This window comes from Sinohyriopsis cumingii, chromosome 10, assembly GCF_028554795.1.
Source record: "Sinohyriopsis cumingii isolate HCF-2022 chromosome 10, ASM2855479v2, whole genome shotgun sequence".
Lineage (NCBI taxonomy): Eukaryota > Metazoa > Mollusca > Bivalvia > Unionida > Unionidae > Sinohyriopsis > Sinohyriopsis cumingii.
The window spans coordinates 113857499-113929587 of record NC_142970.1 but is presented as its reverse complement, the minus strand read 5'-3'; the positions used below and the strand labels follow the sequence as shown (position 1 = coordinate 113929587).

General features: G+C 37.7%; 2 protein-coding genes across 2 annotated transcripts in view; both read right to left on the bottom strand.

The window, feature by feature from the left end:
- Positions 1 to 221, bottom strand: part of LOC149791053 (protein transport protein Sec61 subunit beta-like) — an 11915-nt gene extending 11694 nt beyond the window's left edge. Inside the window, exon 1 of the mRNA XM_089972964.1 lies at positions 133 to 221. Within this exon, the coding sequence (XP_089829090.1) occupies positions 133 to 135 (3 nt within the window). The 5' untranslated portion in view covers positions 136 to 221. The remainder of the gene's footprint in view (positions 1 to 132) is intronic.
- A 50486-nt stretch (positions 222 to 50707) lies between these two features.
- On the bottom strand, positions 50708 to 69836 carry LOC149791052 (uncharacterized). Its single transcript, XM_089972963.1, has 6 exons — positions 69692 to 69836; positions 67964 to 68101; positions 65408 to 65511; positions 57117 to 57203; positions 54146 to 54280; positions 50708 to 53207 (listed from the first exon to the last, which is right to left on the bottom strand). Exons 2-6 carry the CDS (start codon positions 68044 to 68046, stop codon positions 53131 to 53133), a joined length of 486 nt encoding a protein of 161 aa, XP_089829089.1. The 5' UTR covers positions 68047 to 68101; positions 69692 to 69836; the 3' UTR covers positions 50708 to 53130.
- Between the last annotated feature and the right edge of the window lie 2253 nt (positions 69837 to 72089).

Below are 72089 nucleotides of genomic sequence, written 5' to 3'. Positions count from 1 at the left end.
AAATTACAAAATGGACCAATTTGACAACGATGAACTAGTGATCGCTTTAATGTAGCGACTAAAAAAAAAATGCTCTTTAACTAAGAAAGACTATATAAACAAAGATTCCTGGTAAAGGACACAGATACTCACCATAACGATTTATAAAATACACAGACACGGACTCAACCTCGTCTACGTGTCGATTATAAAGGAAGTGACGTTATTCATGTAGTCCAACAAAGATTGTTCCGGCTTTATATCCGATACCGGTGACGAGGCCAGGACTTCATATATTCGGTAATTGGTTATTATTATTATTATCATTATTATGGCTTCATTCATATTAATAACTAAGTAGAAATATTTTATCAAGAATATTATTCATCAAAAACTACAGCTTAGTGGAAATAATGTACAATTGATTGATTGATTGATTGATTGATTGATTGATTACTTGGATTTACGTCGCGTGCGCCCAAATGAGCATGTGCGACGGGTTTATTCCCGTATAGCGGGATGCTAAATGTTCCTGGAGGAAGTAATTAGTGCCACATCTCCCAGGCGTTTATGTGCTCAAGGAGCACTGCTAATTTTGCCGTCAGGTCGTAGGACTCTATGTCCCCAACTTTGGGGGGGGGGGGGCCAGAAAGATGCCCCCCATTACCCCCACCCACCCCCAAAAAGAAGTGTTTTTCATGTGTATTTGTATACACCGCAGGTGGTAAGTTTGTTATCTTTTATAAAAAGAATTTAGTTCAAAATTTGTTTATATAAAAAATTTGAGTGGGGTATTTTTTGTATATGTCCTTAACTACCTGAATGAAGGGCTGGGCTGTCATGAGTGGGAATGGGCCCAAAACACACTCATGTTAACAAAGACATGATTTCAGTCATGATTTCAGTATTGACTGTACTAGGTGTCGACCTTAGCAGTATGTAACGCCCGTTGCGATTGGTCGCAACGATTACGTCAGATCGGGACACCTAGCTTTAGGCGGGTGGAAATTGTTCCACATCTCCGCCGTTATAAGATGTCCGAGAGAGGCAAGAGGGCAAGGAACTCGGAAAGCCAGCCATGGATGTCATGCACTCCCAAGAACGCTAGCCCGTCCTTAGTCAAATTATTCTAAATGTACTAATGGACAATAAAAAATGCCAATAATGCGTTAGCCACCTGTGCAATTGGGTCAAATCAAAACAAGTTGTAAAATTTTCTTACGTCATAACAATCGGAAGAAAAAAATCTAGTACATAGTGTACGGTGTAGATGCCCTACTAATTCTTAATAACTAATATGTCTGAGCGACATATAAAAAGTTTGGTCACTGTTAGATCATAAAAGGTTTGAATTTTGAAGCGGTTGATTGAAGGATCAAGTTAGTGTACACAATAGTTTTATCAAAACGGGATACCAAGCCAAAATGGTTCCCTGGATAAGAAGCAATATTGGTAGCCCTTAGAAAGGCTTTTTAAGCAAAAGTTTTCCGTTTTTCTTCTGCTTCTTTATATTTCTCCGCAGTCCTTTTTCCTCCTAGGTAATTTCGGGGAAATGGTAGCTGTGTAGCGTAGAAATGTAGTTAGCTGCTTCTACTAGCTGCTGGACTGGGTAGTTCTTGTACGCCTCTTGATATAATTGTGTAAGGATTCTGACACCATAGTGCCACTCGCTATTCATTTATTTTTGCTTTTATTTATGTTAGGTGTTTCATGCGCGCGTTGCATGCTTGTGTCCGACTGAGGCAATGGAAGAAGTGAACATGAAGGCAGGCGACCATTTGCAGTTAGGAGTCCGCTCATTCCAGGATACTGATTCTGAATGGATGGACTTGCACGAATTTTGAGTTTTGATTCTTATGTCCGAAATTGTTCTAAAGATGAGCTAGGTTGGATTGGATAGACATAATATACAATGAAAGAAAGGACCCATATTCGACCAATTGACGAAAATAAAATACTGCAATGCTTACCATTTAAAAAGAAGCAGTTGTCACCAAAATATTCTGTTCAAAATAATATTAATTTTGGACACACGGGATTCCACCCCTGTAAATAGTAATAGAGGGCTGTTTACGGACAATTAAAAACTCAGTAAAAAAAGTCAGGGGCACGATTACAGACTAGGTTTTTTTAGAACCCCTTGGGCACGTTTACGGACAATGGGAATTTAACATGGGGAATATTGCGGCTGTTTACGGACAAGGGAAAGTGAAGTTCTTGTATAGGCACAATAGGAATGGAACATATAATGTGACGTAACGGTACTGAAGATTGGTAACAATGCTGCAAGGGGCTCACCTGATAAGGGCCAAAGAGCGGGGGGGGGGGCACCTAGAACGTTTGGCGGGACGTAGACATATATAACACATACAACATACAACATACAGAAATAGAATGTTGAATATCAATATATCACACAAACAACTATAATACCGACTAATAACATTTTTAGGCAAGAAAGCAAATCTTTCTAAGGTATATGAGTGGCTCTCAAAAGGGCCTTTGTTTTTTCTTAACAGCATTTCGTTAACATAGAGGGTATCACATAGATCTTCTCTTCCTCAAACTTGTTCTGACTTCTGGACCGTAGATGAGGACTCTATTCAACCAACATTGTCACTCCACATAGATTCTTCTTTTCCAAACGCTCGTATCGGTGATCGGGATAATTGTCCATGATAATTTCTCATACATGGCTAAGTCCAGGTTAAATAGCATCGACGACACGAGAGTAGATGATTCAACGTTTGTCCACATCTTGTGACGAGAACAGTAGAAGGCAATGCAGTGAACCGCCGTAATTTATAATGGAAGAGAAGATCGAAATGGATTGAGTTTTTTTCTCCAATCCAAACACGCGTTATAAAATTCACTCACATTCCCTATATAGATGCGCTAGCTTCTGTGCACATTCAATCCATGTGACACAGTTTTCAAACATGACGGAAACTAAGAAGACAGTGAATTGGGGTGCACCGGCCGTGGAGATGAGAAGCGATGGTATAGCAGCGGCTACCAAAATCAACACAGTCTTACTTCCAGAAGAAGGCACAATGTTGCAAGGAGCTGACCTCAATCGTACCATTCAGTAGGGGGAAAGAAAAACATAGAACGCTTGGCGGGAACTGGATTGGCGAAAAAGAGACAGAGATAACACAGACAATAGACATTATACAAACAACTATACAAAACACTATATAAAAAAATTAGGCAAGAAAGCAAATATTTTCGAGGCATATGAGTGGCCCTGAAAAGGGTCTTTGGTTTTTGTTAACATCATTCCCTTAACATGAAGAGCAACGCAGTAAGTCCTCAAACTTCTTCTGAGTTCTGGTCCGTAGATAAGGATCCTCTTCAAAATGCCTTGCCTCTCCACATAAATCCTTCTTTTCCAAACACGCGTATCTGTGATCGGGATAATTGTCCATGATGATTTCACATACATGGGTAAGTCTGTACTGAACAGCATTGACGACACGAGAGTAGATTATTCTGTTTGTCCACATCTTGTGAGGAGAACAGGTGAAGGGAATGCAGTGAAGTGCGGTTATTTATAGGAGTAGGGCTGATCGAAACGGATTGAATTTATTCACCAATCCAAACACGCATTACAATATTCAGTCATAACACGGAGTCAGTCTTCTAATCCGAAGAGAGCGGTCTGTAACGTCACATTCCACATATAGATGAGCTAGCGTCTGTGCGCAGTCAATCCATGTGACACAGTTTTCAAACATTACGGAACCTAAGAAGACGATGAATTGGATGAACCGGCCGTGGAGACGATAAGCGACGGTATAGTAGCGGCTACCAAAATCAACACAGGCCTACTTCCAGAAGAAGTCGATTTTAATTGGGATTTAGTCGAATTTCTCTCTTCATCGCAAGAATTTGTTCCGGTACCAGTACCTTCGCCACCTTCTCCTTCCTTACCACACGTATAGGATTTTAAACTGAGACAGAAAGTAGAATTGGAGAAATTTTTACAACAGCAGAACGAAGCAGAACAAGCTTAAATCCTTCAACAGCAACAGCGAGAAGAAGAAGAAGCAAGAAGGAAACGACAGGAAGAAGAAGAATAATCAGCAGGGAAGAAACAAGGTCTAAGAGAGAAGGAGGAGAATGAAAGTCAAACGGTAACGATACTCTTAGGTATTTAAGGAGTCTGAAACAAACATCAGACTTCTTTAATACGACCCAAGAGAAAATGACTTTCCCGAGCCAAACAGTCCAACCCAATTACTACGCCTGAGATACCACCCATAGTAATTTCTACCAAATCATTGACAGGAGCAAGTCCACAAGTAGGCCTTGGCCGTGGCAAAGGCTTATGGTAGTTAAAGCGGATTACGTTCCGCTCTTGAGTTTATTTTCTTAAAAAAAGCAAATAACCAACGGTCTTTTTCAGTGCCACCCACTTCTCGAAAAGAGATAGTATTCATTTTCCCAACATCAATTAAAACTAAATATCCCTTTGTTTTTGCTCCATGATGTACGCGTGTGAATGGGTGAGTGTAGGTCCTTATTCTTAAAAATCAAAGCCAAGAGACACTTACGTTTTCTATATGATCTATTCTGGTACAAATTTTACAATTCAATTCACAGCAGAAAACTTTAAAAAAATTTATATACTTTTTCTGTGCCGTTGTTCACTCTGTTTTTTAAAAAATTTCTTCTCTTTTACAGGTTTTTCATCCTCTCCTTTTTCCTCACTTTCACCTCGTCTTCTTTTCTTCTCTTTTTTTTTTCTTCTCTTTCTGGACTTCTCTTGGGGTTCTTCCTTTTGGGTGGGCACTTCTACTTCTTCCTGTTTCTGATCCCCTCTCTTCTTATTGCTCCTGTTGTGTTTAGAGCATTTTGAAGACAGATGTCCTTTCTCTTGACAATGGTAACAGGTATCTCGAGTTTTGTCTCTTCTGGCACGTGTCTTGCTTTTTTGACGGTCTGAATACTCTGTAGCCCAGTGCCCTTTTGACTTAAAGAAATAGCAAGTATCTTGACTTTTATCCTGAAAGGAGGGGGAGTAGTCGGTCGGCTTCTCTGAAGAAAACTTGCGCATGATACCTCGCAAAGCTCTGATCAGAAGTTCGATCTGTATGGGCTCTTCCATCCTTCTGGTTGGTTTGCGAGTGAAATGAATACTCGAAGGGAAAACACTGACACTTTATATTATCACTGGTCTGACGTTGATATAAACGGGACAATTGCTTTTAAAATGTAGTCAGTTGACGTTTTGCAGTCAAGATGAAACGATCGCATCATATCGTGGAGAAAGGAGAAGAAACCAAGAGGCAGAAACGTGACTTATCGCCTCGCATAGTAGCTGAATTCTTGGCTAAACTTCATGCCAGTGATTTTGTTGATGACATGAGTGAGCCAGAATCCAGATCCAGAGAGTCTATATATAACCAAAGTCCACCACCATTAGCCCCTCAAAACTACTACCACATTCGAGAGAAAATGGCTCCTCTAGAAAATTTAGAACTACGGCTTACACGTACACGGTGCAGTTTAAAGATTTCAATTCCGAACTGCCGTTGGAGAAAGCAGAGGGGGTCAACACCGATGTGTGAGATTTTGTTTTAACCACACTGAAACGGCAATGTCAAACCAAAGAAGACGATGGTTTGAGACTTTCCATTCATCATGATAGTTTGAAGTTCCCGGCATGGATCGATTTTAGCAGCCCAGCAGAACTGACACCTTTCAAAGTCATCGATACGATTCAATACTAGTCCGAGTTTCCTCTGACCCTTGCCATCCAAAACATGGTCGAAAATCAAAACTGGTTTAAGGTCGAAGTTTATGACGTTCAAGTGCAAGAATATTTGCATACTCTCGCAGCTGTTGTAACTGAAGCTGACGCTAAGCCAATACCACCGAACGAGCTAATTAAATCGTACACCTATGGGTTGCATATTCTTGCAGGCTATTCTTTTAGCGGGTAGCACTTGGTGGACGCGATTTCTACCAGATTCATTGCACTGCATGGTAAAAAAAAGTTTTGGACAAAAAGCAAAAATATGTCACCATTGAATACCATAAAGTAGCTCGTCGCCTACTGATAAAATGTTTTACTGAGGACAAAGTGGTAGGTATTAACTTTTTTCCTGAATTGTATGACATTTTGGGTCGAGACATGAACATACTGAAGGGTGGACCAATGCCAACCATTACCAGCTGCCTGAATGTTTTCAAAATATTTTTGTTCCCCGGTGGAACTGAACCAAGGACTCATTTTGATATTTGTGTACTCCGATGTGGTGGAGTACAAGGTGGTGGGACACACCTCCGTACCGTTACTGCGTGTCATTCCTTTCAAAGTGGATTCTGCCAAGAACGTTGACGAGGAAAGTGGAAAGACCTGTCACATTCACCGCGAATTTGTACATCCTCATTATTTGCCGTCAGTAAGTCATCTTTTGACATTGTCAATATTGCTATAAAAGGAGATCTGGGACAAAATATTCCATTCACCAAAGGGATAGTCACGGTAAAACTCCATATTCGAAAACGATTATCTAACGACTCGTAAGTCATGTATCCAGTGTACAGAGGCGTCTCTCGACAGCGAGGACATGGTTTAGGAGATAAGTTGAAATATGCCTTTCGTTCAGTGTCTCATGTGTTGAGACCGATGGTAATACGAGGATTGCACGCTTTGAAAGATGCCGCATTGATGCACGGTAAAGAATGTTTCCAAAATGTCATCGTCGACAAACAAAACGCAAAAGAAGCTCTCTAGAGAGCAGGCAAAACTGTCTTTCTTCAAACGGGCAAAATGACTTTTGGTTGGCGAGAAACTCCTATAAATGCCCTTGACGCTACCGAGTCAGGCATTCCTACTTCCCTGACGCCACAGCAAGGACAAGGCAGTAAGAGACGACGAAAACACCCCTTTAGAGGACGTCACACTCGTAAAGCTAAGAAAAGAAGAACCGTCCGAGACTTAGGCGTTTTTGATTATTAAAAAGATCACAGAGAGAAAAATAATGATTCAGCGAGAGTCTTGATCCTGTTCCAAGTCGGAACTGGATATGTTTGCCATGCCACCCACGATGATGCCGATGCAAGATTCCGGATGGGTCGAATTTCATGCTGTCTCATCTTTGACAGCCTCAGCTCCCATCGAATTTGAAATCAAAGGACAGCCCGAACATTCCATCGATTACTTGTACCTGAAATTCAGAAAGGAAGACACATCGACGGAAGGGTCCCACACTAAGGGACGGTGGGGTAGTAGCTCCCATCTACAATTTCATGCATTCTTTGTTTAGTGAAGTGGATTTATATTTAAAAAAACGAACTGGTTAGCAGCAGCATGGATACTTAAGCTTACCGAGCGTACCTGGAAAATTTATTGACGTACGGAAAAGAAGCCAAAAACACTCATCTGGATGCCTGCGTGGTATGGAAGCCTGACACGGCAGACAAATTCAACGAACTAGGTGACGACAATGCGGGCTTTATTGAACGTCAGAAGAAAATCACACTAAAACGTAGACTAGAACTGATGGATCGCTAGCATTTAGACATGTGGTTGCAAGAGAAACTTTTTGCTGAGCGAAGTGGACCGCCTGAGACTGAATCGCAGCAGCGCCGCTTTCCATTTGATGGCTAAAACTGCCGATTACAAAACCATTATCCAAGAAGCCAGACTCGATGTGCGACGCGTGGAAGTGTTACCTAAAGTGTGAAAAGACATCAGTCACACTTTGAGCAGAACCACCGCCAAGCATCCGATATGAGGCGTGGAAGTGAAAACATTCACCATTTCCGCTGAACAGCAATCTATGATCGAAGATCATCTGTTCCAAGGACAATTACCCAAGCGTTTGATCTTTGGCACCGTCAAGAATTCAGCCTTCAACGAACTTCACAATGAAAATCTTTTCGAGTTTGAGCATTACAGCGTGACCAAGGTCGAAATCAGTCGCGATGGCAAGACACCGTGTACCAGACCCTTCGAACTTAAGTTTGGCAACGAGAACAATTACCTGAGATCGTACTTGTCCCTGTACGGAGCCACCGGACAGTTAGGGACCAACACCAGTTACGGTATTACGTACGAGGATTATGCAGGATGCTATGCTTTGTGGGCTTATGATTTCAATCTAGACTAAAGCAGTGAAGAAGGACATTTCCACCCTATAAAATCAGGCCAGATTCGTGTAGAACTTCAGTTTGCTACACCTCTAACCGAGACGTTGAACGTCCTCTTGTATGCCTAGTTCGACAATACCAAAGAAATCAACAGTTTAAGAGAGGTCATTTTAGACTATTAGAAGCTATGGAAGACTGTTATCCCTCTTTGAATAATGGAGATTCAATGGAAATGGAATGGGAGGATAGCGTGGAAGTAGAACCCCAAGACAAAGACGAAGAAAACAGTGATGAAGTCCAAATGGCCAGAACAAGAATAACATTTAGTCTCCTGTTTTACCAAACACTTGGCAGAATAAAGTACGGAATTGATCAAGAAATATTGCTATGGATGTCAAGATGATCATCCCAATCAAATTGAACACGATACATTTCTGATGCTGAGTCAAGAAGAAAAAGTGGACGAGCATCTGGACGAAGCATGGAGTCTCATCTCGGAAGAAGCAGTGTTGCATCAGTAGTATAAAGACTTGCGTGATCATTCCTCTCCTCCACTGAGTGCTCTCGAGATCCATAACATCGAAGCTCTCTTTGCTCAGAGTGCGGAGACGAAGCGACGAAACGGTTGCTTGTCAGAGATTTTTAAGCAAACAGTCAGGATTAAACTGATGACAGTTCGTTCACTGCTTCTTGGAATCCTGTCGTGTGTGCTAAAGGTGAACTGCCTCATCGGAAACCTCAAGACCATCAAGCCTATGTCATCAACACGGACGACAGCCATCTCCCAGGAACCCACTGGGTAGCCGTCTACTTTCCTAAAGAAGGTTGTATGGAGTATTTTGATTCATATGGATTGCCTCCTTTGGAAGACAGCACGATTGACTTTATGAGAAGAAATGCCCAGACGACACGATTCAATAATGTGACATTACAAGGCACATATTCCATGGTGTGTGGACAATATTGTGTGCATTTTCTTCATCAACGCAGTCTTGGATATTCTTTAGAACATTTAGTGACTTATTTGATCGTCACTCTTCTAGAAACGATGAAAAAATAGATCGATGGTTTTGTGACCATTATGGCTATCTTTTGTCTTTAGCTATGAAACGTAGTGTACATCAATAGCCCAATGACTTCCGTCAGTGGAAGTCCTTCTTCACTTCTCAACGTTGTCAACCTTGTCAAACAGAATGTTATTTGAAAAATGTTTGTTTGTTTATTTAAAAAATGTTTTATGGTTAATTGTTGATTATTTGTTGTTTGAATAAAAAATGTTTTGAAAAAATGCGTCTGTCGTTTGTTTTCAATTTTTATCATGATACATGCTCTTTTTAGTTCTCTCTATCCCTCACCCTCAATTCACAATCATAGCGTTCCGACTCTAAGCATTGTAGGGATGTTTTCTATCGCGTCCGCGCTTGAACCGTATAAAGTGGGGTAGTCTCCAGTCTGACCCTCTGTGCAATGCAGCACCCTTAATCAAGTGGCAATTATTTTATAATTGGAACAAATAAATAATGTCAAAATTAAAGTGGAAAGACAGCACAGAATAGATCCGGAATCTCAACACCTTAAACCTAGCATAAGGGTCCAAACACCTGACACAAAGAGCAAAACCAAAACTGAAACTCCCACCCCCCAACAAAACACGAACAAATTTAAATCAGTTCTAAAGTTAAAAGGTCCAAACAAATAGATGGACAATCAAACTCTAACAAAACAACTCAAAGACAGCGGGAAACCCATTGATAATGCATACAAACTAAAATATTACAAATGGCAGGAGACCAATACAGCGGTCTTAGAATTAAAAAAAGCCACTGCCACGATTAGGCTCATACGGAATACGCTAACACTTGGAACCATACATTAACAAACCCAGCTTCTGCAGCAACTGTCAGCATTGGGGGCACTATGCATCCAATTGCAAATTCAGCAAAATATGTAAACAGTGGGGGGGGGGGAGACATAAGGGACAGTGCAGAAGGGCCACACCTAAATGTACAAACTGCAGGGATGAGCATATACCACAATCCCCCAAATGCCCCTATGCCATCAGGGAGGGGACAACTAATGAAATAATGAACGCCAAAACTTTACCGTTCTATGCAGCCAAAAGAAAATGACACCAACAGGTAGAAAAACTTAGAAACAAGCAGAAAACTAAATGAAACAAATACAAAACCCAGTCAATGAACATTGCAAAACACAGAAAAATCCAAGACTAAGGTAGTAACAACACCCAAACAGGAAAAAGGCACCCAAACGCTACCCACCGTAACCGATAAGTCAAACCTAAAATTAAACAATAAAACCAAAACAGAACCCCCAATTGAACAGGTAGTCCCAAATATACTAACATGTACCATAAACTGCTTTCAATCAAACAAAACAAATCTAGAGCAAAAACTGGAAAGGATCCAACAAATGCTAACCAAAATGATTTAGTCCCCGCCCCCCGTTTTCTACTTAAGAAACAAAATAAATAACTACGTTCCATAATGAATAGCACAACCCGATGTAACTTAATAATATGGCAATAGAATAACAGCTAACATTAACGAACTAAAATAAAACTACAAGATCAAGTTCCATTGTCCGATATCATTTGCATACACGAAAGCAAGATATCTAATAAAACTAGCCATTTACCAACACTACCAGAATACTCCCCAGGTTACTTTAAAAATCGCAATACTGGACAGGGGGGATGCCTCGCCATTTTTATCTTAGACAACCTACCAAATCTAATACCAGTCGATATAACACCAACACCCACCAGGTAGCAACGAGGCATTTGAAATTCAGTCCTTAATAGTCCAGATGGGAAGGGGTAATATTCAAATCTTTAATATATACCACCCGGGGGGGGGGACACTAATGTATCCAATCTGGCCACCTTTAGACAAATCACTAAATACAAATTAGAAGATCATACTGTCAACTGCGGAGACGTTAATGCTCACAACGGGGGGTGGGGGTTGGGGAGGGGGTATTGTAGGACAGACAAAAGAGGCGGGTTGTTTGAGGCATGGCCTGCCGAATCTAACTTGACCATCCTCAATGATGGGACAAAAACACGTCTCAACCCGGTGGATGGAACAAGCACAAATGATTGACTGGGGAGTGGATCAAACTGACTCGCTTGGCAGTGACCACTTTCCAATCGTTATAACTCTGCAGATGACAGTCCAACATAATCCCATCAAAAAAACATCTACAATGGAAATATGACAGTGCTGATTGGGGAAAATTCAGGGAAATATTAACCAAAATAGAACCAATAACTTAGAAAATGATGATAATACTTTCTACGAAAACATCATTAATACTATACAAACAGCAGCAACCACCAACATACCCAAAACTAGTAGCACTAAAAATAAACATACAGTACCCTGGTGGAACCAACTATGCAAACAGGCACATACAGAAAAAAGACAGGCACTTACAAAATTTAAACCATCAGGCAACTCCATAGATTTTACAAATTAAAAGGAAAAGGAAAGAAACTTTAAATAAAAACAACATTTAAGCAGGCTAAATAAAAAACTTGGCAAATTTAGTGCTCAAAAATCAATATTAGGAGCAGCAGGGAGGGCGAACAGACCAAAACAATTTTACCAGTAACCCCTTCCAGGAAACTATTCCTCGATAGAGGGCTTATTTCGACGAAATAAACCCTTCTATTCAGACCACAGAACAAAAAAAAATATCTAAAAAAATTCGAGAAACGCTAGCGTGCGAGAAATGCTTCGACGCCAAGGAAAAACATTTTTATGTTAGCGGAATTAAATCATTGACAAATAAATAATGGCAAATATCGGAGAAGCACTTACTACTAGATTAGCTCGAGAACGTCTCGAAGCAATTCAGAAATTTCTTCCTGTCCGTGATAGTGTCAGACAAAAATTACAACTAAGACAGCAAGCACGGGAAGGCTTTGCAGAATCCGCGGAGGAATTATTTAAACCCGTGACCAAAGCTACTGAAACAATAAAAACTGCTATCATAGGAAAACCTGATCCTGATAAACCGCAACAAAGTCTTCTTCAAGCGATAGAAGAACTTAGGAAGGCTCAACATAAAAAACCAACTCGGAAAACAGCTAAACCGGAAGTCGTCGCAACGCCAACAGAACAAGAACTGGAAGTCGTCGCAACGCCAACAGAAACAGAAGAATTATATCGGCTTCCTTCTCCGTTGCAGCAGACCGAGAAAGAAACACCTCGGGAGTGGTTTACGAAAGCCGGTTTTAAAAAAATAAGAGGGGATCTTCCCATTTTTACTTTAAAAAATTTTAATAACAGAGGAGATTTTTTACTAAAAAAACATGAAGAAAAAATTAATACCTTCTGGAAATGGGCAAAGGCGGTATATTTTGGCATGCAGGATTTACCCGTTGATGTAAGCGATCCCGGATACATAAAATTTAATGCGGAAGTGAAAGAGATAGTAAATAAACAACGCCAACGACAACAACAACAACAACCACAGCCATCCTCGGAGGGGGATACCAAAGAGGAATTTTTTAGTGACCCTGGAGAGAAATCCGGGAGCGGTTTAGGATCCGGTTTTATTCCCTGCCCTGATAATATCGTCAATGACGTATCACGGTTGGAAGTTCTCATCGGAGGAAGACGTGCCGGAAATAACTCTCCGGAAATTATAAATGAAGCCGCAGATATCTGTCAGAGACTATTTCAGCGTGGCATTATGGATATTGGCATCTACCGGGGGCTCATTGATGAACTCGCGGATGGTTACTACAGCGACTAGTAAATTTAGTTAGAGAAACAATAATTAAATAAAATGATACTACACGATTCTTTTCGCAGACCAAGAAGTGTCAGAGTAGTAAACTCACGATTACCAGTATACGAGGTTGTTTACGGAGATGGAGTCGGTGATGTTGTTAGGGATTTAGTCACAAGAATCGCTCCGAAAGCTGGACCGTTAGCAAAACAATTCGCGATGAAAGCCGCTGATGTTGTCAAGGATAAAGCCATTGGCACTGTTGGTAGTCTTGCCGGAAAAGCATTTCAATCAATCAAGGATCGACTAGCACAGCTGATACAAAAAAAAACCCCAGTCAAGAGGTTGGCGCCAGTAAAACTACCATCCACTGAAGCTATGCCGGCAAATGTTAGTAGCGTAGTAAATAAGGCCGTAAATCAGAAATTAGCTGAGATCGCAACAGCGGGAATTACCTCCAAAGCGTTGCAAGATAGTGTAACTGCTAATTTGATAGCTGGTAGTGGTTTCCGGTGACGATACCATTTTAATTAGACCATCACAAATAATAATAATGTTTGCACGAAAATCCAATGACGCGTTTGATATGTCCAAACCAGTACTTAAAGATGATTCTGTACGTGATTTTCAATATTATTCTTATGAAGCACGTAATCCTAACCAACGGGGAAGAATTGAACTACAGGTCCAGGATACAAGTAGATACTTCTTGCCCGCTGAGGCCTTCATCGAAGTTGAAGGTAGGCTTTTAAAGAATGATAACACTAACTACGGAATCGGCGACCGAGTTGGATTTGTTAACAACGGCATCATGGCGTTATTTAAATCCGCTATTTATATGATAGATGGAAAAGAAATTGAAACAATTCATGATAACGTCGACGTTGCCACAACAATTCTCGGGTTGGCAAGATACTCGGATGATTACACCAGATCAGCCGGACCATCAATGATGTTTGCAAAGGATATAACCGACAGCCCCGAGAACAGGAATGTAACAATGAATGCTGGTGGTACCGAAGTTGCATCGATGAACGAAAATTTTAATTTGGGTTTTGCAACACGTAGATCGATGTTAAGTGGAGATGAAGAGTTCTCAGGTGTGATTCCATTGTCTCACATCTTTGGATTCTGCAGAGATGTCCACAAGGTCATATTCGGTGCCAAACACACAGTTGTACTTGTGCGAAAACCTGATGATAATGACGCTATCTGGCGAGATGCTGCTGTTGCCGCTGGTCAAATAATACTAACTAAACTGTGGTTGTGGATGCCAGTGTTGTCTCCGTCAATCACCGAAGAACAACGACTGTTGTCTTTTATGGACACGGGCGGTAAATCACTGCTATCCTGGAAAACAACAACCACAGACGTTATTCAAGGTGATCACGGCGGGTTGTTTACATGGCATATATCATCGCAACAAGGAGTATCAGCACCACGACATATTTTCATTGCATTTCAATACCGTGCTAGAATAGATAATCAGGAAAGAAATCCAATGGTATTTGATACACTTGGAGTTTCTGAAGTTTCGTTGAGAATAAATGGGCATCAGGAGCCATCTGAGGATATATTAATAGATTTCGAACATCATCGTGTCGCACGCGCGTATCATCGTCTGATGTCATTTATGGGGCGCGACCTTAATGTAGACACTGGCCTGCAAATATCACAGCGAGACTTTATGAGTTTATATCCGATTTATTACTTTTCGCTGGAACATCTTGATCTGGTTAAACAATCTGTTGTCGACCTACATTTCCGAGCTCGTGTAGGTGTTCCTGCTGGTGGTTACAGAGCGATTGCTGTCATACTCTCCGATAAAGCAATGCTGCTTGAAGGTGTTGGCGGACGAATGAGAGTCATTGACGCTCCAGTCGAGAATATGTAACCTAATTAAATTCAGTCTTTGAAATATAATGTCATACAGTCATGTTAATGTCACCTTGACTTCCGGTCAAACGAAGAAATTGCAATCGAAGAACGCAAGCACATGCGGGACATCAATAACACTAAAACGAGATCAACTTGTTGGTGGTCCAAACAAATTGTCGTTGACTAATACTCAGATTAAACATTTTAATAAGGCACTAACAGCAAAAACCGGTGTCCGACTTAATTTCTCTGCTGCAGCTATCAAGGACATGACCAAAACCGGTGGAATATTTCCTCTTCTCGCAGCAATACCGGCGTTGATTGCCGCGGCAGCACCAGCCGTAGCAAAGGCAGCAGCACTTGGTGCAGTTGGAACCGCAGCTGGAATGGCACAAAAGAAAGCAACCGGACACGGGTATAAGAAAAAAAAGGGGAGATCCGCTCGCGGATCAGGGCTAAGACTACCAGGAACTCCGGCATCATGGTACCCAAAACGGGTTTAAAAACGCTTCGTCAGTCTCCAATGAGCAATTTTGATTTATTAGATGCTGTTAAAAAATTGCGTATAAAACATTTCAGAGGTGTATTCATGCGAGATCAATTACCGCAACGACCAAATAATCCAGAAACTGGCATTATCAATCTCGACAACAAAGACGGTCCGGGAACTCACTGGGTTGCTTACGCGATCGATCCACGTGGAATTATCTATTTTGATTCGTACGGTTTAGCACCGCCAGTTGAGTTTCTCAAGTATGTCCGCGGAGTGCCTCGCACTCTCAACAGCAGATTTTATAATGTTCCAGTGTGGCAGTCGACGCTACCAACACAAACATTAATTGATCCGCCCATTTGTGGGAACGAGGTTTTAAATGTTCTTGATGCAATCTCAAGAAATCCAGCAACGTCTCCGCATCGAGTAGTGCATGAATATACCGCATCGAGAAACGCTAGCGTTTCCAATGCTAGGCATTTTCATGCTCGCATTTGAAAAACAGCAATAAGAATAATGGTGGATATTTACGGAAGACCTTTCACAAGAAAAGTCAAACCTAGCACGGATGTTGATCTCTCAAAATATGCGACCCGAGATGAAGTCGATAATCTTTTGAATCTAGCCGGAGTTGACCCAGATGAGGTTGCTGTTTTTCAGGACAAACAAGGAAAACTAAAAACTAGCAACATCAAGTGGAATGATTTAATCCGTAATGTTCGTACAGCTGTCCCTGGTAACTTTCCCGTTTTTACTGACCGTGGTAGCATCAGGGATTCAAGTATATGGAACAAAATCATCAAAGACATCAACGATGAAATTAAAAATTGTGTGAAAAAAACCGGTGACACAATGACCGGCGAACTCAGCATGAGCGGCAACAAAATAACCGTTCTAAAAAATCCGGAAGGTCTCGAAGATGCCGCAAATAAACAATACGTCGACGCGCAGTACCAACTCGTTGCTGGCCTAGTCAGCGATAAAGTAACAAAATCCGGCGACGTAATGACCGGAGAACTCAGCATGAACGGCAACAAAATAACCGCGTTAGCGAATCCCGAATCCGACCAGGATGCGTCAAACAAACAATACGTGGACATCGTCAACGGTAAACTAAATACGCTGCGGTCAGAGTATGATGTTCACGTGAACGGGTTTAAAAGACTCCAAAGAAACTTCGTAAAAACTGATGAGGTCGTGGATAAGTTCTTTGGGACTCCTCCAGTCGTCGACACGAAACTTTCTGAAATCATACCAAATCTTACTAATAACGCCAACGATATCAACAAAATTAATACCCGGTTAGGTGTAGTCAGAACGGAAAAAAGTTTTTTCAGATCAAGTTCAGATAATAGAAAATAACATTAACACGATCAAACAAACACAGCAGAATATCGTAGCGGGAATTCCTGAGATCGTTAACAAAACCAGTCTGATTAAAGTTCCCACTGGAGTTACTCCCGGGCATATCACCAACATCGTATTCACGGTATCATCGGGATTCGCAACATGGTCACGACAAAATAACACTATCAAATATACAGCAACAGCCACCGGTGTTTACAGGTTGTCTGTGTTTTCAGCCGCTAAATTTGAAATCTTCACAACATATCCTTGGAGATATTCCACCGATAAGTATTCCGGGGTTTGCACTGTAATACTAAACAGCGGAACCGAGGAAACATTTATGCTTGAAGCCGAGGACGATAGTTTAACAGCAACATCTTACTGGTTTTGTTTGGAATTCGTCGCTGCAACGCCTCAATTGGTTACCGCGTAATTGAAAATCGGCAGCGATTTTTAAATAAATGTCAACGACGCCAGATGCTCAACAATATCGATACAATCAAGTCCGTGAGTGGCAATCTGAGTTAAAAACTGTCATCGAAGTAACCAGTCAAAAAGTAAAAAAATACCGCAGACGCATAACAGTGTTAGACGTTATGGTTTATTCAGTATCCGCCGTTGTTGCATCCGCGGGAGTAATACTATCAGCGGTCACTCCAGTGACTGCAGTAGTCGCTGCCACGATTTCTGTTTGTGCGACCACAACCACGGCAGGAGTTTTCGGCATCATAGCAAAAAAAATATCCTCGTGTGCTAACACAAAATTACACGATTACACGACAAAATTAAATACAGCCACGACCGCATATCAGAAATTATCATCGCTGATATCATCATCGTTAGACGTGCAATCCAGCGACGCTACGTCGATATCAGATTCTGAATTTAAACTAATGTCAGATGCGTACAATGACTATTTGAAAACTAAACAAATAAATAATGTCACAGGAACTGCTTCAGCAAATAGTCACAAACACAACACCGGTAAGGACCACAATGATCTCAGTGTCCTCGACGACACCAGAATTCAGCATTAATTTTCGAACTCCAATTCGGGTGAACGAAATCGCGTTGTCGAAGCTCAGTGTGTATCACAGCTGGCCCAATATCAGGTCGGCATCATTTGGTGGTTTGCAGCCGAATAATTCGTTTGTGTTCGGGAAACCCAGCGCGGACCCACAACAACGTGAACTTGAATGGGATACAATTACACTCCCCACTGGGAGTTATCAGATCGAAGAAATCAACAATGAGATACAACGCCAAATAAAACGAATCACCGGCAAGGAAGCCAAAATATCTGTGACCGCGCACGAACCAACGCTGTCTGCGGTCATTGAAATCTCAACACCGGGATACGCCGTGGATATTTATAGCAGCTCAATCAGGACCGTATTAGGATGGCCACAAATACAACCGGGGTTTGAACCGGGTCCACCAGAACCTAAAAAATCGGATTTCGAGACAACGAAAGAAGATCTACACGACATTTTCGCACGACCAAGGACCGACAGGCTTGGTATACCTCAAGATCCACCATTATATGATGAAGTTTATTTCACGGATACCTTCGAAGACGGGTTGGGGTTAAGTTTTCACAGAACCGGGTACCCCCCCGACCGTGGTTTCTCTTTTATACACGTGACCCTGGTAGAAAATATATTTGATCTGATCAAACAATATCATCAAGAAGAGCTAAGACTATTGCGGTGGTATTTTCAAGAGTATATTTCTTCCAGTGATAAAATCGCGACTCGTAATAAAATTATCACTACCATAGAAAAACTAAATAAACTCGCATCCTTGATGATATTTACAAATCATATAGTAATTCAAAGATTTCTGATTGATCCTACCCCGGACAGAAGAATAAAATTTGCGACGTTGAATAATATCCGCGTGGAAGATATTCCCGGGTTTAAACTCCCCGGATATAATGTGCCCGAGTTAAAAAAATCGGTTCAGGATCTCATTGATAAATCTTTTAAAGATATTTTTGACGCGTACACGCGAACAAAACCACAACCTGTTATTTTAAGACACGACAACAGTACAGCATCCGATGGCAGACACATCTCGCCGGGGATCGTAAATATCACAGATGTTATTGCGGTCAATCTTGTATGTGACGTCATCGACGGTAGCTACAGCGCATCAGATAATACTACACCCCAACAGGGGTTTATCCTGTATACGTTCACACCAAAAGATCCGCCCGGGTTTCTGATTGTGCAGGAACCAATCAATGTGGTCTATCTGCGGTGTAATAATCCGTGGTTGTCAACGATAAATTTCAAACTCGTCGACCAACGGGGAAATTTGTTGGACCTGCGTGGCGAGACTGTCTCCGTGAACTTACTGGTGAAGTCCTGAAATTGGAAATGCAAAGCATTTCTGGAAGAGTTTTTGGCGATGCTAGCATCGCTCACGCATAGCGTTTCTCTGGAAGTCCAAGGGACTTCTCACGCATTTAAAAAAAAACAGTTGTGTATAATGGAACACGAATACATCCACGCACGAGTTCATATTCATGATAAGCAAATTCTTCACACGGCAATAAAAACCGCATTTGGAAACGCTAGCGTTTCTGGAAACTCAAAGAGTCAGCCCCCTAGGGTTTCCCTAGGGGAACAGTATTTCCCCGTTAAAATAATCGTTGACGTGTACGGCGACGAAGACTTCTTGTTAACTCCGTCACAATTGACGCAGTTACAGCAAAATCATATGATCACAGCTTGGTGTCAACGAGAACAGATTATGAACTATTCTCATTGTTGTATTGATGTTGAAACGCTTAAGCAAATCCTGGAAGTCTAAGGACTTCTCATGTAAAACATTTCGAAAACTCTTTGAGTTTCACACTCTGAAAACGCCCTTGAGAAGTCCTTTGGACTTCCAGAGAAATGCTTTGAGTTTCTGGCGATGCTAGCATGAGAAACTCTTCGAGTTTCCTCGCTCGGGCAAAAAAAATAATACACTTTTTTTTTACCGTGGAAATGTGCTTTACACTTAAGCGGGGCGCTAGCGTTTCTCAGGTTCTACTTTCACTTTGTGCTGTGAGTCACACGCTATGCGGTTTATACTTCCTTGTCGGCCTCGTAGTCACAAATACTAGTATTTTCGTCAGAAATGCAAGGCATTTCCGTGTCTAGATTCTTTATATAACCTTTTAACCGTCTCACCCTGGTGCTAATTAATTTTCGAGTCTCATACTCGCTTGACAATCCAAGACGAATCTTCTCAACTGCACGGCACAGTGGAATAAATTCAGATACCTGATTTTCAGTTATCGTGGCAAGTGATCTGTAAATGCGATCTTGCAAACCCTTAATGAACCTATATCTGGCAGGGAGATTGTTCTTCCCCGATTGTGATAGCTCATTCAAGGATTCAAAATCTGACATAATTGTTTCAGTGTCTAGTAAAATATTAAAACCTCGCTGTTGTAATTCTTTAATTTCAACAAGTATGGTATTTATGTTTTCGTGATTCATATTATTATATATTTTCATATTTTTAAATGCATGAGCGTGGAAACTCGAAGAGTTTCTCATGCTAGCATCACCAAAAACAAAAATAAACAGATAGATGATGAGCGGTTATCACTTACTGGGTACTCTTCACCGGCCTACGGTTCTTTCATGAGTCCTTTGTTAGGATTTTTTTTTCTTGGTCTTATATTAGACCTTCGTGTTGTGATTTTTCCCTTAGGCACCTCATGTTACCGTTTATTTTTGGCCAACACTCTTTCTGAATGTTTCTATTGGTGGGCACCCAGGTGACGTAGAGCTTTATGCATCCATCTATCTGTTTATTTTTGGGGGTCACTCACCCCATGAGGAACTTCTAGATCGTCAAATAACGGTCTAGAAGCTCGGGAGGGACGATACAACACAGAACAACCTTTAACCTCTGATTCGAGTGTCATAGCAGGCAAAGGCACAATGAACATGTAATCTTATCCTAAGACCTTATCCTATGACGACACAAACATACACAGGTGGGTCATTTTCTACGGTCAGCAGCAGAGCAAAACCATCCATTGAATCGACCATTGGATGGTGCACAAAAGACACCCGCCATTGGCGGATTTAATTTATGGTTTTGCTTGCGCTGCTGACTTTCGATCGACCCAAAGGTCTTAGGGAGCGATTTCGTATATAACCCAACTGTTACTTGCGAGTTGGAAATTCGCTCTAGCAGTGGGCGGGACTTGTTTAAAATATTTTAATTGTATGTTTTCTCGAGCGCGGTCATATAACAAGCACAGAAGAGCAAAACAGTCGGATATATTCAGTAAAACGAGGATATTGTTTGTAAAAAAATATATATTCTACGGTAAATAAATGATTACATGTTATGAACTCGATAAAATATTTTATCAAGGTGGCTTTCTCAGGGGAGCAAATCCTCTGACGACGACAACTCTGCAAAGCGTTACACACTCTCGGAGGAGTTATCGTCGTTTGTGTCAGCGATAAGAGTTATATAACAGAATGAAATCTTCTGTTTGAGCTTCTTTGAAAATGCTGTTTTGTGGATCCCGGTTGCGACATGCTGTACAGAAGGTGGACAAATACCGAAATACCTACCGGCGGCGTTTATTGACTGGAATACAATTTCTTCACCTGTAATTGCGTTTATAGATTTAATAGCTCTTCTTGCAACTGTTTTACAACGCCCTGTGTTACCCAGTAGGCAGTTCTTGCTCTGAGTGACCACGCGAAGATTGTTTATAGAGTTATCAAGTATGTTACCGTTAATGTGATCAATGACAAAACCCTTAGGGATCACTCCAAAGAAACATTCGTAGACGAAACGATGACATAAATACCTCCCTTTCCCAACAGTAAATCTTAAATAACCACCATTATCAACTCCACCAACTGGTCGTCTTCGCGTGCAGTGTCGTACTATGCCATCTCGGTTTGCCTCATAATTTGGAATAGTTGGATGTGGAACAAATTCTTGTTCGGGGACGAATTCTTGATTCATTATACTATAAGCAAATCATTTGTCTAATTCATAATTTGTCTGAAAACTTATTTATGTAATCACGCTCCGAGAGAGTGTTCGAGGCTGGATATTTTTTATCATAATACCGTTTTAGTTCTCGATAGCGTTTTCCCCCACACGCTGAACATAATTGCGTTTTTCCTCGTACTCCAATGCCGCATCTGATACACGGCATCGGTCCTAGACTCCCGCCGCGGACCTGTTGAGCATGTTGTCCACAGTATTCGTGTCTGCATGGTTTGCTACACGGCGCTGATGAATTTAGTTTAATCCACTTGCATTGGTGCATATAATATATTTGTCTATTTAAATACTTGTCTTAATTATAATAATGAGTTTTGAAAGACTATCCAGAATAAAACCCGCAGGCGGTCGATTCGATCTTGACCGGTTAACCACTGATCGTCGACGAAGAGAGTTGGCAACGGTAATTGGTGTTATCAAGGATGCCAAAGAAGAGTTTCGTCGTGATGGTGCCGCACACACGTGGTCTTCGTATAAAATTATCCCCGACGATGCTAGCATCGCTCATCGAAGAGTTTCCCGTGAAAACTCCTTGAGTTTCATCATTGATGGTACCATCAACGATACAATCGCGCGTAATATAATTGAGTATCTCGACGATAGAAGATATTTCGTGCAGATAAAATTTATTGTTGGAGTCGACGACGAGGGAACCCGAAAGTGGATTATCAGAGACAAACTAGACCCTGTTCTTGATCCGCGCGGAAAAACCATTTTGTTGAGCAAAGACTCAAACCCGGGAGTACTTGTTGGGATTGATAAACCATATTATGCCAGAGCGTATCCTGTGACCGCGGTCGTTTATGGAATTTATCCGATAAAGAAACCAAGTGTTGATAAACTCGCCCCGATGAGGGTGTCGCCGTTGACAGAGTCAAGGATGAATTGTGTAGCTGAGCGAGTAATGGAACATTTTAAAAATGCAATGCGAGGAAACGGCCTAACACCGCTAAGACAAACTAAAATAACAGCGTGGGCGACACGAGTAGCGGATAAAGGAGCGTCAATAAATGATGTTGCTGAGCTAGAGCGATTACTAAAATTTCCTATAACGGTTTCATCGTTAACCGGTGAGGTATTGTATGCGTGTAAATATGATTCCCGTGGAGCACCAATAACTATTATCGATCATAACAGTCACGCCTGGTCTGTCTCGGTTAGGATATTCCCGCGAGACCGTGTTGTGAAGTATTATCCGGAAATGGGAACCGCTAACGGTTCCACAACCGCTAACGTGGGAACCGCTAGTTCCATGTTTGATTTTATTTATCAGATAAGTAAAACCGATCCGGTGTCTGTGTGGTTATTCAGAAGTAGCGAAGATGGAGAATATGATCAGTTTGTGAGACCCGACGGGGAAATATACAGAACAGCGGCGTTACAGCACGAAATGAAAAAACTCGCAGAAAAATATCATGCGACGGACATTGATACGTTACTGACACACTGTTTTACTGTCCCCGGTGTTGCCGCACATGTAGCCCGGGAACGAAATTCATGGAGACCAACTCCGAAAAGTTTTCTTGGGGATATCCAACAGAGCTGTGTTGAATACGGACACGGCGGTTTGTGGAATACTCGATATGATCACCGCGGTATGATATCCGTGGACATGACGGCGTGTTATCCAGGAAGTTTCCTTGGGCGTGGAGAATGCAGCGAATATTTTAAACGGTTTGGCCACGTTACAAACTCGATGACAAGAGTTGCTGTAAACGGACCATTGCCTGATTTTGACCTGACGGGATTTGCTTGTGTGTCGTCGTTTAAATTCGCTAAGGATTTACATCCTGTGTGTTATGTTTGGTTTGGTAAACATTTCGTTGAGAAGCGATGGGTACCGATAGTGTTATTGCGATACATGCTTGACAGTCGAATACTGTTGTCGCTGACGGTCAGCGAAGCGATTATATGTTATTGTCGTCAAACCGAAGTTTGGTTGCCAACTCCGGTTACGTCACAAGAAGTCATCGAAGATTGGTCACGAGAACATCCAGAAACTTCTATCGACGATATCATCAAGAAAGCTCCTGAAGTACTTAAAAATGACGAAAGCACAGCAAAAGATCTAGGACGAAGAATAATAGGGAAATTCACTCAAGGTGGAGCGTATGATCATAAACAACATCACAGTCGATTAATCATGGACAAGGCTGAATTGGATCTTGTTGTCGCTGATGCAGCCACGAACAACATGTTCTGTAATCGCGAAGATGTGTTTCTGTCAAACGGGGAAAAATTAGGGACTGTTTTTAGTTATATCGACGGAGAATCATCTCAGTACACACATTTGAGATCTTCGATGCTAGCTTATGTATCCATAAATTTGTTGTCGATGATTAATAGATTCCCTGTTGTCGCAGTGAGAGTTGCAACGGATTCATTTTATATCGATAAAAAACACTTAGCGGTGTTGAATAATGTTATATCGGATAATCCATCGTGGGGCTCGTGGAGAATAAAGAATGAAATGTTACAAGGATATTGTGAATCAGCTGACGTTGAAATCAAGGATGAGTATCGCAGCGCAGAAATGTCTTCGTCGGGGACAACTTCGTTGTTGCCGCCGGTGCACGATCCTGTTACAAGACACAAAACAGTTTATCTGAACGGACCTGGTGGTTCTGGTAAGACAACTCGGGCGATTGAATTATTTAGAAACTCTGACTTGGTCGTGCTGACTCCCACACACAGACTTGCCAGGGAGATGAGACAACGGGATGTTAACGCGTGCACGTATCACAGTTTTTTCAAATACAGCGGCGGCACGTGGACACCTGAACGAATGGGGACGAAATATATTCCCGAGAAAATAATCTGGGATGAGATAGACACTGTGCCGTTAGATATATTAAAACAGTTTCTGGATTGGTTGCTAAAGAAAAATACCGCAGTGGTGATGTGCGGCGATCATGGTCAACCACCGCCATTTACAGGTGAATCTCCACACACGTGGCTGAAAACTTTTGTAGATTATTATGAGGAAATAACTAACGATCACAGATCACTCGATGAAACGCTGAAAGAGTTTAAGGCGTTGATCAGGCTACAAACCAATAAAGTCCAGTGTGAGATAATGCGTGAAATAATTCCAGAGACGGAGCTGAGCGACTTTTGGGAAACGTGGAAACCAGATGATTTAATTGTTGCAAGTAGAAAGATAGTCAGGGACACGCTTCAGCAGCAGTTATTTCAGTTACATCAGAAGAAATTTCCCATGTTGGAAGTGCCGTTGTGTTATAGACCAGCTGATACGCGATTGCAGAATATTGACGTTGATATTCCAGGGCGCCTGACTGCGTCGGGGGTGGAGAAACAGAATTTAGTATTAAATGATATTGTCACAGTTGATGTTGATGCTGTTGAACAGGCACTGAAAATGAGCAAATCCCCGTGGACGCTAGGATACGCTATGACCATCCACAGTTCGCAGGGACTAACTATTTCAGATACAACAGTTTGGATTGTTGATGATCGCATCGAGTGGTCAAATTTAGTTTATTTAGCCGTGTCAAGAGTAAGAAGGATAGCTCAGTTACAAAGAATTGTATTAGATGATGTTATCAACGACAGCATCAACAGATCAATTGCTGATGATACAATAAGAAAGAAATTAGCCGGTTACAAACAGAGCGACAAAAAAAATGGTAGAGAGTTTGATCCCAAACAAAGTTTGGATGTTGAATTTATAATACAATTACGACAACAGCAGAATAATCACTGTGCGAGTTGTAATTGTTTATTGCTGTGGCAGTATTCGAAAAACGACCCAAGACAATTTACCGTAGATAGAATAGATAGCAGTCGCGGTCATACACGTGAAAATGTGATGTTGACCTGTCTTGAGTGTAACCGACGCAGGGGGGTTGCTGAATCATTGAAGTGATCGGGGTGGTAATTGTGTATCCGTGGGAATCACCTGAAGTTGCTCGCGTGTGAATCCACGCTGAGGAGCAGTCGAATCTAATCTGTAGATTGCGTTTCTCCCAGTTGATCTGGTTATGCTGGATATCTTATGTGTAGTAACACTCCATGTGGGATCGGTTGCTCTTTTTTTTCCTCCTTCGAGTTCGCCTGGTTCGTATAAATACCTAACGGTGACATTACCCAGCAACGGGGACGCTAGCGTTGAAACATGTCCGCGTTCACTGACGCGGGGTATATATTTTTTTGTGATTGCATTTACAGGTCTCATGTTTGTTGTTCTGGTAATTTCATTATTCAGTGCGGCTATCACGTTTGGCAGTCTTGCAACCCATTCACGAGATCTCGTATCGTAAATGAATTCCCTCGCGTACTGGTATCCGAATAATCTCTCAGCGAGTGTTCTATTAAATCGCTCAACAATTGCCTGATCCCGATGAATTTCAGTATGTCCTCGTCGTATAACAACGTTATGCTGCTTTGTCAGTGATGACACCGCGCCCTGAAATTCCTTGCCAGGATCAACTTGTAATAATCGGGGCCAGCTTAGAGGTCCTCGTTGATAAATTCGTTTAAACGCAGAGGCAACTTCAGCGGCTGTTTTAGTCGCTAACGGTTCTGCTTCTTTGTATCTACTAGCAACATCAACTACTGTTAGCGCGTATTTGTATGTTTTTCTACGGACAGTATCATGAGGCAGGAATAGTATGTCAGCCTGATGAACTTCATTGGGGGTACTAACATCAAAATGTGCAAAATTGATTTGTCGAGGTGGTGGTAGGTAGATTTGCCATATTGCTTGTTTTGACAGCCATTTTTTGGCAACCTCGCGTGTTACTGATGCCGCGTTGGCGAGTTTATTAATTGCTGAGTTACCTCTCCAGTATCCGATTGGGGAATAATAAATCGCTTGCATTTTTATTTAATTATCCAGCGCCTAATGCTAATTTAGATTTCATCGCTGATCTTACTAACCAATTAGCGAGTGACTCCTTAAATGATTTATTTTTTATGGCGCTTAGTGCATGAATTAATTTCACATCCGCGATATGCCTGTCTTGTAGATCTTTACTTCGATAAGCAACATCATGTATGTGACACGCTGCGTCGATAGCGTTTATCGGATACTCTCCCGGTTTTGGTTTAGATTGTTCATCAAGTCTGATATCTAGTCGGGTCCCTGGACCGCAGTAATTGTATCCTGGGAGATGTTTTTCTCCGGGATATTTAGCCCAAGGGGTACCTGGAAGTCGTCCGAGGGTTGCTGCAATGTCACCTCCGCTGACTTTGTCAGGCTTTTTTTTTGAAATCTAAATTTTTTTGTGCCACATCGCGTACACTTACCAGAAAGTGCTTGTCTGTTATTTTTTGTTGTAATGGTTGTTATGTCGTTTGTAGGGGTTCGTGCCTTACACTTTACACAATATAGATCCATAATTATTATTCTTTATATACAAATGGAGATCACTGATTTTTCTGCGACGCGAAGAAAGGAGCCAATTAAGCATAATTCCGTGCTACCAAATTCTATCAGAATGATCATCATAGGACCGTCAGGATCAGGTAAAACGCAACTGCTACTGAACATGATAATGAAGTGGATGAAATGGGACAAACTATACTTGATAGCTCCGTCTGTGGATGATCAACGTTGTTATGATGTTATAAAAGATTTTAATGAGAGTGCAAAAGCGCTGAGTGAAGACGGCGAGGATGTTGTTGAATTTATAACTGATATTGAAGAAGCTCCGTCCGTGGAAGACCTCGACGGGGAAATAAATAACCTAGTAGTGTATGATGATGTGATGCTGGACAAGCAAAAAAATCCTGCAAGAATATTTTCACGGGGTCGTCATAAAAACACCGATGTCATTTATGTTACTCAACGTTACACACAAATACCAAAAGTAATCAGGGATAACTGTAATCTTCTTGCTGTGTTTAATGGAGTTGATGTTCATACGTTGAGAAATATTCATCAAACTTGGTGTAGCGGCGATATGGATATTAATAAGTTTAAGAATTTCTTTAGTCGCGCTCAAAGAAACCCGCACGGATTTGTGACAATAAATTTACACGACCCACGGACACGATACCGTATCGGACTTGATACATTGTATGGTTAACATAAAAATGTTTTTCCTTGGCGTCGAAGCATTTCTCGCACGCTAGCGTTTCTCGAATTTTTTTAGATATTTTTTTTTGTTCTGTGGTCTGAATAGAAGGGTTTATTTCGTCGAAATAAGCCCTCTATCGAGGAATAGTTTCCTGGAAGGGGTTACTGGTAAAATTGTTTTGGTCTGTTCGCCCTCCCTGCTGCTTTAGGACCAGCTCTAAACAAATCTGAGATAAGATCAAATCAATTAGAGGACAAGCAGTTAATACCACACCCGAAATAGCAGGTGCACTCACAAATAAGGAAAAGGCAGACCATCAAGCCAAACATATCTCAGCTATGAGTAGCAACCTAAACCACACCCCAGCCTTTCAGCAACACAGGGATAAAGTGGGAAAAAAACGCATATACACCTTTTTAAAGATCTAGGCTCTAAAGAATCCAACTTAAATAATGAAATAACATTATATGAATGGGATAAAGCACTGAGATAAAAAAGGTGAAGATTAAATAGGCTATATTATATATAAAAACTTGCCTGAAAACATTACGTATACCATAATAAAGCTGCTTAACATGATCTGGGATGTAGGCAAACTACCCAATAAATGGACAAAATGCAGTAGAAATCCCAATCCCCAATGACATAAACTCTTATAGACCAATCTCGCTGACTAATACTATTTGCAAAATTATGGAAACAATAATAACTAATAGACTTAAATACAACTTGGAACGTATCAACTTAACAAACTAAAACCAATACGGATTTAGAAACAAAGGTCCACTACGGATCAACTCATACGATTGGAATCAGCAATTAAACAGGCATTTAACTCCAAACGAAAGATAGACAGAAACGTAATTGCAGTATTCATAGACTTGGAAAAGGCATTCGACCTCGTTTGGACAAAAGGCTTATTGGTCAAACCACTTCGGAATAACTGGACGATTATTTGACTCCATCGAGAACTTCTTAACTGACCGCAAAATAACTAGAGTTGGGGACACTTACTCGGACATACACTCACTCGAGAATGGTACCCCACAATGGAGCGTACTCAGCCCCACACTCTTTAACATCATGATTAATGACTTGGATCAAACAATAACTTCAAATCTAGTCGAAATGTCACAGTTTGCCGATGACAGTGGAATATGGAGAGCACGTAACTCACAAAATCATCAGTGAAATACAAAATAGTTTAAACAAAATATAAGGAGATGGGCAGATAAATGGGGATTTAAAATATCCCATGAAAATCAATTACAGTCCTCTTTACTACCAAAAATTTTTTTTATAAATTCAAGAACCCCGAACTCCCCATACAAAATACAATCATCAAATTCGTAAACGTAGCACGATTCCTAGGCATGTATTATGATGAACATCTTAATTGGGGAAACCACATTAATGACCTAGTAAATAGATGCAATAAGGACATAAACTTATCAAGGAACCTTAAAGGAACCACATGGGGATCCAATCAAGAAACGCTATTAACACTATACTGGGCATTAATAGTGTCAAAATTGGACTATGGGTGTCAGATATATAATTCAGCTCCATATAGACACCTAGCAAATACTAACTAGAGAACTGCCCCTACACCTAAGAAGGCAGGAATTAACCTTGATATGCAGCTAGAGTAACTATCGACCATATCACACACCCCACCCATATAGCCATCAATAAATGCAACACACCATTCAATAACAAACGAGAAACCACCATCACTGCAGGAAAAGGTATACACCAACTGATTAACCAACTACCAATTGAAGATTATCTAGCCAAATTAACAACAAAATACGACACACCGCCATGGACCACTATCAAACCATCAATTAACATACAAAACACGGAATTTGGCATTAAAAAAGACCGCGATCTCAAACTTAAAACATATATCACAACTGGAATTATGACAAAATACCCCAACTGAATTAAAATATACACTGATCGGTCCAATATATCAGAGCCCCCCCCCCCCCCATCAGCAGCAGTGGTAATGCCCGAGCTGAACATTAAAATGGGCAAAAGGCTACCTAACCACTGCTCTATTTACACAGCAGAATTCTGGGCCATTTTAGAAGCCATCAGATGGATTAAGGACAACAATATACCTAAAGCAGCGATTATAAGCGACTCGCTGAGCGTCATAACATTTATACTAATTAATAATACTAAATTAAGAGAAAATTTTCTCAGGCAAACATATTTATTAATTATAGAATTATCTAAAAACAAACAACAAATCGAATTCATGCGGATACCATCCCACATTGACATTCAAGGAAATTAGTTAGCTGACCAAATAGCGATAAAAAAAACACAAACTAAATGAACCAACTCACATAGCCATTAATTACAGTGTCAGATAACTCCAAAGCATAACCAAAATCTGTATTGATAGCAAACGGCAGGAATGCCTGAAACAAAACACCAAAGACATGAAACTATACTCAATTCTAAAAGATATCAACATGAATAAGAAACTACCTAAAATCAACAACAATGATCAAAAAACCATAACTAGGATCTACACCGGCAAAACCAAATGAGCCAGCAGCTTTGGTCAATACATTGGACCCCAACCCCACAACCCAAACTGCTACCACTGCCGGGTTTCAGAAGACCTAACACATATATTTAACACCTGCCACAATCTAAAGAAAGAAAGAACAAACTAAAAATGGAGCAAAATAAGATTGGAACCCAGGAAACATACTCAGAGTTTTTTAATGAATAACAACCCTAACGTTAATCTCAAATGTAAAACTATAATTAACTTTATACATGAATCTTGGTTACAAAACAAAATATAAAACTAAAATTCCGTAATTCAATTATTTACAACTAGAAGATAGGCTAACAAACTAAATGAAAGGACCAATAATATCAGATGCCTTTGACATGTCCTAGCGACCTGAGTATTATAGGCAAAGAAATATATCTTATCCAAATAGTTTTAGCCAGAAAATAACATTACACAACCAGTACATGCTAACAAACTTAAATATAAGGAATACATAAGATCTGGTGTCTTTGACACGTCTTAACCACCCGAGTATTCGGCAAAGAAATCTATATTGTCCAAACAGATTTAGCCTGAAAAAGTCACAGGCTAAAAAACTTAACTTTAGGGTAATAAAATGAGATCAGATGTCTTTGCCACGTCTTAGCGACCCAAGTATTTGGTAAAGATAGATGTCTTAGCCAAATAGCCTGAAAATAAAATAACACCAAACAAATCTAACCACATGAAATAACACCTGACAAATAAGACTAGAAACAGAAATTGGAAGGGGAAGAAAAAAATAAAATTAAAAAGGGGAATTTGTTGTTTTTACCCCTTTTTTTCGGAACAAGGGATAGAAATATAAAAAAATTCGTTTTATGTACACCCCCACCCCACCCTCCAAAACCCCTCAATCCCCAACCCCCCCAAAATTCTATTATAGTTAATTCTCTCTTATATATTCAATCTAGCCACTCCTTTTCCCTTTCTCTAAACTGCACCTGACAACCTAGCATGCACATAACACCATTAAAACCTCTGAAAATTTAACACTCTAGCCGAAGGTGACAGTATTATCTATATTACGAGAAATACTAGGCCCACAAAATTAGAGCATATAAGGTGGTCCAACACCCAAGACCATCAGGGCCCGCCGCACAAAGTGGCAAACCTATAAACAACTTTAGGAAAGAAAGACCTTAAATTATCATCTATAAGGTGATCTAAAACACCAACGACCATCAGCACAATCCTGCAAATAAAACAACGATAATTTAGACACGAAAGATCTAAAAACCGAATCTTACATATAAGGTGGTCTCAAAAGTCCAAGACCATCAGGATCAGCCACACAAGGTGGCAAACTGTACTAATAACTGTCACCTAAAATACCTCTCCTAACAGAGATAATTAAAGCCAGTGATTATCAAAGTTTGGAGTCTGGATTGTAAATTTCCAATTATCAAGAAGCGGAAGAATTTTAAACAAAACAAGGAAATTAGACTGGTAGAGGATGTGACCAGGATGAACACTGAACTTGTCAATAAATTATCCAGGCATCATGCAATTCACAGTGCATGATACTTTAATGGATCTGTGTATGGTAAAACGAAATCAGGGAAAAGGATAAAATGTCATATCTATGATAAAATTGATGAGAAAATTAGAATATAAGTGTAATATACAACTCTATGAACTTATGAAATTGACCAAAATAGGTATGTGAAATTTCGTTTTGATACTCCTTTTTCTACTCTAATTTGTTTTAATATGTTTTATAAGACAATTTTTTCACTCACCATTTTTGTCCTTAATTAATAGATTTGTTTATTCACTGTTCCACTGTATCTTACCGCTCCCTAATCACTTCACTCATGGTTCATAAATCGTCTTTCACTCATATACACATTCATTTACTCATTCGTTTACTCGCGTTTTCCAACACTACTCTTCCACGTTCAATTTTTCAGTCTCCCATTCTTGCTCATTCATTCAATCACCCACCACTTTCATGTATGCGCTCATTCATACTTTCTTCTTCTTCCTTTTTTACCCCTTCTTTCATTCATTAATTTGTAATTTACACTCTTGTTAATCTGTACCTACTAGTTTACAAAACTGTCATAGCTCCGGAAAGGCCTGTTAGAGGTGCATAAGAGTTATCGCAAATGGAGTTGCTTCACTTGTTGTCCATCGTATACTTTATCAATGTTAAATGCATCCAAATCTACAGCATGTACTGTAACACCATGGATGATTTTATTACAGATGTTTGTATTCTGTGTGAGTGTGAGTGTGAAAGCCATGCTTATGATAAACGCAAGGTGATAATTACTTCATGCATTCCTGTGCAAGAATATATCAAATGTATGCTGTTTTCATGGATAATAACATAAAAATTATACCTATAGATGTTAAAGGCCTGCAAGGTTCAGTCTTTAAACTAAGGGACATTTTCCACTGGTAAAAACAAGAATGTATCTATAGTATGCTTGTAAGAAACTCATAGTACAAAGAACGATGCAATATATTGGGCATCTGAATGGGGATACAAATGTATATTTAGCCACTGGTCTAGTAAGAGTGCTGGGGTTGCAATATTTTTTAGAAATGCTTTTGAATTTATAATTCATAGAGAAAGATGTGACAGTCAAGGGAGATTTATTATTTGAGATATTACATTTATTGGCAACAAAATAACTCGTGAATTTGTATGGTTATAATGATGATAACACTGGACAACAAATTTTTACAAAAGTCATGTTACTGAAATAAAATTAGTCAATTCTTATCAATTTTTATGTGCTGAACACGAATATGACAGTCAAATTGCAAAATTGGCTCTAGTTTTTTTGTAATCTGCAAGAAATTAATGTTTACATAACGAAATGCATTCCAATAGTAAAAGGTCAACTGTAATAGCCTACCTATAAAAAATCAAGTCATTGACTACATCTTAGATTTCTTCGCCTGTCTCTTGTACAGCTGTTCGGGAGCATCTCTGAGGAGTGTCCAGCAGTAGTCAGCCAGCATTGTAGTGGACCATTTTCCCTGGTATCTTTGTTCCATTGTTGCGATATCTTGATGAAAACGTTCGCCGTGTTCATCACTAACAATACCACAGTTGCTAGGAAAGAAATCCAAATGGGAATGAAGGAAGTGAATCTTTAGAGACATATTGCAGCCAAGTTTCTTATACTTCATCAACATGTCTTCTACTAGTTCCTTATAGTTTTCTGCCCTAACATTTCCGAGGAAGTTTGTAGAAACTAGGCGAAAAGCATTCCATGCTTGTTTCGCGTCACCTTCCAGCAAGTTGTTGAACCGGTCATCTTTGAAAAGCTCTCGAATCTGAGGACCCACAAAAACTCCCTCTTTAATCTTTGCTTCGCTGAGTCGAGGGAATTTTTCATGCAGGTATCGGAATGCTGGCAAAGTCCGGTCAATGGCTTTCACGAAGTTCTTCATCAAACTTAGTTTGATGTGAAGGGGTGGTAGCAAGATTTTCTGAGCCTCAACCAGAGCTGGGTGTTGGATATTCTTCTCTCCAATGGCTACATTCTGCCTGTGAGTCCATTCCTTCCTCATGTAGTGCATTTCCCTTGCTCGGCTATCCCACTCGCATAAGAAACACATGTATTTTGTATATCCTTGCTGCAGTCCCATTAAAAGGGCAACTACCTTCAAATCACCACAGAGGTGCCAGCTGTACTTGTTATACTCAATGGAATTCAGTAGCTGCCTTAAGTTATCGTATGTCTCTTTCATGTGGACAGCATACGCTACTGGAATAGATGGAAGAATGTTTCCATTGTGCAAAAGCACAGCCTTGAGACTCAGTTTCGAAGAGTCCACAAATAGTCTCCATTCTTGTGGGTCATGAGTGATTTTTAAAGCATTCATGAGGCCCTCAATATCGGAACAGAATATCAGATTACTTTCCTTTCTGAAGAAAGGCTCCAATTGCTGGTGGCGCTTTCGATATGCAGTAATTGTGACATCTTCTTCTAGAAGATTCCATTGTTGGAGTCTTGATCCTAGCAATTCTGCCTTGTTCTTTGATAAGTCCAAATCACGAATCAGGTCATTTAGTTCTTCCTGTGTTATTCTGTGTGGGGTTGATGATGCACCACAGTGAAAATCTGGATCACTGCATGCTGATGGACCAGGAGAAGAACAGGTCGACTCACCTTTGTCTTCGTCAGATGAATCAAGAGAATATTCTGCTGGAGGTTCTGGAATAGGAAGTCCCTCACCATGTGGAACTGGTCTCAATGCAGACGGAATGTTTGGGTAGACTATTCTCGACTTCTTTCGCTTCGTTATTCCGCCGGAAAGAGGAGGAACCAAGCAGAAGTAACAGTCATTTAGGTGGTTGCTTGGCTCTCTCCACACCATTGGGACTGCAAACGGCATTGATGACCTTTTGCAATTCAACCACTGTGAAAGCTGTGTTGTACATGTAGCACAGCATATATGCGGAGCCCAAGGCTTGTCTTGGTCACCAACCTTGCATCCAAAGTAAAGATGATATGCCTTCTTCACTTGAGAATTGATACTTTTCTTCTGGTTGGCAAATGTCACTTCCCCACAAATATAGCAAAAATTGTCCGCGGTATTAACACACTTTCGAGGCATTACTGTTCTTTATTGTACGTAAATGGATAAAATAATAAGTTTTATGTAACAGTAGCTTGAACTGTCTCGCACAACGTCTAAAATATTTTAAATGCTGAACCTATCTGATTGGGCTTTATATAGTACACTGCTTACGTCAGCTTCAGCAGCTGCCTGGCATTAGTATAATAGGCCTACACATGTATAGTACACTGCTGACGTCAACTTACTTCAGCAGCCGCATGGCATTAGTATTGCATTGCATCAGAAAATGATGCAATCAACTGTGGATGATGTGAGCATGATGGTATTATGCAATGTTACATCATTATTCCGGATGTTGCTGCAGTCCTACTGGAGAAATTTACACAGTGAAACATAGAAAATGAGGTATATGAATATCTTCAAAACGAGAGCCAATACAAATTTTTCACGGTTATATTCGTGTTCGGCACACCAAAATACTACAGATTAGGGCCTTTTCAAGTCAGTAATGATTTCACTGTTGACCAGTGTAATCTTAGCTTTTTTAGAAAGTTAAAGTAGGAGATCTTATTTTTTAAGAACTCATCAATCAAATGTGTAGAGACTGGAACACTGTTCAAGACTTAGATTTGGATACTTATAATATTTTACATGACAAACACCAACACTCTATGGCAGCGATTCAAGACCTGAAAAACGAAATGGAATTAATTGATCCCTGGCGAAGTTCCAATCAAGACTTAAAGATGTATACCTGGAGGCGAAAATCTCCCTTGAAACAAAGTAGATTAGATTACTTCCTTGTATTGGATGACATTCATATGAATACAGCTGATGCGTGTACCTTACCAGGGTATAGGACTGATCATTCAGCTATTGTTTTGAGTGTGTCTTTTTCAACGTGTTCAATGGGAAAAGGATATTGGAAATTTAATGCCGAATTATTGAGGAACATTGAGGATACTGACTTGGTCAAACAGTATATAACTGACACCGTAAATAAATATTATGTAGGGGGAAATAAAGATGACACTCTTCATGTTTCTCCTTCCTGTAATCAGTTGTTCGTTGAAATTTTGAAAATGAAAATAAAATCTGAAACTATATGTTATTTATTATGAAAAAAAGAGAAACGGGAAATATTAAACAAAAGTGAGCACGAAATAATATAAATTGGGGGCGGGGGGGGGGACGGGGACTTCGAATAACATAGATGGGGAAACTCTGGATAATTTAGAGAATAAAAAAGCAGAATTTGAGGAATCTAGGAAAAATACATAGAATGTGTTATATTAAGATCGAAAGCTAGATGGTATGAATTTAGGGAAAAAAGCACAAAGTACTTTTTAAACCTTGAAGAAGGAATCTATGTCAATAAGACAATAAAGGAAATTATTTTAGATGTTGGGACAAATATATCTGACCAAATATATATTTTAGAAGTTCAAAAACAGTTTTATATGGAATTGTACAAAAGTAGAATTGCTCAGCTTGATGATGAGGCTACTCAAGAAACTCGAAATAGAGTTTTTAAGCACAATATTAAAATTAGACAAGAGGAAAGAGAATCATGCGAGGGTCTGCTTACAATCAATGAATTCGGTATGTCTATAAAACGGATGGAAAATGGAAAAAGTCCTGGCTCGGATTGATTCACTGCAGAGTTCTATAAATTCGTTTGGAAGTCTCTTGGTGATCAATAAATACGGAAAGATTGTAGGAAAACGTTCAGATTTTCAGACTCAAAGAGTCATCACATGTCAACCAAATGAACAAAAAGACAGAAGATATTTTAAAATAAATTTGAGACCTATATCGTTTTTAAATGTTGACTATAAGATCGCTTCAGGAGCCATTGCAACTAGAATTAAAAAGGTTCTTCCATCAATAATCACTGATACTCAAAAAGGATATATGAAGGGTAGATTCATTGGAAAAAAATACCAGGCTATTATACGATATCATGGACCAGCTTGAGAATGAAAACAGATATTGTTTATTATTGTTAATAGACGATGAAAAAGCATTTGACTCAATTAACTGGATCTTTGTGGAAGAAGCTTTACAATCTTTTAACTTTGGTGATTCCGTTTGTAAGTGGTTAAAACAGTTTTGTAATGACTCTAAAAGTTGTGTTATAAATAATGGGCATATGTCATCTTTTCAGACTTGAAAGACGATGCCGTCAAGGAGATCCCTTTGCACCATATTTGTTTCTCATTGGGGTTGAGATTTTAGCTATAACCCTAACGCAAAATGTGGATGTACGGGGACGAATCTTTGACGCCAGTGAATATAAATTGGGTCAGTATGCCGATGACGCTTTTATTTCTCTTGATGGATCCCAACTTTCTCTTGAAGCAACTATGAATATCTTGCACGATTTTCTTCTATTATCTGGACTTACATGTAACATAGCAAAAACAAAAGCTATTTGGTTTGGAAACATGGAATTTTCTAATGAAAGAATATTTCCCGAAATGGGCCTAATTTGGTCCTCTTCTAGCTTTACACTCCTTGGCATATAATTTTCTCCAGATTTACAAGAAATGGTGGAAATAATTATACGAAGAAACTAACAAAGGCAAATCAAGCTGGAGACAATGACACCTGTCTATAGTTGGTAAAGTAATTGTTGTAAAAACTCTTGTTCTGTCCATATTCATCCATCTTTTTTCAGCACTTCCAAAACCAATCAGCAAAGGTTGAAGCAGAACTAAATCGCACATTATTTAAGTTTGAATGGGGTGTAAAAGTAAAGAGAATAAAACGTGATATACTAGTTTCCCCAGAAAACGAGGGAGGGCTAAATTTGATACACATATTTTCATTCATTAGGTATATTAAGATAAGATGGGTTAAAAGATTGCTGGAAAAGGAAAATAGAACTTGGCAAAACTTAGTCGATACAGCTATACTCAGAAATAGAAAGGATATTTGGAATTTAGGGAGAAGGACATTAGAAGAACTTAGTAAAAACTTTGGCAGTATCTAATTGGAAAGAGGAACCGCAAAGTCCTAACGAGTATCTGTCCATGAGTATTTTACATTTTGTCCCCCTTAAAATGTTCTATCAATACAAATCCTGGATAGAAGCCGGTTTTGAAATTGTGAATGATCTAGTAGATGATCACGGTAATTTAATACCTTTTGAAAAATATAACAAAACACTAGAAGCCATGATTTTTTGAAATACTTCTCCTTAATATCCAAAATTCCAAAAGCATGGAAGGACGCCATAAAAAACAATTAGCACATAATAATTTTGATAAGCAGGAGGATAAAATAATGAACTTCCAAAAGCAAAATTCACTCAAGTTTGTTTACAAAGATCTTATGAAAAAGGCTAAAAGGCAACACACTGCGAAGCAAGAAACTTGGATGCAAGTATTTAATAAAAAATGCGCCCCCCCCCCCCCCGAAATCAGCGCCCTAGGCGGCTGCCTAGTTTGCCTATATGGTAGCGCCGGCCCAGCATATGGATGTGTGCATACGCGCGTGTGTGTGTTTTCCTTTTATGTAGATTTTGTTTATTCTTCTTAGATTATCTGATACCCACAAATGTTTGATTGTAAGGTGACCTTGGGATGGTTCAGCGACCCAGTGGTCAACCTATTACGGGGTTAATAATAATAATAATAATAATAATAAAACAGCACAGAGTTTTATCTAAATTCTGTAGGACGACAATTTAGACCCGATACCCTGAAGTCTAGGAGCACCGACCCGTGACCTTGGACATAAAAAAAAAAAAACAGCGTGCACTGCACGCTCTTAATACCACTGAAAATTCAGTACCAAACATATGAGTGCGTGATGGGTCTATTCCCACTCGCAAATACCTAAATACAGCTAAGTAGTGACGACTGAATAGGTTGAGTGTGTGCTGGGTCTATTCCCACTCGCCTTCAATCACTCCATTCAGACAGTTTGGACCTATTGTAAGGTCCACTACCTGACGGCTTCAATTAAAAGGTGCTCCCTGAGCACATAAATGCCTGGGGGAAGTGGCTCCAATTGCTTCCCCTAGGAGCAATTAAATAGCCTACTGTGTAGGCATAAAGTATTGGTACATGCTAGAAAGCGTGTAAACCTCTTTAATCCAACATAGACAGAGTCTGACCATCACTCACATTCTATTCCATTCAACAAGAGGACGTCAACCAGGCAATATCGTGGAGCACTCTGTCCTGTGGTCCGCGTGGCGGCTACGAGATTTATCGCGAAGATAGGGGATAATGATGAGCCACCAGCCAAACATGGACTACTTGTTTGCTCGAGACAGCCAGGAATAGTGCAGGAGCACCCTAGGAGATGTCTAAAGGAATTAATTGGAGCGCCGACCATCATACGAAAGGGGAAGAGATGGGAGCGACAAAGCATGCTGCACATGGGCCATGACGAGCCATTAAAATAGCAGAAAAGGGACCGCGGCAAATATACATGTGCAAGCCGCTTGCAGAAACCTGTCTACTTACCTCGTCGGGTCTACACAGACAAAAGAGCTGCGAGTTTATTTGGTGGACGGCGTTATTAGTCCAGTATTAACGCTGAGACTGAAAAGTATCATGACTGGGAAAAGATGGCAGACTTTGTTTGAAGAGACCACTTAGTACTGTCCAGAGGTGAAGAACATGCCAGATCGTGTACCAGTGGAGACCATATCCGGACAAGCTGAGACATTCCTTAAACTCGAGATGTATTGCCAAGTTACTTTCAAAGTTGCCTGGTCGAATAATCCTGGTTCTCATTTTGGCTAGAGGACCTATTTGATAATATATATTTAAACTACAAAAACCTAATTTGATTTCTTTCGTTACCACCATCAAATTTGTATTCTCTTAATTTTTTCTTATGCGTGATACAAACCCTTTATAAGTCATTTCGATTTTATTTATTGGTATTTAATTAGTATATCGAATGCACACTTTGTACACTAAATTTCAACTTTAGAATGAATCATTTTTAAAACTTCTGACTCACTCACACACATTATTGGCATTTTATTGTCCATTTACATCATCATCATCTTTATTTCCTTCCATGGAAGATTACATGATATAAGAATAAATCATCTGAATACAATCAATAAATATTTAAAAAAAAAATAAAAAAATTCTATATTAGAATACAAATTCTTACACAATATCAATCAACAAAGCGTTCGTCAACTCATAAGTTGCAGGTTTCAGTACCTTATTTACAGAAGATAGCTGCACACTGCATGACAAAGTATGCTGCATACAGGACGAATAGCTTGGAGTTTTCTTTGTCGATTACTCCTGATGGTAACCTTTTACCTAAAAGATATTGTAGTTGCAGCTCATCTTCTGCATTAAATAACGTAATGTGCAGGCTCAGGGGAAATTTATCAGTAAGGAAATCCCAGAAAGAATTTCGAAAGTTCGACATATAAGGACAACTAACATAACACTGAAGTATCAAGTCTGTATAAACATTCCCACATCTAATACACATATCAAGCTGTGTTTGTGGAACAGCAGCCCATAGTTTAGCTACATATGTAAATACCTTAGTGTGTTGTCTGGTTTTAGCCGACTGCCACACTGAGGCAGGTCGTAAGTATTCGTGTATCGAAGAGAATCTATCAAAATCTGCTTGATTAGACATACGAACTCTCCAGAGGCTATTTTCAAGACCAACAATTTTTGACCCTACAATTTCTTTCCAATTATGTTTATCTGGAATTTCAGAATGATGTAAATAATCAGTTAGATACCCGAGCAAGTCAAACTTCTTTGAGGTATAATATAAATTTGAAATTAACCCGCAGCTTGACATGCATCCGCTCAAAATGAAGTGAAATAACGCAACGTTAAACACATGTTTAGTATGTACATTGTTAGGCATCAAACACAATCTGTGTAAAAACATCAATTTTCTTCTATCAATTTCGGACTGCGCTGATGTCCATCCTAGCATTCCCAGGGCAATGTCTGATCTTGTATGTATTTGAAAACCTTGTAAATGTTTGGCAAAATACCTCAGAGTTTTATCCAATAAAGCGAGGTCACTTTTTGAAATGTTACACCATAATTCACTTCCATAAAACAATGAAGGGAAAATTACATTTTTAATTACATTTACAGCAACCAAAGGATTTAAACCATTCGGTTTAATGCCAATACCAAACAGACCGTGAAAAGATTTTTTCCCTTTCTTGCATGCATCGAGTATTGCGTCATGCGACGTCAGCTTTGAGTTAATCCGGTGACCCAGGTGTGTTGCCGAATCGGTAACCGGCAAACATGACGGGCCAAGATACCATTTCATATTGATAAAATTCTTGTATTGGGGTCCGAAAATGATAATGTATGACTTTGTGACACTAAGCTCGAATCGCCACTTATTACTGTAGTCGTATGCTATATCTAACAGCTTTTGTAGATTGCTAAGATATATAGCCAAAAGTGAAATATCATCAGCTAGGGTTGGATTTCCCACAGCTAAGGATCCAATCTTTGCTCCAAATCCACTATTTTCTAACTGTAGCAGCAAGTCATTTATAAATATTGTGTACATCAAGGTTGACAAAACACCCCCTTGTCTCACTCCTTGGCCAATTGAGAACCAATCTGAAAATTGCCCATTTACAAGAACTTTACTCTGTAAATTTGTATACATGTTAAAAAATATCAAAAGTGATTTACATAACTGGACTAGATTTGAAATAAGTAAGAGCTGGTTTTCTGGGGGTACACGACATTCATGGCTGGCTTGCCGAGTTCCTTGCTTCTATGCCTCACTCGGACATCGTACAATGACGGAGATGTGGAACCGTTTCCACCAGTTGTCCCGATGTGCATCATCGCTGAGACCAATCGCAGCGGACGTTACACACTGCTTGGGTCGACACCTGGTGCGTTCAATCACAGACTGAAATCCAACTTTTACCTTGAGTGCGTGTTGGGTTCATTCCCACTCATGATGGGCCTACATTCAGGTCGTTAGGGAATTATTAGTTCCAAGACTTGCAGGCCGAATTAATCAGTGTTCTTTGAACACATAAATGCCCGGGGGGATGAGGCACTAATTCCTTCCCCCATAATCAATTAATCGGTCAGCTTTGCTGGCATTATCTCGTCTTACATGCCATGACGGGCGAAAACTACGTTAATCTAAATAGTCGGTCAGTCAGTCTGACCATCATCATTCAGCAAGAGGACGTCGATCAGCAAACATCGAGGAGCACTACATCCGAGCGTCCACGGGCGGCTATGAATTAATAACGAAGAATGAAGATATGATGAGCCACCAGTCAAACAAGGACTTGGGTTTGCTCGGGACGGCAAAGAGTAGTGCAAGATTACATCGCTGGAAAGCTGCCTTTACTGAACCATTCACTTTGGCGACATCGAGGGAGTAACATCAGAACCGTGGCTGGTATCTTTCCAAAGCATTATGTGGGTGACTGGGAAACACGCTGCACATGCGGACACAAGGACCCACATAATTGACAGAAGTCCGGTAATACCTGCATATCAACGAGGCTCATGCTATTGAATTATAGAGGAGGATAATGCTCTTTTTAAAAGGAAACTTTACACTTCAGTATGCAAACAAATTACCAGCTGCGATGTTAGCAGTCCAATGGTCGGGTGGATCCTCAAAAAAAAGTACTGGCTTACTCATGTGGACTGACGATATCAGCGCTGTAAATCAGGTGCTTACTTACCTTCTGATGACCCCCGGAATCTCGATCTGGAAAAGGTCGCGCTACCTGTCAATACTGTCAAAGTGAATGATGCGGATTCCATTTTGGCTGGAAACTTCTTTTGATAATATATCTATTTTCAGTATCCTAATTTGATCCGTTTGGTTACCGTCATCAACATTTGTATTCTCTAATTTGTATTATGCGTGATACAAACTATTCATATCTCATTTGGACTTTACTGATTGGTACTTAATTAGCATTTCGAATGTACACTTTGTACACAAAATTCCAACTTCATAAATGTATCATTTTCAAAATGTCCGACTCAGTTGATTTGAATAATTGCACAGGTGGCTTAAACATTATTGGTATTTTTATTGTCCATTAAAATAACTGGACTAAATTTAGCTAAGTACGGTTTGGTGTTTTAGGGCCCTGTGTCGTTTACGCCTGTTCTGTGTACCTTTTCTTCCTTGCCACACCCGGTTCTCCTGTACCTAGACGGAGATGTGGGACCATTTCCACCCGTCTTGTCCAGGTGTCCTGATGTGATGTCATAGTGGCGACCAATCGCAACTGGCGTCACATACTGCTTTGGTTGACACCTGGGCCAGTTGACAACATACTGGAATTCATCTAATAGTAACATGAGTGTGTTCGGTACATTCCCACTCATGAAAGTCCTTCATTCAGGTCGTTAGAGACATTTAGTCCCACGACCTGATGACTAAATCAACAGTGCTCCTTGAGCACATACACGCCTGGGGAATGAGGCTCTAATTCCTTCCCCCAGAATCAATTATCAGTCCGCTTTGCGAACATAAATCGGTGGCACATGTACACCACTACGCACGCCGCTATAATCCAAATAAGTAAGACTGACCATCCATTGTTGACTCATCGTCCTAGGAAGATGTGTTCAAGACTAGCCAAGCTGAACGAAGCTTACGTAAATTCACATCGTGTCAGGCAAAGTCTGATACCCAAACATGAAGAGATACAGAATGTCAGAATGCTGAAAGTGACCGAAGACCTGGTAGAAGAGCTCTTTAGAGAGGAAATAAAGAATGAGAAAGAAGAATAGACGGAGAAGTAGACTTCAGAAGCAGATAGAGCAGCAGCAGCAATAGCAGAAACCAAAACAGAGGTTTTGTCGACTGCCGTGTAGACACAAAAGAGTTCTCCTTCTTTTTCCGAATAAGCAGACCCTATCCTGTGGGAAAGCCTGTCGCCAGGCGTGGACGCGATCTTAGATGATACAAGATTGCCATAACTCCCCGTCCACAAAAACAGCCGATTTCACGGCGACACCAATACTCTAGAAAAGACACACTAGTTCAATTACCAATTGTATGTTAGTAAATTAAAAAATAGTAATGTGTGTATAAGTACTTCATTTTTTAATGTAAAAAAATAGAAGTGTATCTATAAGCACTTCATTTCTTTGTTTTATGTAAAATGTAGAAGCGTGTCTATAAGCACTTCGTTTCTGTGTACTTCTATACTACAATGCATTTAAATATAAGGTGCCCCAGGATACCAACATGAGAGTGGGGGTGGTGGTGGCAATGGATTTCCTTTTTTGATAAATGTAGTTCTTATATTGAACATACCTTAATGGTGACTTTGCATCAAGTTATCACAACATGAATTGACTTCCTGATGTTTTTCCTTTAATTTGATATATTTTGATGAAATCAGGAGTTTTCATTATTAGTTCTGATGGACCATGACTATATTATCTATGTTAGGTACTAACTTGGACATCATATAATTAGTCAGCATAGGTTATGACGTATTTCTGGAAATAGTCGCATTATAAAGTAATATCTGGACTTTTAGTACAAGAGACCTTTTTGGAACTGGCCAAAGCACACCTGTTTGATTTAGTCATGCTAAGCAAAACCCAGAAACGCTAAGCAAAATAAAGTTTATTTTCTGCTTAGGCTTTGAAGCTGCTTTCTGAAGAATATAAGTAGCATTCTTCACCACTTTGAAAATGTTAAGGAAAATACAATATTATTTATTTCTAAGGGAACACAATAAGAAACTGTAATAAATTTAGAGTATGCCCATTTGTTTATAGCGTTCCATTTTAAAGAATCCTTAGATATTTGTGATTACTTGTTTGATTATGGGAACTCGGTCTTGAGAAATATTCCTCAGCCCGAAATAATTAGCCAATTACCAGGAGCAAACGTCACGGAGTGAAGTGTTAGTAACTTTCCATGATACCACGGTTTACTTTTGGTGAATTCAGGTCAGAGCCACATGAGTGTCCCGGTAGTTAAATTGTCTCTAATCAAATCAAGTGGTGCACATTGGTTGTGTGACTCCAGGTGCAGTATTTATGATTGGATATGTAAATTACACAATGGAAGACGAAAAAGAAAGGGACTGTACCATCGTTGGCAGGTGTAGTGCAAGCCTTAACCTAAGTAGCTTTGAAATATCACTTGACAGTAAAAGTAATCCGATATTCCACACTGGATTAGAACTGATATATGCCAACAGCTGGTTTATGTTATACATTCACTAGGGTTTATGTACCTACTTTCAGGGCAGTCTTTACTCCCCCTCCTAACTGTACTGATGTCTTGTATTTAATAAATAGTATAGAATGCCTTCTGCAGTTATTCTTCAACAGCAAATAACATTCCTTGGTGGCAGCAGTAAAAACACAGGATTTAAATTATCAGAGTTGAAAATGGCCTCATTTCAATGTACAAATCCAGACAAATTTGACTTTCAAGACATGCAACTTGGGGAAAAGTGGTTTCAGAGCTTTTAGTGCTTTTGTCAAGCATCTGGATTTAGTGAAAAAGAGGAAGAAATTGAAGTAAATACCGTGACTTATTCCATGTGAAGTGAGACTCTAGACATTTTGTCTTCGTTCAACCTGACAGAGGAAGACAAAAAATGTGGAAGCCCATGACAGATAGGTTCATGCGATAATTAATGCCAAAGATGAATGTAATTTTTGATAAAGCCAAATTTAATCAAAGAAAACAGGAAGAGGGAGAAACAGCAAAAAGTTTTGTTACATCTTTGTGTTAGCATATAATTGTAATTTTAGGTCACTACATGATGAAATGATCAGGGATCGAGTTGTAGTAGTTGGACTCCGAGATTCAAAACTGTCGGAAAAATTGCAGTTAGATGCAACTGCAACTCAAGTCTGCCTTTAGTCAAATTCAACAAAATGAGGATGTGAAATAGCAATAATCAACTATACGACCAAGTGCAGAAAGAATGACTGAAATGGATGCAGAAAAAACGTCTTCACTCAAATATGGGAAGCAAAAACATAAAATCCCAAACGTTCAATAGAATAATGTCAGCAGAAAAGGGTGCATGAGATGGGGAAACAAAGTTAATCATTCTCGAGACCAATGTCCTGCAAAAGAAGCATAATGTCACAAGTGTAAGAAAAGGGGATACAATACAAAATGCTGTCTGTCAAAATCATCAGTTCGCAAAATAGAATCGAGAGTGGAGCCTGGATTTCTAGGGACTATTAGCACAAAGAAGGGTCAGCCGTGGATAGCGCAGCTTAGATTGAACAACGCTTCACTTTTATTCAAGATTGATACTACAGCTGATGTGACTGTAATCCCTGAGAGGGATTTATGAAAAATCGGAGACCAAAAACTATCAAAATCTTTTCGAAAACTGTATGGACATGGAAACTCTGAACTTAAAGTATATGTAGACTGGAATTGAACAATACGTTCAGTGTACAAAACATATGGAAGGTTAACGAAGAAAACTTGTGCAGATGTGTGGTTAACAGACAATTGGGAAATTGTGAGAGCTGTGGTCTTGTATTAATTACAGTAAAATTAGTAAAGAATGGACACAGAGTTTCCAATTTACAACATAAGTTGTATGGAAGTCTTTGGAATTAAAGGAAACTAATGACTTCAAGCGGAATCATGCCAGAGTTTGACATTGCTCGGTCAAGTAAAACCCCTTGGATTGTTACAATACAATAACAGCTAATAAGATTAACAACTGATTTCCTATTAGGCAAATAGGTTTGCAGCTTGCCTTAAAAGCATTCTGAATCAATTTTATTACTTGCTGCCTTAATTCTAGTTCACCTGTAATTACTTCTAATTATGAATCTATCGGTTGGACACCTCTGTCATCCCTAATTATAAACTGGTGCTGGCATAACCAAGGCTGAAAACAAACAATGTAGCTACTCATATATACAGGTTTTCTTGTTATTTCAGTTTGTGCCATCTACTGACAAAACCAGATTTACAAAGGCTTCACATAGTATATCCACCCTGTGAGATAAATGAAGAAACTGTACAATAATGTACCACCAAGAAAATTTGGTCTTTTTTAGTGAGAAAGGTATATACAAAAAAAATTGACCATATGTTTATTTATTTTTTTAAAAATGTGTCACCTGTATCTTTTATTTGGTTTTTTATATATACAGAATCTAGATGCTTCATATTTCATTTTCTTGACTTATGTTTACATTGATTTGGAAGGCTTTATCTTCCTAAATTTTGTACAATTCATTTTTTTAATTTCAACTCGAGTTGGCACTTTATAGCCACTATATTGCTGGGATGTCATGAAATGCTACTACATACGGACATATTAACATGGTATAGGAATACAATACCAACTCAGAATAAAACATAGTACAGAACAGGTTCCCTTGGAATAAAGCATCTCCTTATAACAGTCCCTAGTATAACAATGGGTATGGTCACTCTTCCCATTTTTGGGATGAATATATTTTGTATATTTAACATACCAAAGTATAATGTGAACTGACCCAACCTGTATAACAATACTCTTTGTGGCTTCCCCTGAGTAACTCAGAGGGACTGATGCTCTACCAGGTGAAAAGAATTTCCATGAATTCAAGATAAAACCATTTCTCCCTTTCATCTGCTGATTATTGAAGACATCTTAGATATTTTCAGCTATAACAAGAATTTCAGATTAGCTACTGTGGCTGACATATTGTAGTTAGATTGGCACCATTTTCATTTAAGACTAAGCAGACCTCGTTAGAAAGTATTTAAATGATAACCATATTAGGATGATCCATTCAGATTGAGCAAGAAAAGGAATATTTTCATGACAGACATTGTATTAACAATAATGGATGTACTATATGACTGGTATCACTTTCATTTAGGACCCACTAAGTATTACAAACAGGGCTGGTGCTACCATATAGGCAAACTAGGCAGCCGCCCAGGGCGCTGATTTCAGGGGGTGCATTTTTAATGTTTTTTAATTGTTTATAAATTTTGAAATTGATATTTTCCGGGAGAATCTAACTTTGCCTAGGGCGCCAGATAGTCTGGCCGGGTCTGGCGCAGGCCCTGATTATATAAAGCCTTAAAGTTAAAAATGCCTGTACTCCCATCTAGACCAAGATGGTAATCCCTAGTGGTTGTTGAGTATGTAATGGGTCTATCCGATAAAGTTCTGTCTTTCCTAAAAATAGTGCTACTGGAGAGCTCTGGATCAGATTTAATAATAAATCTATTGTCCGATATTTAACACAATCTTTGTTGTGGTCATATAAATCAAAATGCTTAGTCACCGGGGAATCGCTACAATTACAGATATCCCTCAAGGGCTCTTTTTTTCTCACTTGGAATTCTCGTTTAGTCTCAACTACATATATTTTGTGCAGGTGAGGAAATAGGTGATATGCCTGTGGAACAGTTTCCTCTTAGTTTTGAGGCTTCTCAGGGGATGTTTTCCAAAGAATACATCTGGAAAATTAGTGAGCCTTGGGCATTTCTAATCTTTGAGCAATTTTCCTTTTAAGGCCCCATTCTTTCTAGGCAGCCACACACTTGTTTTAATTTTTCATATTTGGAAAGATGTTTTCTCACTTCTTTATAAAGTGGAATTGATTAGGGTGGTAGTAGCAAATGCTTCACTTCTGGGCATTTTTTAACTGCTTCTTCTAGTTTTCTCTTTTTGTTTGAAGTTGCATTTCTAATGACAACTGTTTGTGTAGAAGAGCTGGACAAGAGTACTAATGCACTCTTGTATAGACTCATTGGGCTCTCATTGGTTTTGGGATCTTGTAGACTGGATTCCCGCAGAGGGTCGCCTTCACTTCCAGTAGAATACTAACTATGGGAAGATGATGACTGCTTGGATGTGGAAGAAAATCCTCACATTTGCTGGGGTATCCTAGTCCGACCAGTTTCATTACTACTGGTATTGTAACTCATCTGAGGGTATAATATGGGTGGTTGACCGGTTTCATTACTGTTGCAACAATAATATGGGTGTGCTTTGAGATCCAAGCAGTTATTATATAAAATCTATTCATGGAACCCCATGTTGATATAGCCACCCCTTTGGGAGGAGTAGTGATAATACTTTGAAGATAGCTACCACTGTGATCATATTGGAAACCAGATGCACACTGCTTTCATACTTAGAATTGATTTGCATCAACAAATGTCCTCTGATGATAACCCCATGTCAAAGTGTCTTTCCAGTTACTGGAAGTAGTGATAAGAAGGTTTTCAAGATGGCCAACACAGAAGCCAAATTGGATGTACGGTCAACATCATTAAAACTTAGGACCAACAAGACATCATACAAAGTCTTCTGGTGAAAACCCAACATGGATATTACTTTCAATATTGGAGGAGTAATAATGTAAAGATTTTCAAGATGGCTACTATCGTAGCCATATGGGATAACAGGTGCACACCATTTGCATTTGAGACCAGTAGGACATCAAATTAAGTCTTCTGCTGAAAGCACAAAGTTAGTATGACCAGACAGCTAGGAAATCAATATTATGATTTTAAAGCTGGCCATATCGTATTTCAGATCGGCACCATTTTCTTTTATGCCAAGCTAGACATCATACTAAGTGTTTTAGTGAAAACTCCCTGCTGATATGACCATTCATTCACAAGAAGTGATAATAAGATTTTCAAGATGGTCACTATGCTGATGTCTGAATGGCGTCATCTTCATTTAAGACAACCAGACATCATAAAAAGTCTTTTCATAAAAATCCCATACTGATGTGACCTTTCTGATTGTGTAGCATAACATTATCAAGATAGCAGCAGTGGCAGTCATATTTCAAATGGCACCATTTTCATTTAGGACTAATAAGATACCATAAGAAGTCTTTTTGTAAAATGCGAGATTTATATTTCTATCTGTTCAGGAGAAGCAGCAATATGATTTTCAAGACGACCTCTGTGATGGCCATACTAGACATCAGACCAGCACCATATATATTTACGACCAACTAGACATCATTAAAAATCTTTTAGAGAAATCCCCATGTCAATTTGTTTTTCTATTCAGGAAGAGTAGCAAAAATATGATTTTCAAGGTGGCTGCCATGGTGCCATATTGGATGTGAAATAAGACCATTTTTTTGGACCAGCTAGACATCACTGGACCAACCATTCATCTGGAGTAACACAATTTTAAAGATGGTTGCTTTGGTGGTCATACTGGATGTCCAGCCAGCACCATTTTCATCTAGGATCAACTAGACCATGGGATACAAGTTTCATTGCAATCTAAGTAGCTTAGGATGTGTGTGTGTGTGAGTTGGATTTTACGTAGCTTTAACAAGTTTTCAGTCATATCGCTATGTCTGCCTTGTGGCATATTCATGGTGATGTCTAGCAGTGGAGATCATACATACCACAGACATGCAGCACCATGTCCCACACAGTCACATTATCCTGACACCTGGCTGACCAGTCCTAGAACTAACCTTTTAATGCTGAGTGCCAAATGAGGCAGCTACAAGTAGCTTTGGCATGACTAGGTTGGGGTATGAACCTGCAACCTCCTCCCGCATCCGAGGCGGATGCTCAGAGTGGTTGCTTATGAGGTATAGTGATAACTTGTGATAATGGATAGACAGATGATGGACAAAAAAAACCAGTAGAGCTAGAAGCCCAACTGACATTGGCTTGAGGTGGCAGAGGAATACAAAATCAAAATTGAAACATATACAGTGGTGCTCCCTCACTATAAAACATTTCATTATAGCATTGCCCCACATATAACACAGGTATAGTGATTGATCCCATGTTTAAAATGAATGTATTTGTTATACTCAACCTACCTCAGTATAATATCATCTCACTTGTAAAACAATGCCTTTATAGTGAGGTAACACTGCATATAGTAAATATAATCTCTTCCAATGCAAATGAAAAATAGATCTTCAGGTGTAAAAGAATGAATCTGACACAAAGCTTAATACAGAAAACCCTCAGTAATGGCATGATCAAAGCAACTTTATTGCTCAACAAATATGTTCAACAACACAAGTAATATCACAGTGGATGAAGGACTAAAAAATGCAGCATCAAACTTATTACTACCTATAAATATCATTTGTTTCCATGTAAAAATATCACTATTAATCAAAAAAGGTATTTCTGTTTACAACAAAGTATGACATATCAGATAAAAGTAGATACAAATAAGTACAAATATCTATTTTCTTAATGAATACAGGAACAAATTTCATACACACTGTAACCATCATTAACAACACTCCTCTGTTTATTCAACACAAATAATTTTGATTAAAATCTTCAAGCAGGACTAGACAAATGTACTGTCTGGTAGCCTGGGACAAGTTCAAAATTGTGCTGGCAAGTCAGTTTTGTTATCTGCTTATAACTGTATAGAACATAAGAAGAAAAAATGTTAGATTTTTGTGCAATTGAAAAAACTATACTTTATAGGAAAATGAGAGATATTTAAATTTTTCTATACTTGTAACTAGATCAACTCCAAATTGTAAAATTCAAGTGACTACAGGTATGATGTCAATTAATCTGTAATAAAATGTACATCTCATTATCTTACATGATTAATAAAATTATACAGTCTTTGATATTAAGCATATATATTTTGGCTTTAAATCCCAATAGCAATATTTCCAATATAATTAACAACCTTGTAATCATGATAAATCAAGAAATTATTAACAAAAGTTTCTGCAGTATTTAATGATGTCCACTTCTAAACTATTTACATCGACTGCACAAGCTGAAATGACACACCATTGATACTCGCTAATAAGACAAGTCCAACTGCAAGCTGCACAGACCCAGATCTGCCATCACATAATGCAGGCAAAATTCACTATATCAGATTAGGATGTTTGTTGCCTGCAGTTTAACTCAACTTATAAGTGAGTATATACACTAATCATTATAAGCAAACTGTTTGTTCTATTTATAGTTTCCAATGGATGGCATAAACTATATTAAATTCGATGTTTTCTGGCTTCATGTTCAAATGAAGTCCAGAGAGGTATCTTTCTTTTGTACCAATTTTGTGTTTGGGAGTAATGTACATGAAGTCTATTAATCAATTACAAAGCTCTTGTAACTACTTGGATAAATCCAACTGCTCTTAATTTACTGTACTGGAAAAGCAACAATTTGGAGTGTACTTGATTGTTATAAGCTCACCTCTCACCTTTATAATTAGAAAGTGATTAAAAAAAGAAAAACGTTTTACTGCTTTCCCGTATGACTATGATAATGTTAAGTTTATGAAAATACTTTCCCTCAAGCTTACTCAAGAAATGGGACTCTATCTGAAAGACACAAATATGTCAACAACACACTCCAAAAGGAGAGAACTGCCATCCATTCTGATTCAAATAAATAATTTATAATTCTAGTCATAATCTAAATAATGGCAGAAGATAAAAAGCACATTTAGAGCTCCTTCTAAATTTTGTCTGATGGCTGCCAAAAACCAAAAATTAATGAATCATGATTTAAAAAAAATACAAATTTGGTGATAAAAACTTTTAAACTGGGTTCATCAAAATGTTTCAATACCATACTAAGGGTTATCCAAGACACATAGGAAGAAAGTTTCTGGATGCCATAACTGCACTTTTGTATATAATGTGTGACTGGCCATGTCCATTCATGTGTGTGTTTTCCTTGTAACCTGAGCTCTATTTACATTCATTACAGGGAATTATCATAATGGTATAATGTTTTACTAGGAACAGTTGATGACAATAAAGATTTTGACCCTAGATGGACCCCTCTGGGTAGGCTGGGTGCCAAAGGTCATTTTCATAGGTAATATGGACAATTTTGTCACTTGAACCATACTTACCTTGAATCAGCGGAGATGATAACATCTTGTATGACATTTTACAAGAATAGGTAGATGATACAGGTTTAGGAGACTAGGGCTGAATCAAGAAAAGAAATGTGCAGATATTGGTGATAGCTTCCATTTCTAGATTGGTTTTGATTTATGCTTGTCTGCTTCATCTTTGACAGGCCTCGGAATTCATTACAACAGTCCTAACTGAAAATGCCTTAAATCTGAAGCCTCAAAAGTTCAAATTTCACAATTTTTGAGGTATTAAAAATTAGTAACAACCTGAAAATGTCTAAATGTGATAGTCAAACAGAATTTCTTTTCAAGAAGATTTATCTTTGAGATCCAGTTCATGTTACACCAGACATGTAATCATGCTATATCCAACTGCAGAGCATTCCATAAAATTGGAATTGTAAGTAAATATTGTATAGTAACACAGGGCTTTGGGGGTGCTCCATCAATGTGAGTCAAGATAGCTGATTGTTCTTGCAGATTGTGGTGGGTAAATTACCCGGCGACCGGTGTGAAAAGGAATGCCCTGCAACTGCACCTATGCATTTCTGAGGTTGTAAGAAAAACCTCTTGACCGGGATGGACTCTTTTCCAATTTGATTAAATTCAACTGATCTGAAAATCAAAAGGAACATATTTATTTTAAAGTAGCTACCATATGTGCTCATTTATAAATGAAGTCCAGCTTTAAATTGCACAGACTGAGATGTGCCATTGCATAATGTGACTGCTTATTTGAATAGATCAGGGTCTATGCTGTTTGCAGTTGAATGTGACTTATAAGTAAGTATATACAGTATTAAAATTCATCAGTTAATACAAAATAACATATATGGCTTTAGATTCGTGAGCTGAATTGCCGTGAAAACTAATGTAGCTAATTTTACAACATTCTTCAGCCAGAAACAAATTTAGAAATTTATAGTGACAGTATCTAAAGCATGACAAGTTTATTAAGCCTCGATTATTTATTCTGTCTTGAATAGTGTTGATAGATGTAGGGATAAACATTAAAAATGTTAATGAGGGGACAATGCTATGCATGGTTCATTCAGCCACATAGTTATTTTTCAATGACAATTCAAGGACTGTGTAAACGTTTTTCAGGTAAACCCTCAAATGCAAAGATTTTTAAGGGTTGTGTCAACCATACTACATCTCTGTCTATACACAATCAGAATTAATTCTGATAATATAATAACTTTGGTATCTTGACATGACTAACTTTAAAATATAAATTGTCACAGCTCAGCTGAATTTGTTCAGATAAATAAGATATTTAACAGAATAATTTGTGTAAAACTGTGCATCCAAGGGAAAATCTGTTCTGTATGCATAAAAAGTCAGAAGAATGGTATCCATATAACAGATGTCCAACTATACAATAATTCAAACGCTGGACTATTATTACAATAAAACTCATATCAAGACTTCTGTCATTATACGCTTCTTCAAAATGTTCACTGGAAATAGGTTTATAGTTTTGTGTTTACTGACATGAAAATGTCAGTGCACTGTTGTTGTTCATGTATTAAATTCAAATTTGGTCTTACTTGCTAGTTCCTCCTCATCTAGTTGCCATGTGAACTGTCTGGGATGTCCCTTTTCATCTAAAAATGGGGATGGCATGCTGCCCTTTTTAGCAATAATTGGATGATACTGGTCCAGAGCAAAGTTATAGGATAGAGCTGAAATGATAAAAGATGGGATAATGACTACAATGTATTCAGATATATACAGGCTACTGTCAATGATTAATAAAAATAATGAAATAAAAAGAAAGAGAGGCATCACTAATTTTTAAATATTTAATATTTTCATTTAAAGATAACATACATGCTATGAAAACAATGTGGTAAAACAAAATATGTTACTTAAAATAATTATCAATAATCATCATGATGAAACTTATATTATTATATGCCATTTTTTTCTCCGTTAACTTTACATTGTCAGAAAGGTGCAATATTTTACGATATTGCATACCTTCATATTGCACTCATGCACAGGACATGTGTGCCCAATAGTGTATTTGGAACTACTTTGCAAACAAATCATGTACACTTGTGTAGCAGACGCTTTACATTTTGGTTGATTACATTTGTTTCTGAATGAACAAAAGCAGATGTTTCATGGACTGCCACACACCAGCTGCTTTGACACATTTAGCATTGACTTTTTTGAGACAATGTTTCGGATTTAGGCTAGCTATGCATGCCAGACAGGGTTCATACATATAACATGCAAGTGACATGTCATAAACTGTCTTCTTTAGCTGGTAATGAGAATGACAAAAAATATACTTACAGCTTTACATCCTGAATTTCCTCAAAATTTACTTTCTTTTGAAACTTTAATGTAATTTTGAATGTATTCCAAGTGCAAGTACATCCTCCTTACTGCATTCAAAATGAAATAAACATTTTATTCCATAGCATCTTTTTGATAATTGCAATTGAAAGACTTCAGATTTTTCCCACATCATGACTTCAAACAGTCAATGACAGAACAGAAACATACTTGCAGATGTCAACACGCTGCTGAAATCCGACGTACTTCATGTAGAATCGGCAGAGATAAATCCAGTCCATAATCACAAAATTTTGTAGAATTGACAAAAATATCCAAATCTATTCATTCTAGATTAAATGGTAAAGTTGTTGCAATGTGCATTCATTCACAATATGACTCCAAATTTCAACTTTAAGTAGACCAAACACCATTTTCTTTTGAAAGTTATGTCTAGCACGTGACTAAGTTCAAATTTATCTGGGCTGAATTATGTACGCATTAATAATGTTGTCGTTGTGTAATGATTAATCTGCGCTTGTGTATTTAGTTTGGAATACGGCATACATTCAGTTACTTTTTTTCTTGTAGTGTACTTTTGTTTATATAATTAAGCCTTAGGCAGAATTAGAAAATGAGCAAACTATAAATTATATTATTTAATAATCAATAATCATTGTGGTAAAATTGATAAGTGTTATTTAAAGTAATTATCAATAATCATTCTAATAAAATGTAAAATAATTATTTAAAGTAATAATCATCATGATAAAATTAATAAGAATAATCATCAGTAATCATCAAACACTGTGCAAAACCATTTGAAAGCATTAAAAATTAGAGGATAAACATCTGGCTGTAATTATCATTCTCCATCAGTTCCAGTTCTTAGTGCTTCAGAATAGGTAATTGATGATACTTATTTAAATCTTTCTGATACAGATTTATCAGCAATCTAGTTATCTCCTACTTTCCATTCTAAACTGAGAATGACATAACTTTTTGATGACTTTTGGCATCAATTATTCCATTATTGGCACCTATAGCACTGTCAACCTAATGTGTTAGAAGTACACAAATAAACCTGGATATTTTGAGCAATAAGATTTTCAAATTGGGCACTGTGACAACCATAGCTGATGTAGGATCTGTGCCTTTTTTATTTAGGACAAACCAGACAACATTATAAAACATCTGGTGAAAGCCACATGTTGGCAGACAAGTGGCAAGATTTTCAATATGTTCATTGTGGCAGAAATATTTTAAGTTCACACTGGCACCATCTTAGTCTTTAGGTGAAAATCCCAGGTCTCACTCAATGTCTGTCCATTTAGGATGAGTAGCAAAACAAGATTTTCATGATGGCTGCCATTGTGGCATAAGAAGTCTTCTGGTGAAAACCTCATGCTGATACGACTTTCCATTCAGGGGGAGTGGCAATAATAAGATTTTTTCAAGATGGCTGCTGTAGTTGACATATTGATAAAAGATTGGCACCATTTTCACTTAGGACCAACTGTTCACCGTAAGAAGTCTTGAAAGAAAAACTCATGCCAATACGATCATGCACTCGAGAGTAGTAGCAATAAAACATATTTTTTATCATTCAGCACCAATAGATACTTCTGGGAAAACTTTCATGATGATGTGACTTTCCATTCTGTTTGCATATCAATAAGATTTTCCAGATGGCTGCTCTAACTGCCACACTGGACATCAGATTGGCACCAGTTTTGTTTAGGACCAACTAGACATCATCAAGTCTTTTACTGTAAAACCTCAATTAAGATGATTATTTCATTCAGAAGGATTAGTAATAACAATATTTTTAAGATCGTCACACCTCTGTGTGGCTTCGAGTCTAGGATTCGGCCAATGTGGGTATGTGAGAAAGCTTGCCAGTAGCTTCTCGTGGGTTGGTGTTCTTCCTGGGGTTTTCCCGGGTTCTTCCCCCACCATTAATACTGGCCGCCATGCATAGCCTATCGTGTGCTGAAAAATGGCGTTAAACCCCATAACAACTAAGATGGTCACTGTGGTGGCCATATTGGATGTCGAAGTAGATCCATTTCATCTAGGAACAGTAGTCCAGTTCTTGTCTGGGTTTCATTATAAATACTACCAGATATATCAACATAAGACCACTGGACTACTGGATGGACAAAGTAAAGCTCACAGTTAACCTGTTTTTATAGTGAATTATTATACTACAAGTATGAATAATAGTAAAGTTACCTGCAGGGGAAGGTATATATTTAACCCAACGTGGTCTGTGTTGGCGGGACAAACTTGGGTACCAAATTGGAACTTTAATCTGCTCACCTAAGGAAAAACAGATGACAAGAACTCTATGAATGGTAATTTATTAAGGTTTATGAAATTGACCAAACTTTTTTTTAAAAGAGGACTGAACTCCACTCAAGTAAGGTTAACATATTCTTTTCATTGGAAAATAATCAATGTTAGTGTCTGAACTTAAATATTCCATTGTGGTGATAAAAAAAATGAATAGTGTGCAAATTCATTCTCATGATTTTTTATCATGCGAATATTACATTTTTGAAGAAAAAGAACTGTAATGAGATTTGACAATATGTTCAATAAGAATGAACTCATATTGATACATGAAAAAAATATCACATATTATTCATTAAAACTGCATACAGCAGTCACCTGTCTGACTAGTAGAATGTGACCTTTGTCAGCAGGTGTCCTTTATATACAAGTACATGCACACTAAGTCATGTTCAAATTGGAGTTTTAGAACTGACAGTATACAGGTGGCTGCCAGACATATAGGTTACAAATACAGCAGTCTGACTTCAGTTTCAATGTTTAAAATCTAATGAACCTAATCAACATTTTTAAATTAAATAAACCCAGTTCTAGTTCCGTAGATTCATGTAACAGTTTCTCTGAATGTGCGAGCATTCTGAAGAACACAAACTGAAATCTCATACCCCAAGTTTCACTTACTTTCTCTACATGATACTCAAACACTGCAAGTATTGGGATCCTGGCAAGTGAGGGAGTATAAGAGTTGGATGGTTTTTGAAGATATCACCAAACTCTAAGAACATAAAAATGGAGTCTACTAATAAGTAGAGTTCAGGAAATGAAAGACGAATGCCACAGAATGACAGCATTTGCATGCTCCATGTTTAAATAGTAAGTCACTGGTACCTACTTTTCATAATTGTCAATATCGGGCCAAAAAAATTAAGTAATAAGACAACAGGAAAACACACCAGATGACTGTATATATACAACAGTGTCAGAGCAATTGAGCTAAATGTAATTAGGTTTGTGTTTCCAAACTTGTCTGAAACACCGTAAACAAAATAAAAAAAGAAATAAAAAACACAGAAACAATTTGAAAATATATATATATATATATATATATATATATATATATATATCAGAGATCCTAAAACACTTGTATTTGTTCGACATGTCACATAGATCAAAGCAATGGAACATCCATCATAGGAGTTCTCAAATATTATTAATCAACTTGTCTTTGATTCATTTGTCTGTTAAGTGCCACATAAACACCTTAAAAAAGAAAAATCAAAAGTCCACAGACTGTTTCTTTGACAGATAATTAATAAAGATGTTGCAAAGTAGGCTTAATTCAAAAGGTGGCTGGGACTATTCTAAAGTTTCTTTGTTAAACAATTAATACAGGTGTCATCAACTGAGGTTATTTGGTCATTGTGTTTTCCCAATTGTTTAAACACTCAAAAACACATAAGAGGCCCCAAACCGAATCTTCTGGACTCATCATCTTCAGAGCTAAATATGTGAAGCCAAGGCCCAAATTAAGAAAACATAACTTATTTGGGGAACCCCCCACCCCCCAAAAAAACACAAAAATACATTCCACATTACTCTGCAGAGATTTAATACATCCATACTTTTCTAGCTGAAAAATAATTGTACAGTTTTTCAAATGTACTGTTATACTGGATGAAACCATATGGGGAGACTCTAATATACTAGTCATTAAAATTATTTCTCCATAGAGCTAGAAAAGTATGGAAATATCTGATTTAATCCACATTATATTTAATTTAAAAAAATTCATTTTTTACCTAAAGTTAAATAAAAATTAACATTTTGAATTCTTCACCATTCTTTACTTCCCTTAACTCATTCAGCCCCAATCCTGCCTGTAGGCGTGATGAGGTTGTACCCTTTTTTCAAGCTCTGCAGCATCAAGGTCATTTAAGATACACCAACATGGGTGGTATTACAAAAAAGCAGACATATATAGCTCTACAACGATACCAAATAATCTGGAAGTTCTAGTTGCACTACAAAATACAGTGGGAAAAACCTCACTTTTTGGACCCGCTTTTTTTCACCCAAAATTTGCTCATGGTTGGAATGCGATTTTGTGTCCAGATTTTAAACCTTTTGGCCTCAGATCTAAGGTAGACCAGTCTGAATTGTACACAGACAGGTGAACCTTTGCAAAAACTAGGATAAGATGGGCATTTGGAATAAAGAGCGGACTCCATACGAAAATGATGCATCCATTAAGCAAGAAAAGAAAAATAATCAATGGAAAACGATGTTTCTAATACAACTAGGCATTAGTCTCATGAAAAATCTGTTGAACGTCGATGTATTTACAATGTATTCAGAAATAGCACCCAAAATGTCTTTCCTACTCGCATTTCAGGCGAAAACGACAAAAACTCAGGGGCCAAATGAGTTAAATGACAATAGACCATTTTAACATACATTACTGTACTTTTTACTACCCTGAAGAAAGAAAAAACCCATTCACCTTACCACTGTTTCTGTCTTTACGTCCATTGCCTGTTCTGATCACATGATCAAATAGCCCAGGGCAGCTGCCTTAAAACCAAGTGAAATTGCTGTAGAAATGTTTTTAAACTATCAAATGAGAAGGAAGATAATACTGGTTACAATATGTTGAAATGTTATGATACAGATGAGTGTCTAGGCCAAACCAATGAAATGGACCTAGTAGATGACATAAGTTATCTCAGATAGGCAATGCTTTCAAGGATATTGGATACGTGAAGGATTTTATCTTATAACAACTCATGGCAATGTACTATGCAACAGATTTACTAGGTCAAGACTTCAATGTTAAGGAAAGCATGGAAAAATTCTTGGAGGACACTGGCAATTTCCATGTGGATGGATATTTAATTTTTCCTACTGACTTTACAGAAGTTGGGGCAAAATTGCCAAAAGACATATACTTATAAAGTGCAATCTTATACTGGTGCTTGTATACCAACAGTGAATAATAGAAAACAATTTCATGATCTTAATTTAATTTAAAATTTTGCCTGGGTGGTGGGTGGGGTGGAATGGGGATATCATTTACAAAGAAACTAGTACAACATTCTGCCAAATATTTATTGTAGTTCTCTCTCTGGAGCTCACAACACATGACTGCTGTGTTAGCCTAGCATCTAAAAACAGAACAGTACAATATCCGTAAACAGAACAATTATAACAGTACTATTATCCACAAACAGTACAATTATAACAGTACTATTATCCACAAACAGAACAATTATAACAGTACTATTATCCACAAACAGTACAATTATAACAGTACAATTATCCACAAACAGTACAATTATAACAGTACAATTATCCACAAATAGTACAATTATAACAGTACTATTATCCACAAACAGTACAATTATAACAGTACAATTATCCACAAACAGTACAATTATAACAGTACAATTATCCACAAACAGTACAATTATAACAGTACTATTATCCACAAACAGAACAATTATAACAGTACTATTATCCACAAACAGTACAATTATAACAGTACAATTATCCACAAACAGATGTGATGTGATTTGTGATTTGGATTTTTAACGTAGCTTTAACGATTTTTCAGTCATATAGCTACGATGTCTGCAATGTGGCAGTTTACAGTGATGTCTAGCACAGGGGCATCATGCCGCAGACATGTAGCATGATGTCCCACCCAGTCACATTATCCTGACACCAGGCCGACCAGTTCTAACACTAACCTCTTAATGCTGAGCGCCAAGCGAGGCAGCTGTTAGTACCATTTTTTTAAGTCTTTGGTATGACTTGGCCGGGAATCGAACCCACGACCTCCCGCATCCGAGGTCCACAAACAGAACAATTATAACAGTACTATTATCCATAAACAGAACAATTATAACAATACAATTATCCACAAACAGAACAATTATAACAGTACAATTATCCACAAACAGAACAATTATAACAGTACTATTATCCACAAACAGTACAATTATCCACAAACAGAACAATTATAACAGTACAATTATCCACAAACAGTACAATTATCCACAAACAGAACAATTATAACAGTACTATTATCCACAAACAGTACAATTATAACAGTACTATTATCCACAAATAGTACTATTATCCACAAACAGAACAATTATAACAGTACAATATCCATATACAGAACAATTATAACAGTACTATTTACCACAAACAGAACAATTATAACAGTACAATTATCCACAAACAGTACAATTATAACAGTACTATTATCCACAAACAGTACAATTATAACAGTACAATTATCCACAAACAGAACAATTATAACAGTACAATATCCATATACAGAACAATTATAACAGTACTATTTACCACAAACAGAACAATTATAACAGTACAATTATCCACAAACAGTACAATTATAACAGTACTATTATCCACAAACAGTACAATTATAACAGTACTATTATCCACAAACAGAACAATTATAACAGTACTATTATCCACAAACAGTACAATTATAACAGTACTATTATCCACAAACAGTACAATTATAACAGTACAATTATCCACAAACAGAACAATTATAACAGTACAATATCCATATACAGAACAATTATAACAGTACTATTTACCACAAACAGAACAATTATAACAGTACAATTATCCACAAACAGTACAATTATAACAGTACAATTATCCACAAACAGAACAATTATAACAGTACAATTATCCACAAACAGTACAATTATAACAGTACTATTATCTACAAACAGAACAATTATAACAGTACAATATCCATATACAGAACAATTATAACAGTACTATTTACCACAAACAGAACAATTATAACAGTACTATTATCCACAAACAGTACAATTATAACAGTACTATTATCCACAAATAGTACTATTATCCACAAACAGAACAATTATAACAGTACTATTATCCACAAACAGAACAATTATAACAGTACAATTATCCACAAACAGAACAATTATCCACAAACAGAACAATTATAACAGTACTATTATCCACAAACAGTACAATTATAACAGTACTATTATCCACAAATAGTACTATTATCCACAAACAGAACAATTATAACAGTACAATTATCCACAAACAGAACAATTATCCACAAACAGAACAATTATAACAGTACTATTATCCACAAACAGTACAATTATAACAGTACTATTATCCACAAATAGTACTATTATCCACAAACAGAACAATTATAACAGTACTATTATCCACAAACAGAACAATTATAACAGTACTATTATCCACAAACAGAACAATTATAACAGTACAATTATCCACAAACAGAACAATTATAACAGTACAATATCCATATACAGAACAATTATAACAGTACTATTATCCACAAACAGTACAATTATAACAGTACTATTATCCACAAACAGTACAATTATCCACAAACAGAACAATTATAACAGTACAATTATCCACAAACAGTACAATTATCCACAAACAGAACAATTATAACAGTACTATTATCCACAAACAGTACAATTATAACAGTACTATTATCCACAAATAGTACTATTATCCACAAACAGAACAATTATAACAGTACAATATCCATATACAGAACAATTATAACAGTACTATTTACCACAAACAGAACAATTATAACAGTACAATTATCCACAAACAGTACAATTATAACAGTACTATTATCTACAAACAGAACAATTATAACAGTACAATATCCATATACAGAACAATTATAACAGTACTATTTACCACAAACAGAACAATTATAACAGTACTATTATCCACAAACAGTACAATTATAACAGTACTATTATCCACAAATAGTACTATTATCCACAAACAGAACAATTATAACAGTACTATTATCCACAAACAGAACAATTATAACAGTACAATATCCATATACAGAACAATTATAACAGTACTATTTACCACAAACAGAACAATTATAACAGTACTATTATCCACAAACAGTACAATTATAACAGTACTATTATCCACAAATAGTACTATTATCCACAAACAGAACAATTATAACAGTACTATTATCCACAAACAGAACAATTATAACAGTACTATTATCCACAAACAGAACAATTATAACAGTACAATTATCCACAAACAGAACAATTATAACAGTACAATATCCATATACAGAACAATTATAACAGTACTATTATCCACAAACAGAACAATTATAACAGTACTATTATCCACAAACAGTACAATTATAACAGTACTATTATCCACAAACAGTACAATTATAACAGTACTATTATCCACAAACAGTACAATTATAACAGTACTATTATCCACAAACAACAATTATAACAATTATAACAGTACTATTATCCACAAACAGAACAATTATAACAGTACTATTATCCACAAACAGAACAATTATAACAGTACTATTATCCACAAACAGTACAATTATAACAGTACAATTATCCACAAACAGAACAATTATAACAGTACAATTATCCACAAACAGAACAATTATCCACAAACAGAACAATTATAACAGTACTATTATCCACAAACAGTACAATTATAACAGTACTATTATCCACAAACAGTACAATTATAACAGTACAATTATCCACAAACAGTACAATTATAACAGATACAAATACATATAATTGCTCTCTGAATGGAGTTAAGATTTACTACAGACAGCTATGTACTGACTGAGTGAATGAACTCCTCACATCCCTGAGTGTGTTTGCTACAAAATGTAGTTCTATGCCTTTTGTGGCTATTCACAATTACCTTTGTATATTGAGAAGTTGACTGCTTTAATTTTTTAGTTTCTATTCTTCTTCACATTGATTAAATCAACGATATTTCTAAAAATTCTGAAGGGCTTAATGTTCTGAGTTTCTATCCAAAGCAGTCCTTTCTCAAATGCAAATATGGCTTCCAAAACAGCATGGGAGTCTTATATTCAACAGCGGAGCAGTCCTCATGAATTTTGATCCAGAGCTAAACATTGTGAAATTAGTTAAAATGTCTACTTAGCACAGCTTTAGCCTCTTCAACATCTTCCGTGAATCCCTTAAAATCATAATCCTATTAAAAAAATAAACTTTCCTTTGCAAGGACATCTCCATTGTGAGATTAAATGTCTTTATTCACTTGTGAATATTGATAAGACTAAACACACTTTGATATACAATTTCACTGGAATGTGGTACCTGATTGTCTGAATAAACCTTATTTGTAATGTAGCTACATTATGCAGATGGGTTTCTATCTCTTCTGGGCTGCACTTTAATGGATTACAGTTTACGGCAGTAGATTCAAAAGACATGCCACTGTTAATACTATCGGTTGTGGTACAGGTGTCAATTTGTTGAGAATATGCCAGTCATCTGTATAATCTGTGAGGAAATTTGACATTCATGTACACTTTAGCCAAATACAATAGTTGATACTTGTAGAAACATGGGTAATTTTGGGTATTCAATAGCTTTCTAAGAATAAAAAGTATCTTACCCTACCTGAACTGGCTAATCAGGGTCAGACTGTGACTGTAGAAACATGTTCTGGCAATGTTCAAATCATATACAGTAGTTTTTGATGTAAAGGTTTCAGCAGATAAATGATGAATTTCATTTCTGCAAATAATAATCTTTTTAATTTTGAATTTGGGGTTCATAATGCTAGAACTGCATTATAGTGATGCACGTTATAACAGGGAAGAGCTGTAACAAGTCCACAAAATTAAAAAATTTGCAAAAACATAAGAAAACTGCTGTAATGGCCATATAATCATGATCAATTTAGTCACTTTAATAGTTTCTGTGTTATTACACTAAAAATGCATTCAGGATTGATGTGTACAAGTTATAAGGACAGACAACAGCAAAACAATATACTCTGTTCTGCTATCACTGTGGAGGCATAGTTCTTGACTTAATAAAGAGTGTAAAAAGTAAGTCACTGTGCTAATAGCAGTTCTTAAGATAAATGCACCCATCAAGTTTCATGACTATGAACCACAATCTCTGATATGTGAAGCTAAATGTAGCATCGTTCAAGAGTCATTAAAGTTTTTATGCATAAAGGTCTGAAACAGTGTCAGGTAAATGGAGCTGACTCCAGAAATTTAACATGGATGACTAGTGCTGACAGCCCTGGTGATAACAACACAACACAGTCAAAACGCTGACAGCTTGCATCTGCTCCTCAAGTGAGACAAAACTTACCATAAATCTGTGCTACAAGTGCTTGTTGTTTAATAGCTATAAGCTCTGGGTCCCACATGCGGAGCTGCCGTCTATTTGGGCGTAGTTGCTTCAGAAGTTTTCTCCTAGAAATATGAAGAAACAAACAAAAAAATGAAGAATTTTGGCTTTATAGGCATGTGAAAATTCATTTTGCAGTCTTATAATATCAAACTGTTTATTTTCCTTGTTAAGAATTTTTCCATCTTTAGTAAATTTCAAAACCTGAATAACTGAAGCATCCTGTATAAATGCCTAATGCTAATAGTTGCATGTTATATACAAAACAAAAATTTTATAGTTGCCTAGTAAAAAACTCTCACTATAAGGTTCTTCATTACAACAGTCCCCGTTATATTGGTAGTATGACCATAAAGTCCGTTTCATTAAGAAGTTGTAAAATGATATGCATCATTGTAATTTCACTGTAAGTTGTATATTTTATGACTCTCTTGGACAATGTTATAATGAGGGGATACTGTATAATGTTCTTCATCATAAAGTTGTCTCACTATAAGGTGGTATAATTTATGGCACCCATGGACAGCATTACAATGTACTTCATTATAAGGTTGACTCACTATAAGGCCGTATAATCTATAGCACCTATGGCCAGCATTAAAATGTACTTCATTATTAGGTTGTCTCACTATAAGGTGGTATAATCTATAGCACCTATGGACAGCATTACAATGTACTTCATTATAAGGTTGTCTCACTATATGATGGTATAATCTATGGCACCCACTGACAGCATTACAATGTACTTCATTATTAGTTGTCTCACTATCAGGTGGTATAATCTATAGCACCTATGGACAGCATTACAATGTACTTCATTATAAGGTTGTCTCACTATATGATGGTATAATCTCTGGCACCCACTGACAGCATTACAATGTACTTCATTATAAAGTTGTCTCACTATATGATGGTATAATCTATGGCACCCATGGACATCATTACAATGTGCTTCATTACAAAATTGTCTCACTACAAAATAGTATACTTTATGGCTACCCCCACACAGCAGTATAATGATGGAGTAATGTAGAAGCCAAAATCGAATGCCAGCTGAAAAACTGCAATACTCAAAGTAGAAATGGTAAAACAGGACACAATTTTGTAAGGGTTCACAACCATACCTAAACCAAATATAAAGTCATAGTATATCACCATAACACTAATATGAATTTAAGGGAATATGACTATACTCTATAACAAATATGTTTGTAGAATATAAACATCAACACCAGTAAGATTTAACATAAGGTAATACAAATGTCTAAAACAAAAATGCATGAAATGTAGGTCACAGTAAGTTGTCTGGGAGATAAGTATGTCATATTAATGAGATGCATCCCTTCATTATGTTTCTGACCCCAACTGAAAATGTAATGGAGATATGAGGTTCAATCTCAGCAGCCTATGTAAGGGCTTGACAAACAGATGACGGTTTCATGGAGGTGATTCCTGGTTTAATGGCTGGTTTCATGGAGATGATTCCTGGTTTAATGGATGGTTTCATGGAGATGATTCCTAAAGTTTAATGGCTGGTTTCATGGAGACAAATTCTTGGTTTAATGGATGGTTTCATGGAGATGATTCCTAAAGTTTAATGGCTGGTTGCATGGAGTTGATTCCTAAAGTTTAATAGCTGGTTGCATGGAGTTGATTCCTGAAGTTTAATGGCTGGTTTCATGGAGTTAATTCCTAAAGTTTAATGGCTGGTTGCATGGAGTTGATTCCTACAGTTTAATGGCTGGTTTCATGGAGTTGATTCCTAAAGTTTAATGGCTGGTTTCATGGAGTTGATTCCTAAAGTTTAATGGCTGGTTTCATGGAGACGATTCCTAAAGCTTAATGGCTGGTTTCATGGAGATGATTCCTGGTTTAATGGCTGGTTTCTTAAGAGTTTAACATTTTTTTCTGAGGTTATTGTGGTATAAAATGTCAGTTGCCAACTCACACAGCAAATAATGCCCGAAGGGCGTTATGTAAGCTGTGTGAGTCGGCAACTGACAGTTTATACTACGGTAAATTCAGAAAAAAATAACGTTAAACTCATATAATTGAAATTTCAATTATTCGTTATTTTGTTTGCATTATTAAAAAACAGAAATCTTAATTGAGTGTAGTAACACATCTTTGGGGTTTTCTGTTACGTAGCTATTTATAGCACTTGGGATTGCCCTTCACTGGCAGTATTTTTCTTATGCTGTACATGTGAATCTATTTATAGAAGTGGGTATTATTATAAAAGTAGTTACAGTTCATACAGAAATAAATGCAATTCATTTTGATCATGTGGTAACATTCTGACCAATGGAAATGTTACTTTCCTTTACCAGCTACTGGCATTGCAATTATATGGAGATGATTCCTAAAGTTTAATGGCATTATATGATCTTAAATAAAAGGTTTAATCTCAGCTGTGACATTATTTGATCCTGTATATCTATTGGCTGTATGTTCAACATGAAAACATAATATTCTTGCATGCATTACGTACACCATTAAAAACATGGAAAGTCTTACCGAATATATTTGCGCCATGCCAACTGTATTGTAAGTGCTGCAATCTGTTTATGAAATTCCTCTTCCCCTGCCCTTAGTCTCATTGTACGTACAGCTGATTTGGCAGTCAGGAGAAATAAAAGTGATCTGTTTTTGTGACTGAAAAACAAAGATGTGCTTAATCCACTGTGTAACATGAGTGAGAAAAAAAAAATACCAACAAAAAACTAATAAAACAAAAACTTACAGTAACAGATGTCATAAAATGCACATATAACATTTCTGACTACTGCATTATAAAAGAAATGTAGCTTTGGAGGTGGACATTGGGGAGGAAGAAAACAGCTTATCTAAAGTTATCAGAAAAATCATATCTCTATCAATGAGTATGGTTTAAAGGTCAAAGATTCTAAGAGGTTAAGTCTGATTTATTTATAGTAGCAGTGGATACATTGGTGTATTCCTGTCATTTGTACACACTTAAAAGGCCTTAATGCTTTAATGATTTCTGTAAAATTTGGTCAAATTCTGCAAGGTGGTTTTTGAGGTGTTTCTATCTTTAAACATAATGGCCATATTTCATGGCAGATTGTCATCTTTTTTTCTAAATTTACAAGGTCTAAATGTCAGGATGATCTCAATCAAATATGGTTTTGAGAAGAAAATCATTTAATAATTTTTCTATTTCTAATAATGGTGGCCATATCTTTAGCAGATGAGCACAATTTATACAAAATCAAAAGGCCTTTGTACCTAAATGTGGTTTGAAATCACTGATGCATAAACAAATAGCAAAATTTATTTTCCCAATAGTGTATCACAACAATATTTCAAACTATTGACACAGGACAGCAATAAATGCAGAATGAAACATCAGCTAAGTGACATAAACTGTCCAAAAATGAATATTTTCTTGTCGTCTGTTTATCCTGTTGAATGAAATTAACTATAAGGCCATTTAGTACCGCACACTATTTTGCTGACTACTCATAACTGCACAGACCCAGATCTGACAGTACTTTATGTGATGGCAGATCTGAGTCTGTGCAGTGTGAAGATGGACTTGTCTTATAAGCGAGTACATATCATATATATGTATCCGCATAACTTTCACTTTGTACCTGTTATATTTACTAAATTAACAGCTACACACACTGCTTTTAAAGTCAATGAGATACGGTGATGGTTTTTTTGCCTCAGCATAGAGGCTTTCTGAAGGAGAAGTTCTAAATGTACCCAAAGAAAATCTAAATCCCTGACTGATTATTAGATGAAGCAAGATTTACAAGCTAAGTGCATACAATCTGCTATTAGAAATAATAAATGAATATACTTCTTGTCTACTTTGCAATATATATATATATATATATATATATATATATATATATATATATATATATATATATATATATATATACTTACATTACAGTACAGTTTTACATAGATATATGCTGCATTACACTAGTGTGGTAATAGAGATAATACAGTATTGCATAAATACATTACAGTATTGCACAAATATACTATAGCATAATATAGATAATTCCCAATAATACACATATATATTAAAGTATTAAATATATATAACACTTATGAATTCATCTAACAATTTTACTCTGTTCAAAATGTTACTGTCTCATATTAAAACATATAGTGAGTAAATTCAAATTTTATAACTAGTAACTAAACTGGTTATTAATCAAGGCAGCACATGATCAGTTATCTCTCAATTATCTAAAATAATCTTACCAGCCAAGAGAATTCCATTAGTTTACACGCCTTAATTCTGTTTAAAACTGAGCCCTGGTAAATTCTTTCAGAGATTAGAATCTTATGCACATTTTATACAAAGCAAACACCTTGTAAACTCTACTGAGATCTACGCACAGAGCGATTATAATTGCCAAGAAGGACTCAATGATCATTATTCAAAGTTCAACATGTTTACACTATCACACTGTGTACTGGAGACCAAGGCATTAATTTATGTGTATACAGACCTCTTACCTGTACTGTATACCACACCAACACATTATCTGTTAATGCAAGACTGGAAAGGCCAAATCAATGCCTCTATCTATCTTTTAAATTTAAGTTTAAAAATAAATCAAGGTACAATACAACTCTTAAATTTGAGGCACCTGTCTGACAAAAAGGGAACTTAAGATTTTGAAGATAAAAATAAAGCCAGTATAATTTCAGACTTGCTATCATCAAAGTTAGAGAAGGTCATATGTGTAGCTATCATCAGTTTTGAACTGTCTGACATCAGACGGAATGATGCTGCAACAAGAAAGCATTAGTTAACAAGAAAGCAGTTGAGATTAGTTTTGATGGAATGGAATGGTATCTGTATTGGTCATATTTAATTGCAAATTTGTATGTAGATAAATAGTGATTTGTTATGCTATTAAGGAAAATCAACCATCTTCTAAATGCTTTCTTTATCCAGTACTGTTCCTTAATAATTGTAATTGTACATTGTTTAAGAACATTCTTATTTATACAAGCCCCAACACAGACCTCTTCCATTCTTATGACAGCATTAATGACAATTACATTGCTATTAAACTGTGCTGTACAAATATGAGAGCAAAGCACAGATGTACATTCCCGTATGGGCGAAAACATCAATAATTTAAATGATGATATGAGGGCAAATTGTATTCAAGCATTCCCATGAGTGCCAAACAATTTTCAGAGCCAAGATTTCTTATGACACCCACTGGCTAAATGTGCAATACAAAGGATTAACTATGATGGCTCTAAAGCACTCACCATTCCAGATCATTGCCATCTCACCTCTGTCTGCATGGGTTCGAGTCCAAGGCTTGGATAGCATGGGTATGTGGGAAGGCCTGCCAGTAGCTTTTCATGGGTCGGTGGTTCTTCCCTGGGTTTTCCAGGGTTCTTCCTCCACCAGTTATACTGGCCGCCATTTATAACCTATCTTGTGCTGACAAATGGTGTTAAACCCTAGAACAACAACAACAACAGCAGACCTAAGCTTCACCTATTTGTTAAAATGAAGTATTAGTGCTGATACACTGTTACATGAATGGAAATTTAAGAACTTCCCAACAGTCTTGACATAGGATTAAGTGTTGGATTAATAATAATGTGAACTACAATGATATAAACAGAGATAAATATAAATTATGGACAAGTTTCTGGTCAGGGGTAGCTAATTACAAGAAAGCTGATGGAAAACAAGACACTGTCATGAAAAGGAACTTGATTATCTTTTATCTGTTGATCTCAGATAGATGAAACATACAAGTAAACATTTGCAACATATCCATCATCATGACTGATGGCAAATTACAAGGCAACTGGGGCAATTTATGTAAATGATAAAAGTGCTGATTACAGCAATCTTGGGGCAACTGCAAAACTTTCTTTTTAACCAGAAAAATCTGCTGTGCAACCAGATTTAGGACCAAAAGTAGGAAAATATGTTTGTAAAGCTTTATGGCAATAGGGATAACAATCTTTGACTTACAAATGAATGGGCAGTGGAGATCAGACCATCCCATAAAGCTCTACTGGTCCAATGACAGTAGAGGTAAAAGAGAAGTTAAAAAATAAATAAAAAAGTCAGTCAAAAAACAGTATGAAGATGAGCAGACGACGAGGTATCTACTTTGTGCTGGGGTAAAAGTAAATAGTGGATATTTCAGGGTTTATTATATATATACATATATGGTAGCTGATCCTGCCTAATCTGATGCCAAGATCTGAACCTGCATCCTTCTTGTCGCTAGTCCAGCATGCGAATCATTGAGCTACTGTGACTGCTGTTCAAACAGCCACCTCTTGCAACATAAGAGATGGTGAATCAGGTCTATTATACAAACACAATCTTACAGCGGGCTGCGACGACAAAGAATATAATTTCATAGCAACATTCCAGGTGAGAACTTGAGTTCTGTATGGCACTTGGCAAGGACCTGTTGCCAAATTCTCATGGTGCAAGAACTGATGCACAGAAATTAAGAACAGCTCTATTCTTAAACCACAGAAAAATACATTTTGTTTTCATCCAAATTTTAAAAAAAGAGTCAGAGCGAGGTAATTTTTCTTTCCCAAAACAAAGTAACAACAAAAACACTTGGAAACCTTTTTCCAAAAATGTCAGAAATGTCCC

What these genes read in the sequence shown, in the direction of transcription:
- LOC149791052 (XM_089972963.1), bottom strand. Translation starts at nt 68,046, where the DNA reads ATGAGACTAAGGGCAGGGGAAGAGGAATTTCATAAACAGATTGCAGCA. An exon ending in GCATGGCGCAAATATATTCG is followed by an intron (nt 65,512 to 67,963) that starts GTAAGACTTTCC and finishes TCATATTTCTAG; the next exon opens with GAGAAAACTTCTGAAGCAAC. An exon ending in AGATGAGGAGGAACTAGCAA is followed by an intron (nt 53,208 to 54,145) that starts GTAAGACCAAAT and finishes TTTGATTTTCAG; the next exon opens with ATCAGTTGAATTTAATCAAA.